General features: G+C 32.4%; 1 non-coding gene across 1 annotated transcript; it reads left to right on the top strand.

Moving 5' to 3' along the window:
• The first annotated feature begins 46,636 nt into the window (after nucleotides 1–46,636).
• Nucleotides 46,637–46,800, top strand: LOC148093687 (U1 spliceosomal RNA). The gene has a single exon (XR_015714135.1). It is a non-coding gene; the product is annotated as a U1 spliceosomal RNA (small nuclear RNA).
• The last annotated feature ends 25,289 nt before the right edge of the window (nucleotides 46,801–72,089 follow it).

Below are 72,089 nucleotides of genomic sequence, written 5' to 3'. Positions count from 1 at the left end.
ACAATAAGTGAAAGAAGTCAGTCACAAAATACCACATATGGCATAATTTTATTTATATGAAATGTGCAGAATACATAAATCTATAGATATGTGACTGGGGAGGGGGCAGTTGGGAACAACTGCTAAAGGATATAGAGTTTCTTTTTGGGGTAATCAAAACACCTAAAACTAGTTGTTTGCACAACTCTGTAAGTATACTAAAAGACTGCCTGGCTGGTGTGGCTCAGTAGCTGAGCATTGACCCATGAACCTGGAGGTCACAGTTTGATTTCGGGTCAGGGCAGATGGTGGGTTACAGGTTCACTCCACACCTCCTGTAAGGGCTTGCAGGAGACAACCTATCAGTGATTCTCTCTCATCATTGATGTTTCTGTCTCTCTCCCTCTCACTTTCCCCCTCTGAAATCAATAAATATATATGTACATATATATATATTAAAAATGTATTAACCCAGCTGTCTGGCTCAGTGGTTGAGTGTTAACCTATGAACCAGGAGGTTCAATTCCAAGTCAGGACATATGGCTGAGTCGTGGGCTTGATCCCCAGTGGGGAGTGTGCAAGATGCAGACAATCAGTGACTCTCTCTCATTATTGATGTCTCTCTATCTCCCTCTCCCTTCTTCTCTCTGAAATCAATAAAAACATATTTTTAAAAAATGTACCAAAAGACTGATTTGTAGACTTTAAAAAGATGACTTTTATAGAATGCAAATTACATATTACTAAAGCTCCCATTTAAAAATTGAAACTACTAACCAAGATTGGCCGTATTAATATCATATTTATTTATTTATAGTGTGTATCCAAATTGACTTTTCATTTGTTTTTCCTCTGCTTTAAAAATATTGTTGTAGCCTGACCAGGTGTGGCTCAGCAGCTGAGCATTGACCTAGGATCCAGGAGATCCTGGTATGATTCCTGGTCAGGGCACATGCCCAGATTGCCGGCTTGATCCCCAGTTGGGGGTGTGCATGAGGCAGCTGATCAATGACTCTCTCAACATTGATGTTTCTCTCTCTCTCTCTCTCCCTATCCCTTCCTCTCCCTGAAATCAATAAAGATATATGTGTGTGTGTGTGTGTGTGTGTGTGTGTAGTTGTAGCCCTATCAGTGTGGCTCAGTTGGTTGGAGCTTCATTCCACACATCAAAAGTTTGTGGATTTGATTCCCATTCAGGGCACATACCTAGGTTGCAGGTTCGATCCCCAGTCTGAGTGCTGATCGATGGTTTTCTCTCTCACATCAATGTTTCTCTCTCTCTTTCTCTTTCTCCCTCTCCCTCTCTCCCTTCCTCTCTCTCCCTGTCCCTTCCCCTACTCTAAAAATCAATAAACGTATCCTCGGTGAGGATTTAAAATTTAAAAAAATATATATTGCTGTAATGTCAGAGAAAAATTTCACTGGATGGAATTAATAGTCAAGGAAGACTTTAATCAAGACCACCTCAGTAGGGGAGAGAGATTGAACTCAACTCCACAGAAACCAAAGGCAGGAGAGTTTTTAGGCACCGGGGTGAGCTGGTATCGAAGTATTAGAAGATATTAGGCAGAAATTGGCCAATGTGATGAGGTCATCTGTGTTCATAGTGATCCTAGTTGTCTTTGTTCCTCTGCATGTTTGTTTATTTTCTGGCTGCCTTTAACACTCACTATTTATAGCTGGATGAAAACTTGGTTTTGATTTTCCCTCCATGTTTTTTCTGCTTGGATGTTTGTGAGTTCTTTGGATCTAAAATTTAGAGTATTTTATTTTTTTAAAAAAAGCTATTTAGCTTAGAGTTTTCACACAGCTCATTGGTGCTCTCTTCTCAATATTATTGCTCTTTTATAGTTTGTATTAGTTTTCTCTATTTTATTTTATATAACATCATTGCTATCCCTTCATGTTCTTTACCTTTGCTTCTGAATGTTTTAGAATTATTCTTTTTTCTTTCTGTTATTTCCAGTTTGATTACATTATGACTAGATAACATATGCTTTATGATTTCATTTCTTAACAATTTTAAGAATTGATACACCAAGATAGGGTTTATTTTCATATATGTTCCATGAGCACTTGAAAAAAATGTGTATTCTGCTGTTGTTGGGTAGAATGTCCTATAAATGTCACTTCCTATGAGCTGATGGTTCTGATGAGATATTTTATACCTTGTTGTGTTCTGTCTAGTTGGTCTGGTGATTTCCGACAGATGGATGTTCAAGTCTTTTCACATCATTGTGGATTTCTCTTGTAAGATCTATTAGTTTTGCTTCATATATTGTCTCCTGTTTGGAGCATACAAGTTTAAGTGTGTCATATCTTCTTGAAGATTGACCTGTTTATTGTCATGCATGTTGCTTCCTTTACTGGAAATTTTCTTTGTTCTGAAGTACATTTTTATCTGATATTAATATACCCATTCACTTATTTTTATTATTTTTTTGCATAATATATAGCTTCAACAAGCTTATATAATTAGATATTAAATGAATTTCTTATGGACATCATATTATTGTGTCATATATTTTTAATAAACTTTATTAATCTTTGTCTTTAAGTTGGTGCACAGCTTTCCTGGTATCTCTGCTTTTTTATTGCCCCACATTCAAAATAATTCTTCCCAAGGTATCAAAAGTGATCCATAATTGGCGTTTACTTCTGAAAATACTTTAAAAACTTTATTTATAGAAAAATAAAAATAAAACTATGCTCTTTGTTAATAAATACATGCATCAAACACTGGAAGTGGGCAAAACTGGTGAAAGTAATCAAAAGGTACACATGTCTAGTTATAAAATATCTGTCTTGGTGACAAAGAGAAGTTTAATTTTTTTACATGTGATTTTCCAATTTTCTCAGCACTGTTTATTGAAAAACCTTTTATTTCTTCATTGTATGTTTTTGGCTCCTTTCCCAAAGGTTATTTGCCCGTATACATGTGGGTTTATTTCTGGGTTCTCAATTTAGTTCATTGGGTCTGTGTGTCTGTTTTTTCTGCCAATGCCATGATGTTTTGATTACTGTCACTTTGTAATATAATTTGAACACAGGGTGTGTGATACCTCTGGCTTTGTATTTTTTTCTCAGTGTTGCTTTGGCTATTGGGAGTCCTTTGTGGTTCTATACAAATCTGATGATCTTTTGGTTCTATTTAAAAAACAAAAACAAAAAAAAGAACACATTGTAATTTTAATGGGGATTGCATTAAATCAGTATATTACTTTGGGTAATATAGACATTTTGACTATGTTGAATTCTTTCAATCGATGAATAAAGACTATCTTCCCATTGCTTTGTGTCTTCCCCAAGTTTTTAAAGTAATGCCTCACAGATTTCAGTATATAGGTCCTTCACACCCTTTAAGTTTGTTCCTAGGTATTTTATTTATTTAATTATTTGCAATTGCAAAGGAGCTTTTTCTTAATTTCATTTTTGGAAATGTAATTGCTGGCATATATGAATGCAATAGATTTTTGTACAATGATTTTGTATCCTGCAACTTTACCATTTGTTTATAGTTCTTAATAGTTTTTTTTGGGGGGGGGGGATTCTTTAGGGTTTTCTGTATAAAGAATCATGTCATCTGCAAAAACTGACAATTTTACTTCATCATTCCCAATTTGGATGCCTTTAATTTCTTTCTCTTGCCTGACTGTTCTAGTTAGGACTTCCAGTACTGTGCTGAATACCAGTGGTGAAAGTGGGCATCTGTGTCTTTTTCTGATCGAAAAGGAAAATGAAGCAATGCCATTTGCGACAAGCTGGCTGAATCCTGAGAATATCTTGCTAAGCAAAATAAATCAGATGGAGAATGTAAAAAAAAGCCCATATGATTTCATTCATATATGGCATATAAAAGAAAAAATAACAAATGAACAAACAAGACAAACAACAAACCAAAAACATCATAGACACAGACAACAGTAAGGTGGTTACCTGAGAGACAGTGGGTTGGGGGGAGAAAGGGGCAAAGGGGATGCGATATATGGTGATGGAAGTTTATTTGACTTTGAGTGGTAAACACACAATGCAATATATAGATGAAGTATTATAGAATTGTACACTTGAAATCTATATAATTTTATTAACCAATGTCACCCAAACAATGTAATTAAAATAATTTTTAAAAAGTTATACCCATGGACACAGACGATAGTGTGATGAGGGCCTAGAAAGGGTGCCAGAGTGGGGTGGAGAGGGTCAGTGGGGGGGAAAGAGGGACATCTGTAATCGTTTCAACAATAAATATAAATTAAAAAATAAAGTAAAATAAAATAAAAGGCAAAAATCTTATCTACCAAAGTGTTTATATATAATATATATTTTATTATAGTAACACTTGTTACTAATTATTTAGGATTTAGGATTTAGTAAGTTCCAAGTTCTATATGAATGTTCTTTATTCTAAAAAGAGAACAGAAGCAGAAGCTCATTTTACGGAAATTAAAATTAAGGATTAAAGTGATCAGTATTTTTGCCCAGTGGCACACTGCTAGAAAAAGATACACCTAATCTCAAAGACAAGTCTATCTATTTCCAAAGGGATTTACTTCAAATGATGTAATGTGCCTCTAAATTTTACCTTTTTATGTGTGTCATTTATATAATAAAATATAATTAAGCTAAAACTAAAAACAAAAAATGATTTTATGATTATTGTCATATTTATATATATTATTAATTTTCCTAATGTATTGTTGGGCCCTACATGTTTTGTTATTGTAAAGAACAAACAAAATAATGTTTACCAAATGTTTGAGACTATAAATACTAAAAATAATTTGAATAGATTTAAGATATTTTAAAATATAAATACTATGTAGAAAGTCATGCTAAATTTATCTAGACCTCAACTCCACCACACAAAACTAAAGCTATAATTTAACTTGTATTTTGTCATTATCAACATACAGTAAAGTGTAAAGTGTAGATATAGCTTTAAATCACATGCATGGACCATCCTGATCTACTATGTACATGGTAATTATGACATTAATAGTTCTAAAAAGTCTCCAAAGACTAATAGTTTCAATAGATTTTCTAGTATTTCAACATATAAAAGAAATAATATAAACATAATGAAAGTATATTTCCATTTTACATATTATGTTGTTTTTTCTTAAATAATTTTGAAATAGTGTTTTTAAAAAGTAGAAAATTAATGATGCCTTATGTAAAATTAAAAAAACAAACAGCTTTTGCCAGTTTTACTCAGTGGTTCGAGCTTTGGCAGGTGGACTGAAGGGTCACAGTTTCGATTCCAGTCAAAGGCATGTACCTCCATGGCAGGCTTGACCCCTGGCCCCGGTGGGGCACATGTGGGAGGCAACCGATTGATGTGCCCCTCTCACATCGATGTTTCTCTCTCTCTCCCTCCCTTCCATTCTGCCTAAAAAATCAACAGAAAAAGATACCCTCGATTGAGGATTAAAAAAAAAAAACCTTAAAAAAACTCAATAAGCAACATTTCAAGCAGTATTGTAAGGTAATGAACAAATCAAGCCTACTATATATTTTAAAGATATTATTCCCTGCTCACACATCATTAGAAATATTTCACTTACTAAAACAATTTCCATACCTCATATTGTATACATTCTGAAATCATAATTTTAATATTCATATACACCTAATTTCATGATGTAAAATTTCATGATGAGGGTATATTTCTGTTTTTGTTTCTCAGGGATTCGATTATCTGTGTGTCCTTAAGTGAATAAAGGCTATTTTGTGTTTTTTTCAATTATTGTTGCTACTACATAAGCAATTAGAAAGCAGCGAATTCAAGTGAGAATCAAAAGAGTAGAAAATTGCTTTCAATATATAATTTCACTAGATGTTATGTGGTAATTACCACTGTGACATCAGCATTGTCAGATATAATTTAGTTCTACTGGCCCTAGATCAGGATGACCCCTTATATTACCTTCTTGTCTATGTAGGAGGATATTTTCATGATTTGACATTTATGCCAAATATAAGAGGCAAGTAGTTTAAAGTAGAAAAAAATTAATTTCTACAAAATAATTAAGACTGGGATTATACTGAATTAAAGTTATTGATTTACAAATACAATCTTGGAAAGTATGTATTTTTAAACAGATTTAACTGTTAATTTACACAGCACAGAATTATAAAAATGCATTTTAATCTCAGACAAAAGGGAGTTAGAGTTACAGGTAAGCCATTATTATCAGTTCTAGTGACCATTTGCTGCTAGAAAGAGGAAATATATAAAATATTCTTACTAATTGATTTCAAACTAATTTTTGAAGGAATTTTGAAGACACACTAACATATTCTGGATTAAAGCGAAATGCTGAACAACATATTTTGCAGAAAAAAATAAGTAGTTATATTTGAGGTAGAGACAGTTATTGCTTAAATTTGGTAGAGGAATAGAGCATTTAATCAATTCTTCTTACTTCTTTACTTGGTTTTCCTCTTATGTATTGTGCAAGTTTTACACAACTTATCTAATAGTCTTTTCCTTAAAATCTGGAATTTGGAGGGGAAAAATGCCCAGAGAGTCAAACATAAACCTGCTTTGTTAGAAATCTACATCCTACGTAGGCTTCATCCCTCTGGGTCATATCTTCTACCATTTCTGTTATATAACTGACTTCACTGTCTATACCTCTGGTGCTGATTAGATGAGTTCTCTTTCTTTTTGCTATCTCTGTTTTAGCCTATATCTTAACGTTTCTCCTTCGAGTTGCTAATGTTGCTTCTTCCCCATATCTCTAGTTTTTTAAGCCATCTTTGTCTCTTGTTTTTCCCATAATGCTTAAGCCGTGTCTGGCCACCTTCTCTTTGCTTTTCCCAGTATTATTAACGTTGTCTATAAAATGATACAGATCTATTTCAGGATTTCAAGCCTTTACAATATTGACATTTGGGGTTGGATAATTATTTTATGAAAGGGTGATGCAGTGCTGCCCTGTGCAATGTGGGATGTTTAGCAGCATTCATCTATGCATCTGCTAGAAGACAGTAGCACCTAAAAGCCAATTGTGACAATAAAGATTATCTCCATACATTACCGAATGTTTCCAGGGAGCAAAACTGCCTCCAATTGATAACCACTGATGTATATGATAAGGCTCCCATCTTGAAACTCCTCTAGATTCTCACCATGTTCAATCCATATAAACCTTTTTTTTACTACTAAAATGGTTTTTATTTAATAAATAAGTTTGAAAATTCTGCTGTTACTTTATATATGTTAAATTATAGTCACTTATCTAAAATATTTTAAACATTAGATTAAAATAAATATTTCTTTTTATGCAATAGGTAGCAGTCATATGCCAAAATATATCAGGCATGTCTGTAAGGCTTACCACGTCTCATCCAATATTCTGGTCCATCTGCCAGAGAGAAAAATGGAACACAGTAAACCAGAAACACCACATGAAACAGAGCCACTAGTGGTACTGACTACAATTTCACAAAAATTAATAAAAGTTATTAAGAACATTTAAACAAATTAGAAGGTCAAAATGAGTTTCTGTCTTCCATTTATGGCAGCTTACTGGATTAAGTTCACTCAACGACCTTTTCAATACTCACAACTAAAATGTATAACATAGTATTTTAAAACCTTTAAAATCCAATGGTGAATTTGAATAAAATTTAAAAATGCGCAGATATCAAAAATAAATTGAAACTATGAATCTTTGGTAGTAAGAGAGCACCAACACCAACTTTAGCTCAGAGGATTTCTGCTTAGTGCTTGAGAACTGGAGCTGCTTTTGACAACTGCACTAGCATCTAGGTTATGTGCTAAAGCTTACTCCTGATCATAGGAATGAAACAGGAGACTACCACATAAAATTGAGATGCTAAGGTCTGCAAACAATCTAATGAGGGTAAGAAATAAACTCTGAAATGTGCTGATTTCAACTTTAGAATGGTGTGTGAGGAAAAAATTTATATTAGTCAACATAAGTAACAATCCATTAAGAGTATAGTTCAGAACACTAATGTCTCCTCTCATTCCATTTATTACCTGTGTCAGTTTTCAAGCTTTAGAGAAACAGATTTTCTATGGGGCCAGCAATACCAGCAACCTTGCTAACACTTCTCCTTGACACCACACACAAGAAAATTCTGTGGTGATGACCTTGACACAGAGTAACAGGACAACATCACAGTTAGCTCCAATGTGGCTCCATGGGCTAAAGTGACATGCCTTTACATTCCTTTACATTATTAACTTTAATGATATCAGTATTGTATTGTGGGCATTGTCCTCTCTTTTTTTTTTAGTACATGTAAGTTTGGATCTGTGCCTGGGCCCATTGGACTAGGGGGAAGGAAACAGCCATCTGACAGATATAACTTCTTGAATGTGGACTTTTATCTTCTCCAACCCTTAATTACTACATCCTTAAAAATCTTCCCAGGGAAACCTCCACCTCACTTGTCTCTCATATTTATTTTGAGGTGTACATCAGTTAAATGACTCAGCTAACCCTTGAAGCTTGTGTATATGCATTTACAGATTTGAGATTCAATAAGATAATTAAGTTTATGCACCTGCCTGAAAGGTATGAAAAATCTCTATTTAATGTATGCATGATAGTGTCTAGGAATCATGAAGCTCATTTTACTTTCTCATTGTGCAACACCTAGCAATAAAGTAGTATTAGAATTAATCGTTCAAAACCATGGGTAACTGTCAGTAATCTTCCATGTATTTGGGGCATTTTACTGTTCTGTACAAAGTTAATGAAAATAACATCATAGAACAAATGATTTAAGTAGATATGGCACCAACTATGAGAGGCTTAAGGTAAAGCGAATGAACTGCAATATTATGGTTTATAATTTTGCCTGAGAGAAATATGATAGATATTAAATTGTTATTTTAATTGATTGTCAATCTGATTTCTTCCCTGCCATGACTTTATCAAATATATATTTTGCACAGGAAATATTTCATTTTATTTATTTTATAAGATCTTTGTTTAAAAACATATTTAGATGCTAAATGATTTATTTTTAAAGTTAACATAAAAAAGAATATTTCTTATTATTTGGGATTCTGGCACCCAACTGCAATGTGTGTGTATGTGTGTGTGTGTATGTTGTGGGGGATATTTCCCCATTCTAATAAGCAATGCTGGGCACACCAGCTGGGTCTCCTATTATTCAACTCAATTCTAGCACTATCTACCCAGAGATAGCATCAGATTCCACAGTTTTAGGGATCAGTCCCACAAGACTTACCTCTCCTTCAGTTGCCAGTTGCAATCTTAGGTTATAACCTGTGCTTCTAGCACCAGCTGCAAATTGGAGATTCCAATGACCCCCTCCAACTCAGGAAGCCAATCACAAGTCCAAATTGTCACCTCTAATTCTGACTAAATGGTTGTAAACTAGTTTTTCATAATACCCTCTTGGGTTCAATTACAGAACTCAGAGAACATTTTATTTACTAGATTACCAGTTTATTATAAAAGGATATAATACAGCCAGATGGAAGAGATGCATAGGTCAAGGTATGTGGGAAGGGGCACCAAGCTTCTATGCTTTTGACAGGTGTACCACTCTCCTCACATTTCCACATGTTCAACAACCCAAAGCTATCTAATCTCCATTTTGGGGTTTTTGTAGAGGTTTCATTACTTAGTCATGACTGATTAAATCATTGGACATTGGTAACTGAACTCAATTTCAGGCCCCTCTTTCTTTTTCGGAGGGTGGGGAATGGGAATTGGGACTGAAGGTTCCAACCAACTAATCACATGGTTGACTTCACTGGCAACCAGCTCCCATCCTTAGACCCTTTCCTAAAGTCATGTCATTAATGTAACAAAATATATACCTATCAACTTCAACCTTAGGAAATTCCAAGCATTTGGGAAACTGAGCCTGCAACTGTGGATGAAAATAAAATAAAAATTAAAAATATATTTTGGTCATCTGAATGACTAAATATATATTTTTCTTATAATCACAATATCACACTTATTATTACATTACTTTAAAATAATATAGTATGTGTTATTACTGCACTAAAACTAAAATTTATATTGGACAACTTAGCTGAGATTAAATTTCTTTGAGTAAATATGTAATCTCAAAAAGCATATGTATTTTTTTTCCTTTTATACCATCCATGTACATTTATACTGAAAATTTTATTTCAGGCAATTGTGCTCTAAAGTGAGTTTACCATCAGGAGTTTGCTCTATTTCTTCTACTTACAATTTGATTTTAAACAAATCTAATACTTTGAAACAAGAACCACATGAACAAATGTTTAGTTCACCTCAATGATGTGATCGTTTTTGTATAAATTTAATATTTCTGAAAAGATTTCAGCTCAAAGACAGTAGGTATAGAAAGCTGTCTATTTTTCTAAAGAATAAATAGTCTACAGTAATAAAATTTTTACCACATTTCCAACCAATGCCCTTTGTGTGAACTCCTTTTTAGGGGATGATAAACCTTCACCTTTCCTGTGGAATTGCTAATACTATCAAAAAGAACAAAGAACTTTTAACCTCTTGAACTCTCTTGAGAACACTGCTTTCTCCTAGTTCCCTCAGAGGTGAGAACTTGGTCAGTAGGCACATTTAATCATAGGCCATATCAGGAATATCTTCTGGGACAAAGTGAACATAAAGACTCACTCTGAGCTCTTAAATAGATTACCAGAATCTTTACTGATGGGTAAAAAACTGTGACGTTGTTCCTCATTGTGGTAGTATTGAGCCATAATACAATACTTTTAAAATAGAAGCGTGTAGAAGAAAAGGCTACCATTTCAAAACCAAATGTAAAAACAAGCCAATTATCTCACATTTTAAAAGCCATACTATATTATTCCTTATAGTCAAATATTTACATATACTGGATCATTTAATTATGAAAATAGCTAATGAAGAAGATAAAAACAATTGAGACTAGAGAAAGATTAAAAGTTATTTCCACCTTTTCAAAGACAGTGAATGGTCAAGGATTTAATGTTGGGTTACTTAAACTGGACAGACATCACTTTCTGCTCTATACCATGGCCTTCTTATTTTCACTGATTTGGTAATAAATCTAAAAATAATCCAGGAATTTAATTAAATACAATTAGTTAAACACATTACTTAAATTTTTAAATTTTGATATGTTCAAAAGGAGTCACAAATAAAAAATCTAATTGTCTCTGTGATTTTTTTTGGTCACCTTGGTTCTTTCTCAATAAAAATAGCATGCTCTGGGGTTAATTTTGATCCAAAATACTCCTCAGACTATATCTCATTGCACATTAAAAGAATAAATAAATAAGTCACTTAGAAGCATTCCAAGAGAAAAACCAGAATACAATTTCACCAAAAAAGCAAAAATAGCTAGATTTATATAAAACCATTAAAATAAATTTTAAGAAGAAAAGCTCAAGAAACAAAAATTTATAATCTATACAAAAAATAGACTATAGCTTGATAAAATATAGAAAAATGAACATTTATGCAACTCTGGATTTGAAATAATTTATCTGATAATGGATATGAGTCTCTTTTTTCTCAATTTTGTATTTAGTATTTTGTCTACTTAAAAACAAAATTTAAGGCAAACTCAAAAAAACAAAACCTGAGAATTTATACAAAAGATAAGCAATAACTTAATAAAATATAGAAAAATGAACATTTTTGCAATTTAGGATTTGAAGTAATTTGTCCAAAAATAGATGTTTCTTTTTTCTCAATTTTGTATTTAGTATTTTGTGTAGTTGGCTTATGTATTCATTGTGAAATACATGTTCTTATTTTTATCCTTTTATTTACAACTACTTTATTAAATAAAAAACTGAGCAAAAATATTTTTATGCTCCATTATATATCTTGATATTATCACATTTTGATCTATTTATTAAATCCTATTTTCTTTTAACCTGATGATATTGTTGCAGGAGGAATTAATGGGCCACATTTCCCAGACATGTATGGGAAAGAGGTTCTTGCAGCACTGCTGAAATGAGCACTTTCATAGCTCCCATGGGAGAATGGGGTGTGGAAGAAGGCTTTATTTGCCAGAAGTTACATTTTTCTGGTTGCAATGTCCCATTTCCCCCAAGCCAGTTTTGAAAGAGAGGCTACTGGGAGTCAGCAAACCCAGAAGTAAGGCCAGTGTCCAGAACTTCTGTTCCATGTTGCAGCCAGGTGTGGTTCAGCATCCAAGCAAATCAAGTCCATTAATCCATGTGTGGAGTCCTGCATGGCTGTGCACCACGTGGGCACAGGGGAGCGCATCCCCCTGCCACAGGAGAGCCAGGAACCCAGCTCTCCAGAGAAAGACAGTAAAAATCCAAGAGAGCTGTCTCCTTTGTTTGGAAGTTTAAGTATTCAGTTATCATGAGCTTGCAGTGGCCACACCTATTCTGGCCCTGACTTGCTTTCAGATGTGATTGATGGGCAAGCCACCTTCCCACATCACTCAGACCCTACTGGGCACGCCTTTATCTGGCCTTCCCTTTTCTCCTTTCCTGTTAAATAATAACCAGGTTATTACAATAGCATCAATATAACCAATTTTTTTTCACAGTTGTAGCTTTTAAATTATTGTTCCAATATTTTTTTTAAGATTATTTATGAAATCTGCATATTTTATTTCCCCAAATTTATTGTGTGTTTTTAATACTTACTAAAACCTCCTATTAGTTTGTTTACTTTGATTGTTTTCTGTTTCTAATTTATTCAAATGTTTTAATTTTCTGAAATGATTTAAATGCTTAACTAATTTAAGTCCCAAATCAAGTCTATGTAGAGCTAAGTGTAAACTAGGCCATGATGAATACATGGTGCTATAATTCATGTTTTCAACTTACTTTTGCCCATACTCGTAAAGATTATTTTTATGCCTACATGTCTCTGACTGCACTTTTAGATGTTCCCATCTCCCCTGCTCCCTTTTATTGTTATTTCCAATACACCTTCACTTTTCTTATCCCTTTCTTTACTTATCAGTGCTAGCTGATTTTTCACTTTATACTGTGACTTTCTTTCTGTAACAGTTGTCCAGTTATTTCATGGAAAACTTTTGGTCACATTTTTCACAAAGTTATGGTAACTTTTTAAAATGATACTAATTATTTAAGTCAGTTTACTTATTATTAATTTCATTCTTAATTTTACATCTGTTTTTAGCTTCCATAAATTTTCTCTGCCAATCATTCATATTCCAAAAAAAGGGGATTTCTTCCTAAACAAGTTATTTGCAAGCTGATATATTCTAGGATGAGCCAGGAGAATGCTCTAGAATATGGAGGTAAGCTCCAGGAATAAACGTGTGCTTGTGAGGCTGTCTTTCAGTATCCCTCTCTCCTTCCCTCCCTCTTCCTCCCCTTCTCCCTTCTCCCTCCTCCTCTCCCTCTCTCTCTCTCTGCATCTGTGTGTTTAGCATTTTACTCTCAATAACAAATATCAGCAAGAGAATTTATCATCTTTGTCACCATTGTCACTCTCCGTCACATGGACAATCATATCATCTCCCACCAGCTCTTCACTGCTCTTCCACTAGCTGGATCCATTCATTCTGACCTACCTGTTCAAATAACAAACCTTTGATTATGTTTATTAGGATGTGTAACTACTTTGGAGGATTCTTACCCTCTTAACATGTCATTATTTCTCAGGTGCAAAGTATCTGCTTTGCATTGTCACATTCGGTAGCACAGTTTTTCTTCATTAACCTTGGCCTCTTGTTATTCTCATGTTCAGAATAACAGCTTGCCCTACCTTCCATTAAGATGGAATTACTGTTTCATACTCCCCTCAGTTTCACTGGATTCAAACAGGAGGAGGTAATGCTATCTTTATGGCATTATTTTAAACACAAATTTTATAACATTTAATTGCATCTCGGAATCTCATTAATTCTACACTTTTTTATATTTAAATGTTTAAAAGGTATTGAAATTTTTATATAAAAAGTACTCTCTGAAGTGATTTGAAACATGAGTAAGACACAATTAAATTCCTTAATGTTGCTCACAATTAACTCAGAATGAAGGACATACATGCATTGAATCACAATACATGTCAGAGTGTGATAAGTTCTAAAATCGTAATTGATTAAGACATAATGTGATTGGTAAAATAAATAGATGACTGTGGAAGCTATCATTTCTTTTCTGAGCTGTGGAATTATGACAGCACACCGTAAATATTCTTTTCAAGTTATCCTCATTAGGTCTTAAAATCTTTCACTTTAGATTTACAATGGTCTGGAAAGACCTGCTGCTGTAGCACTCTGAATACTGTAAATTATTTATGAATCAGCATATTTCATGTTAAACTGAAGTTGTGAAATTGTCTGAAACGTGGCAATAATTAATATCTTACAAGTCACAGATTCTGTAATCATTTTAGTGTCATTTCTTTTATATCTCAGTCATGTATTAATAAACCAATATGTCATATTTGTACTTTTTGAAGGTAAAGGGCATTTTTATGATCATGATCAATATTTTTTGACATTTTTGGCTTGTCACAATTGCTAAATGGTATTAATTTTTTTATGAAATTGGTAGGTTCTTCATTTTGGGTTAAAATACTTTTTATTTTATTTATTTTTTTAATCCTCACCTGAGCATATGTTTATTGATTTTAAAAAGAAAGAAGGGGGAGAGAAAGAGAGAGTGAAAGAGAGAGAAACATTGATTCATTGATTGGTTGCCTCCTGTGACTGCCCCTGACTGGGGACTGAAGCCTGAACTTAAGCATGTGCCCTGACTGGGAATCAAACCCCAGACCTTTAGGTATATGGGAGGAGGTTCCACCTAGCTGATCCATCTAGCCAGAGCTGTGTTAAAACAGTTTTTTTAAGTATTCTCAATTCTGTTTTCCTTTAGAGTCCTTATGATCAAATGCCTAAGTGTGAATTTCATTTGTAGTTTTATTCTTTCATATACTTACTGTCAGAAATGTAATGAAGTTTTTCTGAATACATATTTTACCACAAACACAAATGCTGATGTCTTCTCTGTTCAGCCAGTAAACAGTTTTTTTTTCTTACAAAACTTCATATGTCTGGCTAAAGTTCTATTCAAGAAATCTTAATGCCACAAAACTGAAGTGATTATAGAGAGCAATACATTTTATTTCATAAATGCAGTTACTGTAGTTGAATACTTTGGGGCTCTCTACATACATTACCTCTTGATTTGTAGAAACAATATAAAAATCCATTCAGCATTTTCCATATACTGTACTTAATACTCAGATTAGGAAAAAGAGCAGATATATTGTGTGTCTTATTGAAGTGTGGAAATAAACATTAAAGAAAATATACATAATTAATCACACTCAATTGTGCAAAGAGCAAGTGTCTTTTAAGCTGCAACCAGAAGGAAAACTTGGATTGCATGAGCAAAGATTTAGAGGTAGGAAGGTGTAAGCATTTTAGACATATAACATTTAAGAAGGTTGAGAACTAGATAAGAATATCAATTTCAAAGACCAAAAAGAATTTAAAAGAGTGAATCATAGACCAAAGAAGGTTATTGTCACAAAATGAGTTTACATAAAATAGTCAAGGCCATATCATATAACACACAGATAGCTTCATAATTTTGGACTATAGGTGAAGGATTTTAAGTGGGAGGGGTAATATAATCCACTATGTGTCATCTCAATATTGCTTTAATTACTGTGTGAAGTATAAATTAGTAGGTGGCATAGCAATAGTTTGGAAAGCAGATGGAGACTAAGAAGTAGAATTTCTAAAAGTTGGATTTGAGTATAAATTTAGGAAGATGGAGATCTTGAGATCAATCCCCTAGTTTCTGGCATTATTAACTTGTAGTAACTTTTACTCTTTACTGAATTGAAGCACTCCATAAAGGAACCAAATATTTCTTTGTACAGAAAAGTGTATTGGATTCTTTTTGGAACACTACTATTCTGAGAAGCAAATGAAAAATTTAAGGAGAGATTTATGAATTAAATATATGTATTGATTAGCCATTGAATGTTGGGGTTACTAAGATATATTGAACACAAAATCGTTCTCCTGGAGGTTATATTGAAGTGAGGCTAACAAACAATAAAAAACAAACAGTAGTGTATAAGTGCTATGAAGAAAAATTAAATAAGAGCTTCAAGGGAATAAAGGGTGATAGTAATAGCGACTTAGGGAAGGTAGCTGAGAGAAGAACTCCGAGCAGGCAGCTTAGTGACAAGCAGTGAGTAGGCAGGAGAGGAGCATTCCAGGGAACAAATTAAACACCTTGAGATGGTGAGTTTGTGGAGGGAAATACTGACTTCATAATAAAGTTGATTTGGAAATCATTGGCTTCTCCCTTGGTATTAAATGATATGATTCAAGGATGAATACTAAAAAAATGAACTCTGATACGTTTCCTTATTTATTGTCATAGTCCCAAGAAACATTGATGTTCTTCATGATAAATATTATAGAAACTGCTTCATTATGGGTCCTAGATGACAATTATGGCACACTTTTGAAGAAAAAGCACCTTTTAGAAAATTGAGAGATGGATTATTAAAACACTCTCTTTTCAAGTAAGGCCATATGAATTTAGAGCTTGAGGGATTTTACTCAGAAAAAATTCTGGATGTTATCTACTTTTAAAATATTTCTCCTTAAACACTGGCCTTTGGTATTTATTTTTAGCTTAATGCAAAAATAATTGTTATGGAATTATTACATGACATTTTCTTTATCTCCCTTTTTTTTACATTATATTTCCACTCTTTCTGAACTATATAGTTATAGGTATGAGACATGAGACTGTAGTATTTCCAAAGGTAATGCTGTCAGAAAAGACTAACAAACAAATATCATATATATTTTAGCTTCAAGAGTCATCGCATTTAAAAAAGAAATGATTAAATATGCATGTAAAAAGAGGCAGAGTACGACATTGTGCTTAGCATGGTTATAAAATGTTACCCTCAAATCTTTGAAAAGTAAATTAGTTTTTGGAGAAAGTAGCATATGAACATGCGGGCACTGGTTTCAATTTTATTTGGCCGGAGTATGAGAGCCTGAGACTGAAGAACCATCCTAAAGGCTATTACCTTAAGAGCAGAGAGAATTTGCACCTTGATTCTGCATGAGGCCAAGGTAACCAGCAAAAATTAAGGCAGGACAGTATTATGCTAAGCGAAATCAGCCAGTCAGAGAAAGACAAGTATCACATGATCTCACTTATATGTGGAATGTGTGTGTAGATATACATATATGTGTACATACGTATGTGTGTGTGTATATACCTATATATAATATTTTACATTGGTCAACATAGAATAGAAATGTGAAAATCTAGATTTTATCATCATAAAATCCAGAGACTTTTTTAGTTAACCAACAAGTATAATATTATAAAGCAATCAGATAATATGTTACGATATGAGGTCTATGGGAAGATTACTAAACTATTAGTAAACTATGGTGATGCTTTTTAATAATATTCTTATTCTATAAAGACTTGTAGGACACTTATACACTCCCTATACACTCAGGGAATATGCTAAATTTAAACAGAAGTAAGCAAATATTTTTGGTCAATTGAGAATATCTACTATTTGGGTATCATGTGATGTTAAATTGTGTTTTTCAAAGATGCAAGATTATTAACTTTAAAATACCCAAGAGCATGAGCAAGGTAATTATCCATTTGGTCATCCCCCTTTTTAAATCTTTTATTCACTTAATGGTGAAGTGTTAACTAATGAATATATTTCCAATAACTAAATGCCAATTTTAATACCCTTGTCCCTGCCAAAACATTTAGTAGCAACAATGTGCTCTGAGTACAAAATCAATGTTACAAGCACACAAAGTCATATTTATGTATATTCACAATACATAATTCTTTTAACATTTGTTTCAAGAATAATTTAAATAATATTGATTTGTCCCTTGTTGAATCACATTATCAATGTTTATCAAAGTGAAGAGACTGTGGCCCTGCAGAGATGCCTCAGCGGTTGAGCATCGACCTATGATTCAGGAGATTGCTGTTCCATTCCCTGTCAGGGCACATGCCTGGGTTGCAAGTTTGATCCCCAGTAGGGAATGTGCAGGTGGTAGCTGATCAATGACTCTCTCATCATTGATGTTTCTATCTCTGTCTCTCTCCCTTCCTCTCTCTGAAATCAATAAAGACATATTAAAAAAAAAAGAGACTATATTGCAACTGATAGGAATAGTGGTTGAATAATTAATTATAAGATGACAAAGTTATTTCCTGTAATTTATCAGAGAGGTGACAATATATATCTTTCACTGTGTTGAGAAACAGCTGATGGGTCAAGAACAAGATAAGACCTGAGAATTGACTATTGGTTTAATAGTGGTGATGTCACTGATGACCTAACTAAGCAGTATCAGCACAGTGCTGAAGATGCTTGCCTCATTTGAACTGACTGAAAAAAATAAGAGAAAAAATAGAGGATGTGAGTTTAGATATACCTTTAAGAAGGTTTTTTGTTGTTTTGTTTTTTTTTTTGCATATAGAAGAAAACAATGGCACAGGGAATGACAAAGATTGATCATGGGGTAATTTAAAACTTTTTTCAAGACTAGATAGATAGATATAGATGATATATAGATATAGATGATATAGATATATAGATACAGATGATATAGATGATATAGATGATATAGATAGAGATAGAGATGATAGAGATAGAGATAGAGATGATAGAGATAGAGATAGAGATAGAGATAGAGATAGATGATGATAGAGATAGAGATAGAGATAGAGATGATAGAGATAGAGATAGAGATAGATAGAGATAGAGATAGAGATAGAGATAGAGATAGAGATAGAGATAGAGATAGAGATAGAGATAGAGATAGAGATAGAGATAGAGATGATAGAGATAGAGATAGATAGAGATAGAGATAGAGATAGAGATAGAGATAGAGATAGAGATAGAGATAGAGATAGAGATAGAGATAGAGATAGAGATAGAGATAGATAGATATAGATAGATATAGATATATATCACAGCCAGCTTGGCTCAGTGGTTGAGCATCAACCTATGATCCAGGAGATCATGGTTCTATTCCCAGTTAGGGCACATGCCTGGGTTTCAGGCTTGATCCCCAGCAGGGGGTGGCAGGAGGCTGCTGATCAATTACTCTCTCTCATAATTGATGTTTCTATACCTCTATCTCTCTCCCTCCCTCTCTCTGAACAATAAAAACATATTATATACATACATATATGTGTGTGTGTGTGCGTGTGTGTGTGTATATATACACGTATATAAATAATTACAACATGAATAAACCTGGAGGGAGTGCATTATGCTAAATGAAACAAAAAGACACATATTGAGCACAGAAAGACAAATACTACATGATCTCACTTATACGTGGAATCTGAAAAAAGTCAAACTCATATAACCAGAGAGTAGAATGGCCGTTGCAAGGTGCAGTGGAATTGGGTAAAAGGGGAGATGTTGGTGAAAAGGTACATTCCATTGTAAGATAAATAACTTCTCAGGCTCTAATGTACAGTATGGTGATTATAGTTAATAACATTGGATTGTATTCTTGAAATTGGCCAAGAGAGTAGATCTTAAGTGTTCTCACCATACACCCAAGCAAACAGCTAAAAGGAACTCCTCCCTCCTCCCTTGCTGACAGGAGTCAATATTCCCAGTGCTTTAAATGAGGAGAAATGGTTCCTCCTGGATATTTTGCTGTTCGTGCATGCTCAGCAGTTCTAGGACTAAGCTGGAAGAAAACAACAATAACAACAAAAACAGAAAACTTCACTGCTGTACAGGACTTGCCTCGCGTTTTGACTTCCTTTTCAATGGGCCTGAAATTGTTTATATTTCATGATCTATGAAGAAACAGGGCTCTAGTTGGTTTAAGCCATCTTTACCAACAGCAGAATTCCAAAATTGCTTTATTTAATCAAATACAAAGAAATTTGTATCATTCAAAGAAAAAAAAGAAATCACAACTAATAGTGGAAGGACAATCTACGTTACTAGGAAATAAGTTTGCTGATGAATGAAAAGTTATGCTAGCTATGGTTCAAAAACTGGACCGTTTTGAGCATAATTTCATGTTAGATATATAAATATAATTAAGAATTGCAGTAAATTATCACAAGTAACATGAAACAATAATACAATAAATATAATATTCTCTGACATTTAGACAATTAACATTCTATTTATACTTGTTTTTCTATAACTAATTAAGTGCAAAATCAGAATGCATTTTTCTAAAAATATTTCATTATATATCAAATCCATGTTCTCTTTTGCCCATTATAATAATTCATAAGATTAATAATTAAGGTAAAAGAAAATAGAAATGTCTCATTATCATTTATATAGAAGGAAAATATAAACTCTCCAAAGAAAAGATATTTTGCAATATTATGAGTAAAATTTTACAACATCCTCAGAAAGATGAAAGGAAAATCACACCTTTTTGAAATGAAATCGGTTATGTGGTGTACCAGTATTTATTTGTTTCAGCACCTGATAATGTTGTAATATATTTTTCCTTGAAATATGGTAACTATTCAAATTAAGTGAAAAGAGCCAATGCCGAATATTAATCAATTTCTATTTAAAGCCATGCCAAGGGAATGTGTGTTTTCTTTGTGTGTGTGTGTGTGTGTGTGTGTATTGTGTGTGCATCCCCACACATGAAAAGGGAATAACTTGACATTCAAAGGCCCCAAAACAAAGATAGATAGTACAGTAACCAGAGTCCTATATAATTCAATGTCATATTTGCTTTAGCTGAGGCATCTCATTAGAAGTCATATAAATTATTGTCCAGTTTTACTTCAAAGATTGGAAATAAATTACTTGCACATCTCTTGTGGATTAAGTTATCTCTATGCATACATATAAATCATGCTGAAAGAAACCAAATTACCCCCTACATGCTCACAGACCCATATTCATTCATAATAACATGCATTTCATCTATAGACATTTAATAGTGTAGTGCAGTTAATATGTTTCTAAGATGACCCTATAACACTCAGGATTATTAACTACAACAAATCTGAACAGCAATTCCAGGCTGCCAGTTTCTTGGCAGAATAGTAGATCATTTTAATACAAGATATACCTGATAAGTTTTAGCCGCTCTCTACTTTTAAAAGCAATTTCCTCTGCCCCTCTCTTCAGGCCAATAAAAGAAAAAGAGTTAGAATGTTAGGATAGCTTTAGTTACTCTGCACTATAGTGTTTAAATCTGTCCTGGTTCAAATATATCTTTAGGTACTTAAAGCTTCTCTTCTGGTAAATGTTCCAACTTTAAAACCCACAGAGTGCGTTTTGAAAAGGTGTTATAGAAAAGAGTCATTTGAAAAGTACCTCAAACCATGACTCTGCAATTGCGTTTCTAGAAGAACTGCTATGATTAAATTTAACATTGCAGGAGGAAAATTTAAAGAAAGAAAAAAGGAAATCACTTTTGAACATGATGATTCCATTTTAAGTTAATCAAAGTCAGAGAAATTAATTTCAAAATAGCAAAAATAAAAAGAGAGTTATGGAAACTCATATTTATTGCTTATAGAATTGCTTACATAAAAATAAAGATTAAAAATAATATTGATTTAATAAACTCTAGACTTCTATAACCAGCAGAATGTTTGGTGAAGAGAAGTCTTATATTGTAACTCAAACATATACCAACTTAAAAATAATAGGATGTTTTGAAAATTATATGCAATCAAAGAATTCATTTTATGATAAGAAGGATTGAAATGTCATTTCAGATTCATGCTCACCACTGATCTGACATTATGCCAGAATTTACTATTTCTCACAAGTACATATTTTAAATACTTCATATTATTTATTCGGTTAATATTGAAATATAGGGACAGTATACTTTTTATAACTGCATTCTTCATCCACATTTTTTAGCATATTCAAACTATAAAAATTATATTATGCAAACTTCTAAAATGTGATAACTAGTTATAATTGTCATATATGAGATCACTGAAAAAATATATATATAATCTCTAATTATACATACCCTTTTTCTCAGGTTCAGAAATGTGTCTTTTCATATTTTAATAATTCTGAAAATTATCATGATTTAACTTGATATTAACATATGCATGCCTGCCACTATAAAAAAATAAGTTGTGAAGAAGGATGTAGTAAGCATAAGCAATAATTGTATGTGATATATAGAGAGACTTTAAAATAATAATGATAAAAATAAATAAGTAAAATAATAATGATGAAGATTAGAAATGAAGCTTATTTGTAATTACCGTGTACTGGTAATTCTAAACATCATTGATGAAATATTCCTCTATGAGAAGACAGAGGGCTCCTGCCAAAATATGTAAAAATATATCTTTAAAGTTTCTTTTTAAAATTTTAAAATAGCATTCATAATAAATCAACTTAAATATGAATATGATATTAACCAAATACAAAGTGCAGATGAAATGCCAATTTCACAAAATGATAGTAACAATCGTCAAGGCTGTAAAGAGATTAAAATCACCAGTTCCCAAATAAGTAAAAATGAATCAGCGAGATCTCTGAAAGTAAAGGAGACTAAGGCTCAAGCTCTGATTCCAACACTTAAAAAAAATTTGAGGTGTGTTCGAGTCTGGATAAATGTGTGATTTGGACAATTAATTAAAACTTTTTTCACTATGTATTATTTTATTTTTTAATTCTAGAAAAAACTGTTATAAATAAAACATATTTCTCCAACAGTGAAGGAGGAAATTTCCTTTACTGCTTAACACAATATTAATAATAAATGTAATAAATGATTTATTAAATTATCTCTTGATTTTGAAACTCAGTTTTACACAGGAAAACATTTGGAAAACATAATATAAAGACTGAAACCCTGAGATGTTTATAGTTTTATGTCTCTTAAAGACCTTTGTACATCAAATTAATTTAGTTATTTGTATTGTCACCTTTGGAAGCAAATTTCAGGAAAAAATTATAGCATATGCTTTTATGGTGATACCTTTGTATAATATAATGCAACATCAGTATAAGAAGATATAATAGTCTTAAAACAGAAAAAAAGATACATACAACTACCAAGAATAACTAATAAAATTTTCAAAAAGTAAATAATATTTTCCAAGTGGATTCAAATGGTAAAATCTATCATGAAAATAATTGAATATTTGAGAATATTTATATATATTTTCTGAGCAAGTAAATGCAAACATCACCCTTCTCCCACACCTTAGCTCTAAATTCCTAGATTCTAACTTGAGGAATCAGACAATAAAATAAAATAAAGTAAAACAAAATAAATAAAATGTGATAGAACATGTCATTAATGCTAAAATCTAGTAAAAGGTGGCATATATTTGGTAAAAATATTCAATTACAATCTATTATATAAAAATAACACAAAAATTGGAGGAAATACATAGATGAAACAATCCATCAAATAAACCATCAAATCACAACTACAAACACACACACACTGAATGAAATATTTTTTATTTTTTTATTTTTATTATTTTTTTAAGAATGTTTTCTTTTTTTTTAATATATCTTTATTGATTTCAGAGAGAGGAAGGGAGAGGCAGAGAGAGAGAGAAACATCAATGATGAGAGAGTCATTGATCAGCTGCAGCCCACAACCCGGGCATGTGCCCTGACCGGGAATCGAACCCCGATCGCCTGGATCCTAGGTCGATGCTCAACCGCTGAGCCACGTCCGGCTGGGCTAAATATTTTTTAAATGAACAATATTCTAAATACTTTCAGATACAATTTAGAAATTATAGTGCTCTAACAAAACTTACGTGTTTTGATTAAACTTTAAGTTAAATATGCTACTTTCTAATAATTTAAATGATTTTTAGATGAAAGAATGTATGTAAGGCATAGATGAGCCCAGTGTGGAAAAAAGTGATAGATCAACTCCGTAAACGGAATTGAACCTTCAGATGGAGAAAATGAGTCAGATACAGTCTCCCAACACACACACAGTGTAAATAATGTAATGACTTTTTAAAAATCAATAACTAAAATTACCCCACAATATGGCATAACAGCAGAACTTATACTTCTAATAATGGATTTTGGAACAGTTCCATTTTTTAACTTTTTTTTTTTTTTTTTTTTTTTAGAGCAGGAAGTACTGTGGTGTTCTTTGCTCTTTACCGGGATACTTCTAGGATACTTCCTGAAAGCAGAATTGTTGAGTTACACAGCATGCTCCTCGTTAGCATTTTTGGAACTTATTGCCCAAATTATCCATCCATCCACCTGCGTGGTGACAGGGCCAATTCTCCAACACCAGTGACAAACAAGAAGCTGGTTTCAATATATTTTATGAATATTTCCAGTGTTTTGGTTTGGATTTTAATTGCCAGACCAGTTTTTAAATGTCTGATCACTTTGATTTCAAATTTTATAAATTGTGTACTAATTTTACCCACTTTTAAATATTATCAGTATTTTCTTTGTTAATTTTATGAGACTTTTAATATCAGTATTTTGTACCTGTTATTGACGTTGTAACTATATTTCTCTATTTAGGTACTGATTATGTGTCCGATAATATTACCTCTTATTTATTTTTGCCATGAACATATTTTAAGTTTTAGTGTCAATTATATTATTTCTTCCTTTTTTAATTGATTAACTTTTAGCATCATTCATGGAAAAATTTTCCACAATTGACAATTTTTTTTTTTTTATTAATTTTTGGCTTTTGGTATAGCAGCATGACCATCTGGAGTTATATAGATCTTCATGCACATTAAATTTTATAAATTTATATCATACATTTTATCTATCATCTATCTATCTACATATCATCTATATATTATTTATCTACCATCTACCTGTCTGTCTGTCTAGCTGTTTGTCTATCACCTATCTATCTAATCTATCTATATTATTTCTTTTTTGTATGTGATGATAATTTAAATATAAGGACATGAATTCATTGGGTCCTCTATAGAAGGTTTTTATCTTATTTGGCTCTTTTCTCCTGAATATTAAAATTTACCCACCAACTTCTTTTTTTTGACAGTAAGAATGCAGTTTCATACTCTAAAATATTTTCTGAAATTTGACTAAATGTAGTATAAAAGACAGCAATGTCTTCAATAGTTTATTCTCCTAAATTTCTGGTTCTTTTGACCTTTGCTTTCAGACCTTAAAGAAGAAGAGACATATGAAAGATGCATTCCGACCTCTAATTTCCTGTGTTCATAGAACCACAGTTGATTAAAAAGAAATAGGTAAGAATGAGAGGTGCTAGAGTTGGAGTAGGTTGGTGGGGAATATTACATAACACAGATTATTCCACAAAACAGAAAAAACACACAGAACCAACAGTTTAGGAAAGTGGATGCATTCTTATTAAAGAGAGGAATAAGCCTAGCTGGGCCAGGCTCAGTGGTTGAGCATTGGCCTATTAGGATCCAGGAGATCGAGGTTTGATTCCCAGTAGGGCGTGTGCACGAGGCGCCTATCAATGGCTCTCTCATCATTGATGTTTTTATCTCTCTCTCTCTCCCTTTCCCTTCCTATCTCTGAAATCAATAAAGACATATATTGAAAAGAATTTATTTAAAAAAATGGGAGAGAAGACTAAATACTAATTCTGTTATTGTTTATCTCTTAACCATTCGCCCTTTCTATGTTTTTGGTTGAGTATGAATGTGAGACATGTTTATACTTCCAATGTTTTTTCTTTATACAAGTTAGTTGGCCCCTTTTCTACTACAAGTTTTTCCTTGAAATGAATTTTGTCTCTTTTATGTGTCTATGGATTTTTTAAAATGGGAAATGTAATTAATAACATGTTAATGCTTTATTATTTTCACTACTGTTGTGGTAGTAAAATGTTTGCTCATATGTACATAGGATTTTCTAAAAATGTTTACTCTCATATATATATATTTTTTTTTATTGTAGATACCTATGTGTTTTTAAGTCCTGTAAAAATTTTGCTCAAATCACCTCAATATTATGGAGTTTTCTGGTCAGCCGGGTTGTGTCTTGTGGAGCCAAAGAATGAGCTCCACGGACAATGGAGAGGTAAGCAAAAGCAAAAGTTTATTGGAGAAGAGACAAAAGTTCTCCTGGCAGCGGGAGGGGTCCCCAATAGGTAGCTGGGGGGAGTTCCTTTGTCTAGGGGTTATAGCTACCTAAGTGTCATTCTCTTGGCTATTTTGAAAAATTCTGCTCTGGCAACATCCAATCAGTTTAAACCTTTGCATTCAGCCTTACTCTCCCGTCCTCCAGGTTCAGCTTTTTTCTTTTTCCTCTGCGGTTGCACCAGCCCCAAGCTGCCTGCCAGATGTCACCTAACTTATTTCCCTTTCATGCTTCTCTTTGTTCTTCCCTGACCCCATGTCCCTTAACCGCCTTTTCTAAATCTAGCTCCTCATCAACTCATCTCTATACCATCCCACCACTTGAATTTATCTCTATACTCATGAAAACAGCCCAAATATGAATAATTATGTAGGTATTCATGAAACAAATTATTTTAAGAAATCATGATATTAAAATGTTATTTCCATATTTGATTTTTTTTTCAATTAGAGTGAAGGTCAACAAAATGACTAAAACCCAATGAATTAGTTTTGAAGTGTGCATATTTTGTTGTAATGTAATATATTAATTAATATATTTCTGAACAGGCATTGAACTTTTAGGGGTGATTTTATACCTAGCCTATCTGGACTGGTACAAGAAGAATAATAAAGTTTTAATTATGCCACAACTTAATTTTTGAAGAATCATTTGACATTGTTAATATTTATGTTTTAAAAAATAAGCTCTAAGCTATAAGCTGTAAAAATAGACCTTAGTCAATTCTTTACAGAATTAACTAAAATAAACACCATCAAATTTATTAAAATCAATGGTTCCATATACATTCTAATGTTTAAATAAATGAAATTAATTTTATAATCATAACAAAATGAGAGCTTAGTTAAAAATATCTGGTAGAATTTAATTACAGGTTATAAAGTTCATAGTTTCAAACATTATGTGGGTTGGTTTGGCTTATATAAAACTAACTCTTGACATTCTCATTTCAGTTACCTTAACACATGCTTTGCCTTAAAAATCATACCTGTTAGATATAGATACAAGTTTTCTTAAAGGAATTTCTATTATATACTGTTATCTCAGTGTCCAGTTTTGTTGGTGTACGATGAATATGAATATTTTCACATAATGTGACTTTATAAGATTAGTTCTTTTCTTAGTCCTTTCAGACTGCTATACCAAGATACCATAAACTAGACGACTTACAAGAAAAAAAACCATTTATTTCTCACAGTTCTGGACTCAAGTCTAAGGAAGTCTAAGATCAAGACACTGACACATTCAATGTCTGGTGAGGGCCCACACCCTGATTCATACACACTGCAGTGTTTTCACTGTGTCTTTAAGAGGTTCAAGGTAGTGTGGGATCTCTCTGGAGTCTCCTTCATAAGAGCACTAATCTCATTAATGAGGTTTCAGCCCTCATTAAATGCAAAGGACATTATGATTCATACATATGTGTGTCATGACCTAATCACCATCCTAAGGCCCCATTTCCAAATACCATCACATTGAGGGTTACTTATAAATTTAGGGGGACACCAACATTTAGATCATAACATTGCTTATGTAGAAAACTGTAGTTTTTTTATTGTTGAAAGTATTATAGATGTCCTCCTTTTTTTCCTCATTGACCTCTTCTACCCCACTCCTGTCTCCAGGTCTTCACCACAGTATGGTCTGTGTCCATGGTATTTTTAACCTGAAAATAACATTTAATTATTTAGATGTCTTAAGTTTTAGATGTTAGTAAATCTATTGTCATTTATAATTTATAAACTTGCTACTCCCTATTCAGTAATTTTATCATATCTCTAGATTAACTCAAACATATTTTGGCTTCCCTTCATATTCATCTTATGGTGAAAATCTAGCAATATTTGAATACATCTTTCAAATATAAAATTTACATTTAGAAAAATCTGAGATTACATTTTTTATTTTTCATTCTAAAGTTTTTTTTTCTGATAAAATTAAAATTATTCACAAAGTTTCCTTTTAAAACAATTATATCTTTGCTAGGTTAGAAAGTTCCTTGAAAAATAGCAGTAATTTTGTGGCCTATAAAATATACATCTCACAGATGTTCACATATTTATTCCAAAGATGAGAGAAAATGTACCTACTAATAGGCAGGCATGCTGATATTTTTTGGTTCTGAAGAGTAATTGTGATGTCTTCCTAGAATACAAGAAAATGTGAGGGAAATGATGCCACTTACACAAATAACTAATAGAACTCCAGCCAACTGGAGCAGTTAGAGGCAGGCAGAGGTGGGGAGAAAAGGCTGGATAGGCAAGCAGTGGGCTTATTCATGACATTATAGAACACGTTGAATTTGGGGTTTTAATGAAAGAGCAAAGGGAACTAATCAACTCCGTGAAAACTAGGAAATGACATGATTATAGTTCTGTAAAAGCTCTATACTCTCTGTAAAATTAGAAGGATTGATGCATTAAAAGACATAGGTGCATCTGTTAGGAAAATTTTATAATGCTCAAGTGGAGAATGAAGATAAAATAAACTGGATTGGTACTGGTATATTTCAATTTTTAGAAATATACGAATCAAGGTAAAATTTCTTTTTAATTTTTATTTTAAATGCACAAATATTACTGAGTGATAGCTTTCAATTTGGCTACAAGAGAATATTAGACTTTATTCTTTTCAAAATAATGACTTACAAGTGCATTACTGATAATTACATAGAGGATTGCTTCTCCATGATCATTTTGCATTTTTGAAAAGTGAACATGAAATTTTTTTCTTAAAAAGGTTCATGATATTTTAATGTTTTAGCATTTATTTTCTCTTATGAAATATACACAAACAAGCTTCAAAATTAGAAAGCCTAAGAACTGTAGTACAGTTATATAGATAAAAGAAACTGAGGTCAAATTTGTAAAAGTAAACTTTTCTTCAGAAGAAAATGTTTTCTTAGTTTTTTTCCCCCAGTTCTATTGAAACATAATTGACAAATAAAATTACATATAGCCTGGGGGTGGGATGGATGTGGGGTGGAGGGATCAGTGAGGATAAAAAGGGGATATCTGTAATATTCTCAACAATAAAGATAAAGAAACTTAAAAAAATAAAAAAACAAAAAAAAAAGTTAAATAAATAAATAAAGTGCACAACCTGATGACTTAATATATTTATACATTGTGAAATGATTATCACAATCAAGTTAATTAATACTTCCATCAGAAAAAAAATTAAAAGTTGCAATGATTTTTTACCTTCAGAAATTATAATGGTACCCAAAAAACATAGCCAAGAACATAAATCATGTCTCACAGCAAAAGAGTATTAATGACTGGAATAGTATTATCTGCCACCAGTAAATGCAAAGGACTTTATGATTCATACATATGTGTGTTATTTGTGGGGTAATATGTCAATTATTTTGAAATTTGATTTAATGTTAGTTTTACCTTACTATTAATTTCAGTAGTCTAGTGCAGTCTTTCCACTTGCTATTTTTTTTGAAATATCTAAAATGTCTTTTCACTAAAAAAAAGTTGAAATTATGACTAAAAAATATCTTTCTTCACTTAGTGTTTTTTCATGATGAGGGTACGGAGAAGGTAGAAACAGGTCAAAGACCAAGTGACTGTGTTCACAGATTGATTTTTCTAATCTCTAAGGTATAACTTCTTCTTTAAACATATAACTTTCTCCATATAAAAAAATTTACTGTCCTTATCATAAAACACAAAAGAACATATATTCTGAATATGTTCAAACCCCCCATCATAAAAAGTTCTCCCATACAGCATCAGGAACAGCATTCTTTACTTTTATTCCTATTTATTCAGTTATTAGCATGATTGCTTACCTTTTATATTCACTTTTGAAAAAAATTTCAAAATTAATTTAAGAAAATGGAAGTTTGTTGATGGTTAGTTAAAAGAGCATTGGTAAAATTGTGGAATCGGATTAATTTCATATCATTGTCTATCTGCAAGGCATTCATGGTTATTAAAAATGAAAAAAATTTTTAAAAGTACTCTCAGCATAGCTGTAGGGCTACAGAACATTCTATAATAATACTACTAATAAAAATAAAGCATATTCATAAAGCATTGTTTTTCTAGAAAAATATTTCATGCTCTAGCCATCCAGAGGCTCTCTTCTGCTTGCATACCATCATTGAGAAGTCTATTGCTTTGTTCTGCGTATGTTCTTTTCCATTAAAACATAAGTGTATACTGTGGAATCTAATAGCAGAAGACACCTATTTATATTAATACTTATTTTCCACATGTAGATGTGATAATCTATGTCAATTTTACATTCATCCCTCCTCTCTTATTAAAAATACAAGATTTAGCCCTGGCCAGTGTTTCTCAGTGGTTAGACATCATTCCATCCGAAAAAGGGCTGCAGGTTTGATTCCTGGGCAGGGCACATATCCAGGTTGCAGGTTCATTTCAGCGTTTGGACGTGTGTATGTGAGGCAACTGATCCATGTTTCTCTCTCACATAGATGTTTTTATCTCCTTCTCCATCCCACTCTCTCTAAAATTAATAAAAAAGATGGTCTTGGGTAAGGATTTAAAAATAAAATAAAACAATAAAAATACAAGATTTAATGTTTCTATTTTGATCTGATAATTTAGGATTGTAAATTGCTACTAGGTGATAAATTGACTTTTCAATTTTTTTCTTTAAATTTACCAATACCTCATTTATTAAAATATTTCACTTAGTCCCTAAAAAATATTAGTTTCACTTTCTTCCATTTTTCTTTTCATTGTTATTGCTTCTTTTGAAAAGCATTTTCCATATTTTAATGTGAGATGCCAATATTTCTTAAAGCACACATAGGACATCTTTCTAATAAGAGGTATTTCTACAGCTTTAAATGGTATATTTAAACCTATCAATCCTTTAACTTTAGAGTATTTCTTTACTTAAATTTTCACTTTCTTTCTTCCTTATCCCAACAAATATACTAAGAATATTATAAGGAAAAGCAAATCTCTTTCAGAAGCATCAACTGCTATGATTGAAGTCCTGGGGAAAGAGATGCGATCCGGCATCAAAATTCTACCCCGCACTCTCCTCTTCATGGTTTTCCTGCCCCCACCCGTTTCCCTTTCCCACGCTTTTATTTCTTTTTTGCTTTGTTTTTACTCATATTACTTTATTGCATATTATAATTTTACTTATTGTGTTGCTTATTTTTTGCCTGTACCAATGGAACTGTAAACTTTATAAGACAAAGCTTCAGTTGCTTTGCTTGTGTAACACGCTCGTGGCTCGGCATTTCCTGGCTGGGGGAGAGGTGCGCGCCCTTCGCGCTTCAAGCACGCGCCCGCCGGCCCGCCGGTAACCTGTCTGTCATGCCCGTTTGCATCTGAACCTGAAAATGGACAATGTTCAGGCTCCACGTGTGTCTTTATTATACATTATTTAATTAATTGTACCTTCGCCACCACACACATGAATTCAAATTGAACTTATAATATTTTTCAAGAGTTTAGATAGATGCTGACACAACAGAATAAAGGAAGGTGGAACCGTGGTCTCTGTCCTTACGCAGTTTCTATCCAATATGTAAACAGATGAATAAAACTAATCACCATTGACACTAGAGCCACAAAGGACTTAGTGTGATGAAACAGAAGGAGGGCGTTTAGAGAGAAGCTTGACACTAAAGTCCTCTCAGAGAGGGACATGGATTCGGGGACTGAGGAGGTGGAGTGGAAGGAGGCAAGGCTGCACCGAGCGGCGGCGCCCCAAGTGTGAGTGAGCACAGTCCTGTTCAGATACCAGCCAATAGCAACGGAAGCTGAAGTCACCGAGAAAAAACATTCAATGGTATTTTTGCAGTGCTTGTTGAACATCCACACTTCCAAAGAGTATAAGTAAGGTCTATGTGGAAAACCTAAAGTTAATGCTATTTCTATAATTTAAATATTTTAATCTTAATGATATTATACAATACTACATTAGGTTGAAAACAAGAGAGAGATACTTTGATGCTGTCATTGGCTAAAGCCAGTGAATGCTATTTGTAAGAGATTCATTGTTTAAAAGATCTGAAGTCAGAGACCTGTACAGAAAATGTTCTTCCCAATACTCAACTACTATTTTATTGATTGTTACATTGTACGTGGCATTATAAGTCATCTTCATAGTACAACCACAGGAGTTAATAACTATCATTTGGCAACAAAATGTGATTTCGCAGGGCAAGTATTGTTGAATAATTATTGTTAAGGTAAATGGAAAGCAATTACATTATTAATGGCCAGCAAAAAGTAAGCAGAGTTCTGATAAACACTTCCTAAATGAACAGATATTATATAGTAATATTTTACTATGGGATTGTTTATCTGATATTTAATCAAAGATAAGTTCCTCTGGAGATCCAACAAGATGATAATGTTTTATAAAATGATTTAGTGTTCCCACTGAATATATACTATAATTTTTTCTCAAGGAAATTTGCAAAGATATATAGTCAGAATGATAATTTCCACTGGTTTAGGTTGAGGTCAGAAGAGATTATAAAAGTCATAAGCACAATTTTAGGAGAAATCAGTGGATAGAATGGAATTTTGTTAAGCTATTGTTTTTGGTTCATGTATCTTGCAGTATAAAAACTGTGAGGAAATATTGGAATAAAAAAAACATTAATGAAATATTTTCTGTGTGGAACAAATGCTCTAAGGAGCTGTATGAAAATAAGAAACCTATGTTTTTCAAATAACAAATACAAAGATTGTGTTTCATTCTGAATATTAAATGTATTAGCAATAAAAAGTCTTTTTATATAATGTATATTCTACTATTCAGGACAAAAATAAGAGAAATTATCATATCTAGACCAACTGTTTTATTCTGTATAAACTCTGACTAGAGATTGTATAAAATAGTATTTAAAGATTTTTTGTGATTAAAATATTTATGATTTAATGTAAAGCAAATAATAGGTTTGCATATTTCCTTTTTAAGTAGAATATCAATTGGAATAATTTTATTAGTTAAAAAGCATAAGTACTTTACATACATGTTTACATATTTGTTCCTATTCATATAGTTATATATATTCATTTTAGTCCAATTACCTTAATAAGCAAACTAATATACCTATATGTCCATGAATTCACCGGTATGAATCTAAACGTCCATTAATTCATATACATAAATATTTACATAAGTGCTACAATATATATATATTCTCTATATATACAGCACACATTTTCCATATATAATGTTGCATATGTATGTATATCTGTGTAAATGTGAATACCCATGTATATGTAGATATATACATAGTTATATATATGTATTTATGTATATATGTGTGTGTATTATCATTGTCATTACTGATGAGGAGCTGTAGCATAAGTGATACTAAGGTAAAGTGTAATGTTGTATTTCTATTTCTGAGTGATACTGAACAAGATATTTCATCTGTTTTTGCCTCTTCTTCCTCATCTAAGAATATACTGATAATAATAATGATTTACCTCAGTTTTGGTCCTGAGAAGTCATTGAGGTTATTGCCCAAAAGTACTTAGTAAACATCTGTCAAATAAAAACTGTTTATTATATATTGGTTTTTATATTATCTTTGTCTCTTTTGATATATTAAATATAATCAGTAATATTAACATTTGGTTTACATGACACACATTTTGGATTTTTTAAACTAGTTTTATTTATTAAGAATATTTTTGCCTGACCATTATTTTAAACAATCAAACTATGTATTTCTAATTGGTTCCATTAAAAAAAATAATATGTAGATAGTATTGGAAATATTTAAATATGCTAATATGAAATAATTACAAAACAATATATCTTTTAGCAATACCTTTGAAACATCTATTTTTCTAAAATAAATAAACATGTCTTTTTTCTGAAAAACATGTTTATAAAATGTTATAATAATCAGCTATTTATATTAGTGTTCTATTTAATGCTGTCTGTTATTATTTAATATTTTATTACACATATGACATGTTTTGCTTAAATTTATGGTACTTTATTTGACTTTATTTCTGTCTTTGTTTTATTTCTGTCTTTATCTCTGCTTTATTTTTGTTTCTTTATTTTAAAACCAATGTGACTGGCATAAATTCCTGAACCCTTTATAACATATTTGATTACTGTTCAGTTTTAGGATATCTAACATAATGCTACTTACTTGATATTTATCTTGATAATAGATGAAAACTTGAGGGGAAAAACAACTAAGAATTAAACTTACCACACATTTAATTGAAGCACTGAGGTCTTCATGTTTTTTCTCCATTGATTCAGTAAATACACTCTAGCAACCTTTCTCACCCAAGGTAATGTGACAGTAAAAGTTATAGGGCTTTTCAAGTTGCAGACTCAATTCGAAATATCAGAACCAACTTCCCTGTGGGCCTAATTTTCCCTTCTACCTCCCCTTTCTCTGCCTGCATGACTCCCCTAGACTATGGCATTTACAAGGCACGTGTGAAAAGTAAGAGAACACCACAAGCATAACACAAATAAGGAGCTACATACAAAGCGGGATTTTTTGTTTGTTTTGTAGGTGTCACAGGGACCCATAAATGTGGTCACATCAAAATGAATATAATTAAACCACTAGTTTAACCTCCTGCATTGCATTTTAAGGGCCATTGTTATTCTTAATTTATATGAGAACCAATTGTTGGAGATAAAGTCAAGAGATGTACAATTGAAAATTGAGTGAGAAAACTTTATTTTCATCCTGACCTCTTTTCACATGTGCACTTTGTGAGGAAATTGGCAAGAACTATTAATACGAATGCTAACTACCGCAGAGGTTTATAACTGGATATGAGTGTTGATTACAAGGTTAGCATGTGTGTTACCATTTATATTATGGTACTTTAAAAAGGAGGGAGGCAGGGGGCTATTACTCGGAAAAGGTGATAGTTGCCTTTTCTTACTATATGAAGTGTGCTACAGTTGCCCTAACAAGGTGCCAGGTGCTGAGGGCTTTCCTGCCTGGCGCTGAGCCTCTCGACGCCTTCAAGGTGCCCCGTGTGGCCTCCTGCCTGCTGGCCGCCCTCCAGAGCAACGCCTTCCCAGGCGCCAAGGACACCAAGATCCTGGGCAGCACCGGCGTGGGGGCAGGCGAAGGCCGTCTCAGCAAGGTCATCGGTGAGGCGAACGGAAAAACATCACAGATGTCATTGACCAGGGTAGTAGCAAGCTGGCCAGCGTCCCTGCTGCTGGAGCTGTGGCCTTTCCCACCCTCTCCCCCCCTCCCCGCCCCTGCAGCTCTGGCTGCTGACTCTGCCCCAACTACAGAAGAGGAGATGAAAGACAAAGGAGTCAGATGATAACATGAGATTTGGTTTATTGGATTAGAGTCCTGCTCCTTGAAAAAAATATTTTTTTTAATTATTTTTTTTAAATCTCACAATTTTTGAAGCTAGAAGCCCAAGTTCAAGGCATTGGAAGGTTTGCTTTCTTCTAAGGGCTCTCTGCTTGATTTGCAGATGGCTGTTTGTTTGTTTGTTGTTGTTGTTTTGTTTGTTTTCACCTGTGACCAAATTTCCTCTGTTTATAGATCACCGGTCATATTGGATTAGGGCCCACCTTAATGGCCTTATTTTAAATGAATTATCTGTTTAAAGACTATCTCCAAACACAGTCATATTCTAAAGTAGGGGGTGCTTGGGACTCCAACATATGAAATTTGGTGGGGAGAGGGGCACAGTTCAGCCCATAACACTTAGCATTGGCTTATCATCCTGTATATTTATGATCCAATATTAAATCATCCATTGAGCAAAGATCTTGCAATAAAGAGCAAAATGCATTGAAAAAGTACTTTTCACTGAGCAACTTGTGAGAGTGGGGAAGATCAGGATGGGTTCAGGAAGTCAGATAGGTAGAGATTTTTATTGAGTTCCAGAAATAGAGGCAGAGGGTAAAAGTCCATTGGATCATGACTGCTAAAAGATTCTAGAGAAAATTAAAATTAGTTCAGGTTTTCTGGGAAATTATAACTGATTTTCTATTATTGTGATAGAATAAATATAGCAATGATAAGACTAAAAGTCATGTTCCATATTTATAGTTCTAGCTTTGTGAAGGTTTGAACAAAGAATACCTCTCCGAGTGGATATGGAATTCAGGATTCAGAGGCTCTTTCCAGAGGTCAGAAATACCAAAGAGAACAATGGCTCGGGCAGTCATAGAATGAAGAGCAGGAGGGTAACTAGTTTACATAATTGTTATAAACCCTCTCTGTTAAAACAAGAATAAGCCACCCTGGCATGCTTACCTTTAAATCTCCTTTGGAAAAGTAAAAGAAATGTGAATGCCTAAAAGTAAATCTAAAGGCCTAAAAATAAAAGTAACTTTTGAACATAAAGCACACACAAGATCAATAAAACAATGAATACTTTTTGATCCACCTTGTAATCAGTTGAAAATAATTAATCTAAGGAATAAAAGTTATTTGAATAGAAAGTGAATATTTGCAATGAGAATGGTAATGAGTTCTAATGTCAGTGTAATTATATTATATATATACATACATATGATAATTTAGTGAGTGTCCAGCTGTGTTAAACTGTATCCAGCTGTTAAACTGTTAAACTGTATCACTATTTTCTTCTAGTGTTTTGCTAGGTAATGGGAAATGTAAGGACTCCAGAATTAGATTGCCCTGGTTGAGCCTCTAAACTCTAGACTATCACTTAGGAGACAGGAGACCTTGGGCATGTTACTCAACTCCTCTGAGCCATATATGTAAATTGAGTTTATAAGGATGGATATAAAGATATTACCTATTTCTCAGTGTTTTAGAAAGAATGGCTTTCTGTGTTCTCAACACATACTGCCCAAGAGAGCAGACTCCTTTATTTCTATGTTTAGCAATTTCCTCCAAAAATGTTTTTCTGACCAGAAATCCCCACTTCCTACCCCATCTCTGTGTGTAACCATTGTATTTATCTTATAAGACATTTTTCAGGCTGAATTTCAATTACCAGTTTACATGTTTATTTCCTCACTTCTCACAAACTGAAAGATTAAAGAAGTTAGGCTCTGTGCCTGTATGGTTTGAACTATGTGATTTGAACTATGTCTGCCACATGATAGGAACTCTATAAATATATTTTAAATAACATCATGAGTGTTTAAGATACATTATTAAATAACAAACTGGTAGCCTTAAGGAAGCAAGTCACTTTCTAGAATCTAATGGTGTATATGCATAAAGTATCTAAGGAGCAAGTTTCATTATTGTCTTTCCCTCAAGCTGGAGAAATTCTTAATTAGAAATTTTATTACTCTACTGAAGAGAAAATTTCATGATCAAAGAGACTAAATATCATTACATAATTTGATTCACTGACTAGGACTCGAAGATAAAAAATATACTTAAAAGATCTTACTGATTACATATATTGTAACGAAATGTTCTTTTCAAAATCCAGAGAAAACAAAGATAGATCAATGGATGAATATTATGAAAATAAAATTATCAATTGTAGCCAACCTTAGTGATTACTTCAAATAACAAATTGATATTTTGTCATTTAACTAGAGTTTAAGGAATCAGAACAATGAAACAGGAACCTGGGTTCTACTCCCTTGTCTACCACCAACTGCTTGGTAGATGTTTGCCATGACACAACTGCTTTGGACAACTGCTGATAGTTCCTCTGATTTTTAGCACTGCTACAAATCATGATTTTTTTAGTATTTTAACACTAGAAACCATTTGATTTCTAAAATAAATACAAGAACCTACTGTTCTTGTCAAATGGTGGTGAAATCTGGAGTTTATCTTGTAGCCATATGCTCCAAAATGTCCTCTGCGGTATCTCTAGGAAACCTCAAATATTTTTTAGGTGCATAGTTTGCAAAGTGGCAAATATTTATATTTGACATGCTTGTCATAATAAAATTCTATTATTTTATCCCCTCTCTGTACTTTAAATATATCTAATAGCTTATAATGATTTAGACCAGGTTATGCTAAATATGCCCCCAAATTTTATATTTTCTAAAAAAGATACCATGTTGTATCACATGCATCATGGGTAAATTTATGTTTAATATATCAATGCTTATACTTTTATATACTTTATTTTGAGTAAACAGTATGAGCGTAGATATAATTTAAATATAATATTTTAGAATTCAATATGAAAATTGATAGACATTTTTGAGCCTTATATAGCAAGCTATTATTTGGAGCTTTATAAGTTTGAATTTGTCTAAAGTCTAAATCTGAGAACCACATAAATTATGTCACATTTGGGGGGGAAATCTGCAAGACTAGTCATAAAAAAAATTACTAAAATATGAAAACGAAGCTAGTCTCCATTATCCCAATAACCTTTATAAAACCAGACCAGAAATTCCTAGGGAAAAATCTTGGAGACAATTTACAGTAAAACCTAATTCTGCAGTGTTTTCCCTCTTCTTCAATTGAAGCTTAGGATTTGGGGGTGTTATGAGAGATCAATATGACGTGACACTATTAATATCAGGGAATGTTGTAGGGTACAATTTGCATGTAAAGTGTCTGAAGACTCCACAAATGTACCCAAGGAAGAGAAGAGAGACACATGCTTAAGATGCATAGAAATGGGTACTTTTGAACTAAACTAGAACTGTAAAAATTAGCTCAGCAAGAGGTCTTAGCTGCACTTTTTCTCATTCATAGCCTTGGAGGAGCCAGAAGCAGGTCTTGTGCATGCTGGGAGTAGAGTGCAGGTTTGTATCATCCATTTATTCAACTAGGATTGACTAATTAATTGACTAATATGAGGCAGTCAGTGTTCTAAGAGCTGGAATTATAGTTTTATTACTTGTAGTCAGATTTTATACTTGGCTATGCATGATTACACATATCATACTCTGATATAAAGTGTTTTTTTATATTTGTGGATTATTGTTTTACCCTATTTTCTTCCACTGTTAGGGTCCCCTCCCCTTAATTTCCTCTTCTTACCACCTCCTTAGTGGTTACAAATAAATTTGTTCTGTATAGATTTAATTTTAAGCCTAAATTGAAACAGTAGCTTAATCTTCCCTTGCGAATAATGTATACATTTTAGAACATTCCAATTCAAAAACTACTCATTCAAACTGAATATCATTGTTTCTCCATTATTTAACTTTTGTACACTTAAAAAAAAAACATTCTTGGGATGCTAATTCTGAAGTTACATTTATTTTACAATTATATGTTCTCCATTCCTTTTTCATCACTGATAACATTTGTGATCATACTTCATGAAAAAAAAAAAAAATTCCTTAAATTTTTCTTAAATTGGCTAAAATTTTTTAGCAGCATTATTGTAGCAACTCACATGGAATAAACAGTATAAATATATGTATACTTGTATATATGAAAATAATAATTTATTTGTTTATGTGACATTTGTATTTGTTTTATTAATTGTGTGCACTTACGATTTTGTCCAGTATTTTAATGTGGGCATATTATCTGTACATAGATACAGAGATATATAATATTTCTATTGGATATAATATATTTATGAAAATATATAAAAATGTTCTTATATGACTTAAATAAAGATTAAGATGTAAATTAAACTCTTATTGACAATTTATTGCAATATTTTCTCCAGGATGGTTATTGACATTTTAAATACATGTGTTTTTTACCTACATGCATTTTTATTATTTATTTACCTTCCATTTTATCAATATTTGTCTTTAAAATTTCTGTGGTTTTTTTTTTTTTTTTCTGGTAGAAAATGCATATATGTATTTTATTTTGTTGTATTTTTATTTTATTTTTTATTTTATTTTTAATATAGTTTTATTGATTTCAGAGAGAGGAAGGGAGAAGGAGAGATAGAAACATCAATGATGAAAGAAAGTCATTGATTGGCTCCCTCTTGCAGCAGAACCCCTGTTGGGGATGGAGCCCAAAACTCAAGAGTGTGCCCTGACCAGGAGTTGAACCTCAATCTCGGATGCTCAACCACTGAGCCATGCCATCTGGGCTATGTATTTTATTTTTTAATTAAATTTTTCTTTTTCAATTATAGTTTACACTCAATATTATTCTGTATTAGTTTCAGATGTACAGCATAGAGGTTAGAAAATCATGTAATTTACAGAGTGGTCCCTCTGCTGATTTAAGTACCCACCTGGCCCCATACATATAATTTCTGTTTTTTTTGTTTGTTTGTTTTATGTCAGGTATTAAAAGGTCTTCTAGCCAAGGATTGAAAGTGTATATAAACCATATTTCTCTTCCTCAGGCATTTATATGCTTGTATTTAGCATGTTCACAAATTTGTTTTTAAAAGCCACAAATATACTAAGATTTTCAATATATTGCTTTCCTATTGGTTTTCTTCCCTTCCTACCACCCTTTTTTTTTAATTCCTGGTGTAATAATTTTTTTAATGATTAGATTTTAGCTAATTCACTTCTCTGCTTCTTCTAATAAAATACTTGAAAATTGTTAAATTTTTAAATTTACCCAGGTGAGCAAGTATAATAAATATTATAGTGTTAGATACATTAAATATAAATACATATATTTCATTCCTCTCTACATGTTTCTTCTACTTATTTCTTTTTCAAAATGATGTTGTGAATATAAGGGGTTACTTAATCCCCAAGGTTTTTATTAGAAAATTAACATGTATGTATATAGATATGCAGATTGGTATATTTTCACATAGCAAATTATCTTTTTATTTTTACACCAACTCATACATAATTACAATTCACCATTAGGAAAATTATCATAAATATACTAATATAAACATAATTAAAGTCATTGTGAATGTTAACACTAACTTATACCATCTAATGAGAAAAAATTTTGGCTTTCCATTTGGTGACTAATGCTAATTCATTTATTTTTAATTTGTAAAGAGTTTCCCATTTGACTGAAAATTTTAGCTACTAATTAAGAATTAAAGTAAGGTGTATGGGGAATTAATAAGTGCTTTCATAATGCTGATGAATATATATTTTCTGGGGGATTAATTGATATTATTCTAACCACAGTGTGGATTCAACTAGTCTGCACAATCCACAGATTGCCCTCATGTAAGCAAGTCCTAATATTTGTTCCTAATGCTTCTTTAAAACACAGTGAATTTGTGCTTTTAAATTCATTTTTATTTTAAATTAACATGATAGGTAGCAAATTTCAGCTATTAAATATGTGAGTGACCATCAAAATTCAGTTATTTAATCTAATAGCAATATTTTTATTTTAAAATTGGAAATTTATTATACTCCAGTATATATTTCAAAGTAACATTTTATAACTAGTGTATTAGGCATAAACATTAACCTATCATGTATTTAAATGTCATAATTAACTATACTACTTTCTTTAGCATAAATGTAATGTCCTTCTATTTTTATATAAATTGTTTTTCCTTAAAACAGAACCTCATACTACTTTGTTTTACAATTAAGAGATATCAAAATTGTTCATATTATAATAAAATATCTGAATAAGTAATTTAATTAGATAAATAAACATTAATAAGCATTGGAAAAAAGGCATTTTAGTATTTACACTATGTACATTTACGAATTCTTAGAAATTAAAGTACAATATTACTTTATTAATCTTATAAAATTTTAAATCGTGCAAAACCATCTATATAAGTAGGGAGAAAGACACATTTATTACATTTATTTTATTGTTTTACTTGTTTTCCAATCAAAAATTAAAACATGAGAACTTTTCTCTGTATAAGATTTGGATTTTTCATAATGGTGATTATTAAACTTTGAAGAATACTAACCACTAATTTTCAAGAAATAAGATGAATGTACTTAACTATATTATTTCTAATATTACCTTAACAACATTTGTTCAGTTAAAAATGAATCATTTTTATATAAGTTTGGAGATGTTAATATATGTATCTAAATTTTAAAGGTTTACATATATGTAAGTAAGTGTATGCGTATAACTCTTTGAGTGCCTTTGTGTGGATGTGTGTGTTGTTTGCCAATGTGTAGTTACTTGTACGCCTGTACCTATGATGATACTGAAAAGACATATAAACTTAATATATAAATATTGCCAAGTCTCTTTTTTCCCTATCTAAATGCCTTGAAGACTCTTCAGGAAAGGAAGTATTTATTGGCAATTATGCCCCAAACAGAAGAATAATAAAAAAAATTAATTGGAACTACCCTATTTCATACTTCCTTTTAGAGTATTGCTGGCTATCATTAAAAAAAAGTCATCGCATCCCATATTAATGATCTCGTATATGAGGTGTATTGAGTTAAAAGAGAAACTGAGGCACATTAACATTTTTCAAGAGTTTATTTGTGCCAACACCGATTGGAATTGGGCAGCATCAAATCAAAGTCCTTACAACGACTCAAGGGACTGGGACTAGGGGAAGTGTTTTTATAGAGAAGCAGAAGCAAAGCAAGGAGAGTATTTAATTGGCTGTAGCCTAAGCAGCTGCCTTTTGGAGAAAACCTGATTGTCGTTGGTTGTCTTAGGTTGGATTCCTATCCCTTGAAGCATTTATAGGACTTTGTACTGGCTTAGGCCTCAGTTTGCTTACTTAGGTTGCTAAGGCATTAGAGCCATACTTACTTGAACAATTGTAACAATTGCATAGTGGCTCCCATGACGTGGTTCAAATAAGGTTATTGAGTTTGTATAGTAAACACCATGATGCATGTACCTTTGCTGTTCAAAATTTGATTTGACATCTGAATTAGAAATTGAACTAGCTAAACTTTGAAAAACATATAAGAAAAAACAATTGCTTTAAGTATAGTGAGGCGACACTGGAAATTCCAGTGCAAACATCATTGGCCAAGAAAATGTGGCGCATGTGCGAGAATATATAGAGCTAGAAATAAATTAAAATGGGCCCAGAATTATAGAATGATCCTAGTTCAGTTGTTAACTTGTAACCTTAACATTATTATAAAAAGAGTCTCTGTCACTTTCAAAAGTGTGCTGGTTTGAAAGATAAGTTCTGCTTGTTATCACCAGTTTTTTAATAAGAAAAAAATAAAAGTAGCCTCAGAAGCCACTTTATATGCTGCCCTAGTTGTTTTCAGACATTTCAGAGATTGGATTTCATTTTGTGTATTTGTGTAGAAGGTCATTCTCAATCCAAGATTGTAAAATTCCTCTTTACTTGAAGGATTAATATTGAGGGATGATTTGAAAGGAGAATATAGAAGGAGAAGCAAGTGTTAGATAAAAATGATCAGTGCAAATGACCTCTAATTAAGAATGAATTTAGAAAAGAGAGAGAGAAAAACAACAATCATTTTAGATAAACTTTAAATTAACTTGGATAACTAACCTAATTAAGGAAGTTGTCCTAAACATTTACAGGGATTTTTTTACTAAGGCATAACTAGAAGTGATTCTGTATTACACAAGGAGCACATTTAACAATGTTGAAGAAAAGACAAAAATCTGGAGCATACGCCTTTCTTCTGGGACTTAGTAGTAGTAAACATTATATATTAGAAATGTGTTTGATAAAGAAAAAGATGTAAGTGGCTAGCTAATGGGATTAAAATTGAGAGTGGGAAACAGAGGAGATTTGCAGGTATCTATACATAGCCTTCAGAGAAGAAAGGTGTTAAGAAGAGCAGGTGTGAAGATTGCCTTCTAACAGAAGAAAGACATGTGGAATGGAGAAAAGGGAATATGAATGGGCATAGTCATATAAGTTTTGTAATTGCAATATAGCGAATTTTACAAGACTATATGGGTAATGGTCTCCATTTTGTTTAGAAAACGAGAAAGTTTTTATGAAAGGGATGCAAGTTTAACAAGACAGTGGCCCAAAACAGGAATAGTTCAAGGGAATGAGAGGAAATTGGTAAATGGGAACAAGTAAAACAACAAGAGAACTGAAAGAACATCTTATGTTGGATTTAAGTAATTACAGTAAATGTTAGCATACATTGGAACTATCTACTTAAAGTAGATTATTTTCCTAAAGACAGAAATTATTTTTTCATTTCATTTATCAGTAGAATTTCATAAGTGACATGTGAACACTTACATATTTATTTATGTTAGATTGACAACAGCTACAAAGTCATAAAAGACTAACACATTTTTAAACTATTTTTCTCTTTTTGTTGATCTATTGTAGTCCTATAGAGTACCTTATAGATCATTAATATATGGACCAACTCTATTGCATAAAAATCTGAGGAAAAAATTAACAATTTAAAAAAGCATTTGCTCTTAGAATTTAATATATTAAGTTCAGTGTAAACTAAATCTTCCTTTAAACACTGCTTGCTGATATAGAAAGTATTTTTTTTCCCTGCTGTCATTTTGCATCAGGAGGCAAGTTGCATTAATTTAAGAACAGATCCTTTTGTTCTGTCCATTTCAAGCTCCACATCCAAAATCTCAACCTGTGGATTACAACAATTTTTCCCTCCCTGAGAATGTGTTTTCTTATAATACAGAAAAGAGAATAAAAAGGAAATTCAAAATCTCCAGCTGTTTAAAAATGGGGAAAAAAAGAAAAACAATTTTCTGCAGCTTAAAATATATGTGTTGTCCTAGAGTGGCGATTAGAGCAATTAATTGTGGTTGTTTCCCTTACCAGAAAAATCAATCAGGCAGTGATGATATCATCAGGCACATCAAAAGTTTTAAAGAAAACACAGTAAACAAGACTTAATTATTGCACTTACCACATAGGGGTTGAACTCTAGGAACCCAAACTGTAAGGCAGATTAATTTTCTTCCTTTTATTTTTCTTCCCCTGTGGCAATTGCTATAGCAACAAAACTAGATTGTATGTGCGGCCAATATCTACAAACTTTTAAAGCAAACAGCTGCTAAACTGTACTCCCAGTTCTTAGTATAAAAGAAAGAATAGTCATCAAAAGCATAGAATGACTAGTTCTACAAAAGGTCAAGCCAAATATGTATTTTTTTATTATTTTTTATGTCTTTATTGATTTCAGGGAGAGGAAGGGAGAGGGAGAGAGATAGAAACTTCAATAATGAGAGAGTCATTGTTCGGCTCCTCCTGCACCACCACCCCCCACTGGGGGTCAAGCCCTCAACCCAGGCATGTCCCCTGACTGGAAATTGTACTGCAATGGCCTGGATCATAGGTAGATGCTCAACTGCTGAGCCACACAGGCCAGGCTAGCTTAATATGTATTGAATAGATCACTCATTGTTTTGGAGAGAGCCTTGGAAACATCATCTTTGTTTATATGTATGATGCAAATCATTGCTAGGGATAGTCTTTCTTCTATATAAAAGAGTATAATAAAATTTCCTCTACAGAGTTAATTAGATTTAGTATGGTGATTGCCAGATGTGAGAGGGATAGAGGAGGGAGAAAAGGGTAAACGGGATAAATGGTGAGGGAAGGAGACTTGATTTAGGATGGTAAACACACAATACAATATACAGATGATGTGTTGTAGAAATGTATCCCTGAAATTATTACCATAGACCAGGAGTGGGGAACCTTTTTTTCTGATAGGGGCCATTTAGATATTTATAACATCATTTGAGGGCCATGCAAAATTATCAACTTAAAAATTAGCCTGCTATATCTGGTCAAACATTTAATTAATTCACCCTTAATGTGATGACTGAAACTACTTCTCTTTGATGAGGCCTTGGCAGGGCCAGACCAAATGATTTTTCGGTCCCTGTATGGTCACAGCCTGATGTTCCCAACCCTGCAGTAAAGTCAGTCAGAGGGCCCAGGAGTCTTCCCCATTTGCCAAAGTGACAGCAGGGGGATGTACTTAACACTGAGCATGCAAAAAACTAAAAAGATGAATAGAACTCCCTGCAAGCATGTCAAAAGCTAGCAAGATAATTGGATAGAAAGAAGAGCCCTCCCCTCCCTATTCCTGTAAGTACCGTGGTTTAAGCAGGAGTAGGAGATGATATTTGAGAGGAAGGGAGATGAGATTGGTCTTGGAGACAGGAGTCTGCCATTTTCCAGGCCGTGTAGCTCCTGAATAAAACATTTTTCCTTTTGCACCAGCATCTGCCTCTTGAGCTTGACTTTTGTTACAGCAGGCAGCCAAACCTCTGCGATTTTCCTTCAGTTACAAAACCTATATAATTTTATTAATCATTATCACCCCATTATATTCAATAAAAAAGAGTACAATAAAATTTCCTCTAAAGAACATAATAAACTGATGAACAGGATAGATTCAGTGACACATAGAAGCATGGAACAGACGGACGAATCTCAGAGGGAAGGAGGGGGGGTTGGGAGAGATTAACCAAAGAATTTATATGCATACATACATAACCCACGGACACAGACAATAGTGTGCTGAAGGCCTGGAGTGGGGAATGGGTAGGGGGTAGAGGGGTTAATGGGGAAAAAGGGGGACATCTGTAATATTTTCAACAATAAAGATAATTTTTTTAAAAAAAGAAGAAAAAAATTAGATTTTGTAGATAGAATTACTTCTGTAAGGTATTCTCTCATCTTATAAAAAGCCTACTCTAGCAAAATCAGAGCAATTTAAATTACACTTTTTATTATATAGTTTATCTTGCTTTGTATCATACTTTATGTATGCAATATATAAAATTTATTGAGGCTAGAATGTCTGTGATATAATTCTTCTTATGTGATGTCAAATTAATAATACACCATATACTGACCTGGCAAGCGAGATACCATGATAACGAAGGTGGTTTTCCCAGGGTGAGACTTATCTGTGGCTCTCCAGATGTGCTGACCCCTGCGATTTCCCCAAATGTGAGGATCTTGACTGTATAATTTGTGGTAGAGGAGGACTGCATTCGTGATCTCCCTAAAATAAAGAGAGAAAAAAATAATACACCATAATAATGCTATAATAGAAATGCTATAATCAGCTTATTTGTGGAGATGAAAAACTACCATTTTTAAATCAAATATGTGTAATTTATAGTATATGTATAATTTAACTTATATCCATAATAGTTTTTTAAAGATGACAAATATATAATTTTTATGTAAGTTTTTTAAAACAAAATTTAATTTTTCTAAGTAATAAACAAACATCTTTGTGGGTGTATCTGCTTGTGGGTCAAAACTGATGGACTTTTGAAACAAAATATATTTGAGTAATATAGTTGCTATAATGACAGTTCTACTTATTTAAAATAGATAGCAGTGCATTGAGAATATCTTTATTAAATATAAATAAACAGGGATTTTGCACGTAGTATTTCATTAGCTAATTTATCAAATGTTTAAATGATTGCCTGCGAAGTACTATAGGCAGCTTGATTGATTCAGGCTGTCTTTAGAGCATTTACATATTTATGTCATTCTTCCTAGAGCATTCAGATTTTATTTTCTTTGAAGTAACACCCACATTGCATGTTAATCATATAGTTTTAATAAAATTCATCCCACCTCAGATCTAAGACAGACCCTCATTAGCTTATAATAAATAGTATTAAACCATAACCCTGTCTGTCACCCAGTCAGTCCAATGTTCCTCCTGGACTACAGTGATTGGTTAGGTAAGGATGCCTGTCTTAATTTAGTCACAGTGAATCCAGGTTGATATTTCCATCCTTTCTTCCCTCCCTGCCTCCCTCCCTTCCTTCCTTCCTTCCTTCCTTCCTTCCTTCCTTCCTTCCTTCCTTCCTTCCTTCCTTCCTTCCTTCCTTCCTTCCTTCCTCTCTCTCTCTCCCTCTCCTCTTTTTCTCTCTCTCCCTCCCTCTCTTTCTTCCTTCCTTTTTATCTTTTCAATTGTTGGGGAGAATCTTTATCCCTCTCTTCCTCCCTCCCTCCTTCCTTCCCTCTTTTCCCTCTCTCTCCTTTTATTCTTCTTCATCTTTCTCCTTTCTTCCTTCTTTTCCTCTCTCTCCCTCTCTTTCCTTATAGATGAGCCAAGAGATAATATCACTGTGTTGGTTTATACCTTATGATAAGTAAGGGACAGTTATTGGACCACTCAGAATAATCCAGAAGCATGGAAAGTTTTTAAATTTTCTAGTTGAAAGCCTTAGTTCTAAATGTTTTAATAACTGTGTCATCAAATGCTCTACGTGTTTAATGTAGTTTGAATTAGATTTTATGTTAGTTAAAACATAAAATTTTTATTACTGTACTCCCTTCTTGACTAAAGTATGATGAAGTTAATTTTCTGGTTTGAACTTAAAAAAAATTCCTAGACCATTCTTATATGTCTCTATGGCATGTTGTAAATAAAATAAGAAAAAAATAACGGATATATAGAATTGATCACAAGAGCTATTTATTCCTAAATGTTTACTTTTAAGAGTGTTTTTACATCATAACAAGGTTATATTATTTTTTCTAAAGAGAACTGCAGACACAAAACTATTTACTCATTGCAAATCTGTATGGACACTCAGCAACTTTGTTATTGGCAAAGATCTTAGCATATTTAAACATACGTATTCATTTATTTTAATATCCACTCATGCTTAAGAAAATTTCATTATCTAAATGACAAAATATACTATATTCTCATCTCTCCCAGAGAAATACAATATTAGTAATTTTGTATGAAAGTAAGCAGATGTTTAAACGCAGCTGTTTATTAATTTTAATATTAAAGGCTTATTATATGCAGATAATTCCAGGCACTGTGGCTAGAGCTGTGGTAAAGAGACTTTGTGATTCTTGACCTATTAGAACTGACCGGCCACTGATATATCAGATATATATTTTTAATGACAACATTGTATGTAACCATATGCTGTCATAGTGTTCTGAAAGAAATGATGGGTGAGCATGAAAGAACATAATTAGTTCCTTCTCTGGAATCTATGCTTTTTCAGAGGATATCATTTAAGTAGAGATATGTGTGATGAATAGTCACAAGAGAGTCAATGAGTTGGAAGAGATGGGGGTGTTACCATAAGCAAAGAAATTAACATGGTAAAAACTCTGAAGTTAATAAAGAGAGAGCAAGAGCTTCTTTTCATCAGAAAAAAAGAAATAAGGAAATTAAAGAGAGAGCTTAATAAGTACTAACCATAAGAGTTGAACCCAATGAGACCTGAGAAACTAGCAGGAGCCGAGTCATGTAAGGGCTCATAGCTTTTTTTTAACTGCTTTGCACATATTATTATAAATCCAGTACACATTTATTGAAATATTTTAAACTATAGAGTACTGTCAAATGAAAACATCAAAATGTTCATCAACCTGTTGGTTAAAATATTGATTTGAAGAGAATGAGAGATGAAGCAAAATAGAAACAAAAACCAGTTAGAAGGTGCTAGGCAAGAGATGTAGGTCATTAGAACTAAAATAAGTGCTGATGATGGAAGATAATTGGGTTTGTGTGTGTGCACTGAAGATTGTGAGAGGAGAGAGATAGGTGCTAAGATGGATTTACTTTTTCTGCAATGTAGAATTGGGCAGGTGGTACTCTTTTCTGAATTGGAGAAAAGTAGAGCAAGTTCCTAATTGAAGATTGTGGATTCAGTGCTGGGAGTTCATATGTTTTATTTGAGTACACATGGAACAGTATATTCCCATGACCTCCAGAGATGTCAAACAGATAATTGGCTATTCAGGCATGGAACTCAGAAGAGAGTTTCTAGCTGAAATATGAATTTAGAAATTCACAGCCTTTTGATTAATTATAAAATTATACCATCACTTCACATTATAATCAACAATATTATCTTACTTTTTAAATTAACAAGGTAAAATTGACTTTTTTATGGTACAGTTTTATGAATTTGACAGATGTGTGTATATTCATGTAAATACCATCAATTATAAAGATAGAAAACAGTGCCATCACCCCCTAAAGGCTCCCTCTTTCTGTCTCTTTGTAGTCACACACATGGTCCACTCCTAATCTTTGTCAGGTACTGATCTGTTATTTATCATTATGGGCTCTTTTTTCTTTTTGAGAAAGTCATATAATTGGAATCACACAATATGTAACTTTTTGAGACTTCTTTTACTTAGCCTTTAAGATTCTTGCAAGTTGTTGTGCAAATGAATAGAACTCTTTGTCCATAAGCAAAGAGATTCGGTGCAGGTAAACATAAATATTTGTCTTTAATACTCATTATTCGATTGTAAGAAGCACTGCAATTTGTTCATTCATTCACCTTGTGAAGGATGTCTGGGTTTTTCCAGGTTTTGTTGTTTGTTTTTTTTAATTTTATAAATAGAGCCTCTATAAACATTTGAAGACATGTTTTTGTGTGACTATAACTTGATTTTTTTAGGGTAAATTTTGACAGGTAAGATTACTAAATCATAAGGCATGCATATGGGTAACTTTATATATATATAAAACAACAACAACAACAAAAAAACAAAAACCTCCCAAATTGTTTTCCAGATTGACTGTATAATTGCTCTCCAATGAGTATCGTTTGCTCCGCACCCTGACTAGGATTTGAAATTGTCATAATTCTTACTTTTTAAGCCATTCTAATAACTGTGTAATAAGATCAAATCATGAATGAATTTCACTAAAGGGGAATTACATTTATTTGTCATCCATATATTTTTATATCCTGTTTGCCTTTGTCTTCCACATATACACATATATTCTTTGGTTATGGGTCTCTTCAAATCCTTTGCTTCTACACCTCCCACTTTTTCCATTGGGTTGCTTATATTTTACTGTTGATTTTTGAGTGTTCTTTATTAATTCCGATGCAAAGCCTTTGTCAGATATGTAAATGGAAATGATTTCTTACACTCCGTATATAGCTTTTCCTTTCATTCTATGAAAAAGACTTTCAGAAGAAAAAAGTATTTAATATTTAATTAACTTTAATTGATACTTATTATAGTGCTAATATTGGTGTTATATTTACAAACTGCATAACTCTGATAATGAAAAATTCTCTGTGTTCTAAAATTTTGATAATTTTATACTTTACATTCACATCTATTACTTAGTTGATCTTTGCAGAAATATAAGAATTCTATTGAGGTATATATTCATGCATATAAATGTCCACTTGTTCTAAAATAATTGTTTTGAAAACATGACCACCCTTATAGTCTTTTATTCTTATACTTTGGTCATAAATCAAAGTTGTATGTGATACAACTTCAGGAATCTCTGTTATTCTGTTCATCTATGTGTCTCGCACCTCTCCAAACATCACTGTCTTGATTACTGGGGCATTATATTGTTATCAATTCAAGCAATGTTATTCTTCTGGTTATATTCTTGTATTTAAAAACTGTTTTGCTTTCCATTATTTGTGCATTTTTGTTCAAATTTTAGGATCTGCTTGATTATACCTACAAGACAATTATGCTGGGATTGTTATAAATATTGTGTTAAATCTGTAGATCAATTTGGGAACATTGACATTTTTACTATGATGAATCTTTGACTCAATCAACTGAGAATGTCTGTTAATTTAGGTCTTTTTTTTAAAAAAAAATTTTATCATGTTTTCATTGCTTTATATGTAATTATTTTTCACTTTAGAATTTTAAACTTTTTAATATAGTTCAAATGGTATTTTAGGTTGGATTCCTACTAGTCATTGCTAGTATATTGATATATGATCACTTTTTGTGTATTGAATTTGTTTCCTGTAAACTTAAGCTCACTCATTCGTTCTGGGAGTTTCTTTGTATATTTCCAGGATTTTATTTGTAGATAACACTGTTATATCTAAATAGGGACAGTTTTTTCTTCCCTTCCAATTAGTATGACTTTTATTTATTTTTCTTATTTCACCAACTTTGATTTTAGTATGAAATTGAATAGAAACAATGAGAGTAACTGGTTGGTTTTATGTAAGTTGTCAAATATATGTGCATTAAGTTGTTCATGGTCTTCTTTACAATGCTTTAATTGTTGTGGGGTCTATAGTGATATCCCACTTTAATTCTTAATATTGGTTATTTTGTAGATTTTTTTGCAGTCCCCCTTTTAGAAGTTTATCAATTTTATTAAAAGAATCAGCATTTAGTTTTACTGAATTTTCACTATTGCTTTGTTTTTAATTTCTACAACTATTTTTTCTTTCTTTCTCTTATTTTATTTATTTACTAAGATTGAGTATTACATTAGTCATTTGAGACCTGTCATCTTTTTTATTATGATCATTTAATGCTACATATTTTCCTCTAAGCACTGATTTAGCAGCATTCTATACAGTTTGATATGCTGTATTTTTATTTTATCTGTTTCAAACTATTCTCTAGCCTTCCTTAGACTGTTTTTTGTTAAACCATTAATTATTTAAAGTGTGTTGTTTTATTACAAGTATTGCCTTTTTGTGTGTGTGTTTTTCCTATTTGTCTTTTATGTGTAGATTTGTGTTTCTCACTAAACATGTGTGCTTTTATCCATTATTATTAACTTCTTTTGCTCTTGAAAATCTTTAATGTCACCGACCCTTTCCTTGTCATCTCCATTCTCTGTTGTACATATTCTGTTGGTTTTTTGAACAGTTATTATATTTTCATTTTTCCATTCGTTGTTATATACATGTAAATATTTATTTGCTGATATCTTAAAACTTCATTTATTTCAGCAGTTTTCTTCAATGACTGTTGGAACATTTTATAAATAGTTATTGTTAAGTGTCTTAGAGAATTCCAACATTAATGCTATCTTGTCATTGGCATTTGTTGATTGTCTCATTTGTGATAGTTGTAGAAATTTTTCTGGTTGTTCTTTGGTGATTATTTTTGGTTCTCTTATGGATGTTTTAAAAAATATTTTTTATTGAAGTTACTGGAGTTATCTTGGTTAATAAAATTAAATATGTTTCAAATGTACAATTCTGTAATACATCATGTGTATATTATACGGTGTGTTTACCATCCAAAGTAAAGCCTCTTTTCATCACCATTTATCCCCCTTTCCCCTCTCCCACCTCCCCCAAATCCTCTTTCCTTCTGGTAAGCACTATGTCTATTAGATTTTTGTTGTTGTTTTGATTTCTTTTGTTTTACTTAATTCTTTCACCTTTTTCAGCCAGGTCACCAACCACCTTCTCCTCTGAGAGCTGTCAGTCTGTTCTCTATATCTAAGTGTCTGCTTCTATTGGTTTGTTTGCTTATTTTGTTCATTATACACAAAGGTACACTACTCAGTCATAAAAAAAAAGAAAATCTTACCTTTTGAACAGAATGTATGGACCTGAAGAGTATTGTGCTAATTGAAATAAATCAGTTAGAGAAAGACAAATACCATGGACATTTTTGAATGTTGTGATATAAGGCAATGAGTCTTATTTAATTTTTGTGGAAAATATTCATATTTTTATTTTAGCAGGCAATCAGTTTAGCAGGCTGAGTTTGGCTGACACATTCTGTCCAGGTTTCTGTAGGTTTCAGTTTTAATGTTACTTCAACTTTTAAAGACCTTGCAATGTTTTTCTGACCTGCTCCCCATGTACACCAGATAGTAGCCACTTTTAGAAACTGAGAGGTGGTTTACTTCATTGCTCAGTATTTAGGTATCTATCTGAAAAATTTGAAAACATTTATTCATAAAGATAGATCTATCCTTATGTTTACTGCAGCATTATTCATCATGACCAAGACATGGAAACACATCTAACATGTCCTTTCAGAGATGACTGAGTAAGGATGTGTTGCATACATACCACAGAATACTACTCAGTCATAAAAAAGTGATAAAATACAGCCATTTGAGACAACATGGATGGCTTTTGGCATTATTATGCTAAATGAAATAAGTCCAACAGAAAAAGTCAAGGACCAAATGATTTCCCTCATAGATGGGACATAAAACTGAAAACAACAAATGGACAAACAAGAAAAATAAAAACAAAAACTCATAGAGACAGTCAACAGTATGGTGGTTACCGGGGGGGGGGGGGGGGGGGTGAGGGAGGGATATAGTAAAGGTTAAATGGGATTAAATATATGGTAACAAAAGAAAATTTGGCTTTGAGTGGTAAACATACAATTCAATGTAACGATGATGTATCATAGAACTCTACACTTAAAACCTACATAATTTTATTAATCAATGTCACCCCAATAAATTTAATTTTAGAAAATAAAGTATTTGTTTCAGGTTAAAGTCACACACATGTTCCACTGGTTTTACCCCAAAGCATAATTTCTTTAGGTCCTTTCTCTATATCATCTTGGTACTAGCTAGATACTCTGTTAGGTGCTTTATTTAGAAAAACGGGATTCTTTATACACCCTTTTCCACCAATGTGTAATTTTTATTTATTTATTATTTATTATTATTATATACTGTACCTGTATCCCAAAACAGTTGGCATAAGACAGAGATAAAAACATCAATGAGGTTTATCCTAATTGTTGGTAATGCAGCTTTTTCCCATTATTCAGTTTCCAGGCTGCCGTTGCTCTTGCCTGAAGAATCTTTTCCTGTACCATAAGGCAGAACTAGAGGCATCTCTGGGCGCTCTCTGACTGTGCTGATATCCAATTCTAGCTCTTGGATTGCCTTGAGACCAGATTGAGAAATAACAGAGAAAAATAAAACTAAAAAACTCACTGCTCTTCAATAATACTTCACATCCTAATCTTATCAATCTGCCTGCTACTTTTTACTTTTCAGAGTTCTCACGTGTCCTTTCCCATCTGCTCTGCTTAGGTTTTATAGCTGCATACACAGAGAGAAAGGATGACCTGTGTTTGCTTGACCTTTAAGTTTCCTGTAGTAGTAACCTGTCTATTTTATTTTTACGTCACTAAGCATACTATTCTGGTATGGAACTCCAAGGCAGGGATTAAAACAAATCAGCCTTAATTATAAATTTGCAAACCCATAAATACCCAACATAATACAAAGTCCTAAAAACAACTGAGCACTTGCTTGTGAGACAATGTGGACTTAATGGATGTCTGAACAATGAAGCATCCAGACTTACTCAGCTATGTCCTAACATTATTGATTTGGAATGATTTGGAAATGAGTTTATGATAGAAGCTATTTCTAATCCTGAATATACGTATCATTTAAAGACTCAAACTGAATACAATTCCCCAAACAGGCTTGAACCTTATCTTCATGCAGTTCTTAGAAAACATAGCAGCCGGGACTGAGAATTGAGGCTAATGGAGTGCTGCTACCTCTCAGACTATGAAACTTGTAGCAGTTGTAACAGGACTAAAGGATTTAGAAACCATTCTAATCTGTTTGAACAGACAGAATTCTCCAATGTGGAAATTTAAAACTTAAAATATAATAACATTAGCATACTATACTAATAATATATTTAAAAAAGAAATGATGAGGGCTATGTTTGTCATAATATAACCGTATCATATAACCATATTCCTAAGGCAGCGAGAGATACCAAACTTAACCAAGTATCTGTAATTCCCAAGAGTAGTTATTATGACAACTATGCACTAGATTCACTTTGCTTCTATAATAAATGTCTGCATTGTGATAGAAAATGTAGCATAATTTTCTAGGAGATAAAATTGGTTTGACAGCAGTCTCAGTTTGTTTCACATGAAATAATCTAACATGTAAAATTTTTTCTAGCCAACTAGGGTACATCTTTCAACTTTTCTCGTTTATAAATCAGCATCACTTGGGAGAACAGAAACTTCCAGTGAGCTTAATCAATGGGGCTTTTGGAACTATTAACCCACAGTTGACAAGACACTCACATTAGTGCCTTATTATATGTATCATTTCATAAAATTTTATAGTACAATGTAAAGTTAGAAGAAGCAGAGCCTCAATTAGCATTTATCTTTGGAGAATAAAATAAGCTTTCATCCTAAAGGTCATATAATTTTGCTTTCATAATAATACTGTATAAATTTTTTAAAATTATTTTTGGATTATGTGAGATTCCTATTTCCAAATTCTAAATTTTAAAAAAAAATAAAGTTTGAGAGAATATGCATCTGGTTAGGAAAGTAGACTGCTTTAGGTATTGCAAAGTGGGAGGGATGTAACTTAGGGAATTAGAATCTTAAAATAATGTCAGAAATGTTGAGATGGGATAGCCAATGAATTCATAAATCCTTTTTAAGACATCAGGAAATGCAGATATCACTAAGAGCCACTTCAGATAAGATGAGCTGCTTGCAGCATCCCGTTAGGGGATTTGAAGAAGATGCCTGGAAGCTACCAGCAAAACCATATCCACCATCTGTTAAATGTGCTTAGTCACCACTGGTGCAGGGTCACATCTGGCTTTTATTTCACTTTCTAACTCTTTGTGCAAGTGTCTTTTAATGGCAAAATTTAAATGGAAAATTTTCAAACAAGAGAGCTTTTTCAGTCCCTGTAGTGTGGGCATTAGCTTATAAAGGCAGGAATTGTGATCATTACAAACAGACAATAACCTACTATTCAACATTCCTAAATACTCTTCTACTCACAAACTTAACAATTATACATCATTCATTTGCCTATACTGTTAGTTTTCTATGGCTCCTGTAACAAAGTACCCAAAATTGAGTGGCTTAAATAACAGTCTCACAGTTCTGGGACCAGAGTCCAAGATGAGGTTTCAATAGGGCTTGGTTCCTTCCGAGCTATGAAGGAGAGTCTGTTCCACGTATAACATCGCAGAAACTCCATTTCTTTAACATGACCCGATTTCCTTTCCGTCTCCTTGATTCAAACTGGAATTGTCTAGTCTAATGGCCCCATGACTCCGCTTGTCTTCTTTTGTTCCTTTCCCTTCTACCTTTGAAGCCTCTAGGACAGTAGTTTTTCTGTTTGGTATCAAATTGTCAGAAAAAAGCCTCAGGTCCTCTGATTAAGAGGACAGTTTCCTCTCAAAATAAAGGTAACATTTTGACCTCAGTTTTGTTTTAGCCCCAGGCCCCTGAAAGCTCAACTACCCTACCAACCACACCCTCGTGAAACAATACAGAACTACACCGTGACTGACAGCAGGACCTGATACAATCAACTACTCCTTACTCTGGCCCCAATCAACCAGAAAAGTCCACGACTCAACACCCTTACTCATCATGATTAATAATCTTTCCCGTATGTAATGTCCTTGTGAGGGCCATCTGGGAGACAGGTTTTAGACATTAGCTCACCTGTGCCTCTGGGCTTAGTGCCATTTCCTTAGATAAACCTTTGCTGCAAACTCCTATCCATGTCTTTTTGAACTTTGATTCTTGCAGACAATCGAACCCCTTTAGTCTGGTGACACATGGTGTGTCACCATTTAAATAGTCACCATTTAAATAAGTTTTTACTAAATCAACAGATGACATGGTAATCAAAGCATTTTAGTAAAGAATACACATCTATGTCTAATGTAGTCTCTTTTTCACTTTGAATGATAGCCATCTATTGTTCTCCAGAAAATTGGTGCCATTTTGGACCCTCAACTGATATCTGCTTTTGGATAGTAAGGGTTATTTCAGCCTTGAAGAGGCAAAACTAATGTAGTTGAGTCCATGTAAATACCTTTATAACTTCTGTAATAGTTACAATGTTCATGAGTTTATTGAGTATATGCCAGGTTAGCTGAGAAAGAGGCAGATTGACTGTCACAGAATAAGTCATCTTTCCCACCTGATTAATAAGGACTTTGTCAGTACTGAGCAAACATGTCATTCAAACACAAATCCCTTTAATGCTGTACTTTTCTGATAGACCCAGTTACATGCATTTATAAGACCTACACTTATAAATTCCTTCCATCATTTTCCCTCTAAGCCCCCAGTCATTTAGTCAAGTTACTAGCCACCTCGGATCATGTAATGTAGATCCACATATTTGACCACTTTCTCATTTAGACAAAATGCACACCAGATACACATATCAAGTCTGTACTTTGAAAGATGCTGACATTTTAAGTGTATTCCAAATATTTTCCTCAACTCCTAAAAATAAGCATGTCTTTCTAGATTTGAGATGAATGTGTGAATGTCTTCTATTATAAGTGTACGCCTACGTAATTCTCCTTTCTTTTCTTGAGGTATCTATTTTAAATAAATTGTTGCTATGTTATTGATGCAGAACTGTGAACGATTCTTGTAACTTTACCGGCAATTGGTAGCCTTTTGGGTTATGAGGCATTTCTTTTGTCCCATGTAATGCTTTTTAGTCCAAAATCTACCTTGTATGATATTAAAATTATGGTCCAAATGTTTTAATTGCATTTACCTCTATGTATTTTCACAGTATATTTTCATTTTTATGAATAACTCATTTTAGGAGTTTCCCTTCAATCAAGCATCTATCAAGCATCAAAAAATGTTTTGCTTTATTATTGATGTATTACATAAATATGTTTAATTTCACTTGTTTTTATTATTTATATGTTTAAGGTTAGCTGTGTGAGCTTTTAGTTATGTTTTTATTTTAAATGTATTGCCCTTTTCTGTTGATGTTTTATTTTTTTTATTTATTTTTAATCCTCACCCAAGGATATTTTTTCCGTTACTTTTCAGAGAAAGTAGAAGGGAGAGAAAAAAGAGAGAGAGAAATATCAAAGTGAAAGAGACACATTGATTGATTGCCTCCTGAGCCTGCAACCAAGGTATGTGCCCTTGGCTGGAACCAAACCTGGGACCCTTCAGTCCTCTGGCCAGCACTCTAACCACTGAGCCAAACTGGCTGGGGCAATAGTTTACTCTTTTGTTGTTGTTGTTTTTGTTTTCATGATATAACATGTTCTTTTGGGGTTTATCAAAGGAATGCAAAGTTGATTTAACATTTGAAAAGAAGCAAATGTAATTTTCCATATTACCAGGCTAAAAAAATAATTAAAGAAAAACATATGATATTTTATATATATATGCCATAATAATTTTTGGTACAATTCACCTTACATTTATGTTAATAGTTGTATTGTATCTGGCAGATAAAGGATATCTCTGAAAAAATTTAAAGATGACATTATATTTAATGGTAAAGACTCAGTGTTTTTTTTCCTAACTGAGGTCTAGGAAAAGATGCTCAGTCTAATCAGTCGGTATTGCAGTGGAGGGTCTAAGAAGAATAAGCAGAGTTGCAACATGGCTCAAAGACAAAGGCGCAAATCCCATAGCATCAGATAACCTGGAAAGTTATGTTCTAACGAGGTCAACTGTACTTACCTGATAGTCATGCAAGTGATTCCTGTCTGCAACGTAGGTAAATGAGCCATCTGTCTGCTGGAGAGATAGCTGATCCCCTCAAAGTCAGAGTTTCATTTACTTCAAATTCATTTTTATGGGGTGTGTGTGTTTAAATTTCCCTTTGAACAAGTTATAACATCTTACTGGTTCCCTCATTAATTAATAAATTATTTTATATTTGTAAAAAAAAAAGAAGAAGAAGCAAAATACAAGGAAGACTTCTGGATACCTGTTCAGTGTGTAAGGAGCTTGGAAATTGGCACTTTCTTCCAACACCAATTAAAAAGCTGAACAAACTGAAAAACTGACTACTTTTCTAAGATCTATAAAAAAGATGAAGACATGGGCAAACCATTGAAGAGATGGTCAGGCCAATCCAGAGAGACATGGATGTTGCTTACCTGAGCAGAAACTCTTGAGTGGAATCTGACCTAAAATCACTGCAGAGTTATGATGATGGCAAAGATTATAATAATAGTTTTATACTTATTTTTCAACTCATAAAGTGTATACATTAAACAAATACAGCTTCTTTTGTGTCAGTCATATCTCAATAAGTGATTTAAATAAAAAAACATATGTATGTATATACATATATTTCAATTAAAATAATCAAAATATTTATATATAAATGGAAATGGACTTATAGACAAAAATATTTTAGAACAATAAATTATTATAAAAAGATCAAAGAAACTATTAAAACATATAGATATTTCAAATCTCAATACATTGATGTTTTCTTATAACATATAATGTTAAAATTTCAAAATTTCAACAATAAATTGGCAAATGTAATATATTACCATAAAGAGAAAACTTAACATGCAATTTTAGAAACTTAATTTTGAAACAGATTAAAAAGTATAGTATTAAGATAAAAACTTCAAGGGTGTAACAAATATCAGAGAAAAATTTTTTTGAAGATTCTCTTGAATTACACACAATATTTAGGAAAAAATAATATGATATTTTCAGTACATAAAAAATAAATTTAATGACTCATAAATTGAATAATTACCTGTGATAGATGGTGAAAAACATTGTTTATTGTTCTTAAATCCAGGAAGTAAATCACAGGGAAAAAATATACACACAGGAAGGATTATTGAATTTAAAAAAAAGTTATCCCATATACATAATTTACAAAATTTACGTGACTTTTAAGAACTAAAGATAGCCATGTTATGTTATCAGGTTTTTCTGTTTCACATATATGCATAATTCTGGTCTTAAAATGAATCTAGAACTGATAAAATTACTTGAATATGACATGCATTTGGATGAATATATCTCCCTGTTTTCATAGATACCCCTGAGACCATACCACTACATACCTTGGAAAGAAATAAAAATGCCAATGAATGCTACACTCTAATTATTTGTTGAGATATATAAAGACATATAAAGCTTATTTAACCAGGCTAGATTACCACTGACTGACTCATTGTATTTGTTCACACTTCCATTTCTTGCTGTGAAATCCTAAGTAAGTGTAGACAAATTATTTATACCATATATTGATCTTGTTACAATTTTCCTATGTTAAACTGTACTTTGTTTTATTAAGTTGGTTGATGTTTATCAGGAAATTAATGTGTTTAGTCAAAATCAAATGTATAATGAGAGTTTTTGTAAAAATTTCAAGGTTAATTACTGACTGATTCAAGTATTAATTCTTGGTTCCCTAAGTCATGACATGAGTTAATTCAGCTTGGCCAACCGCCTGATATCTTTAAGGAGTATTTTACTGAGAAGATTTTCCGAAATGTGTCACCACTGTTTTATTTAGACTTTTCTTTTCAATTCAATTCGAAGTCAATTTCTAAATCAATTTATTTTTTAACAACTTGAGAAAGGTTAACCTCAAGTGAATATAAGCCAAAGTTCCCATTTAGAAAATAATCATAAAAATGTTGACATCTATTTAACTCTAAAACTTTTTTGCACTACTTACAAAACAAATTTTAATTGTTAAGTAAAACATGTAAAATCACCTACATTCTTCTATCCTAAGCCTAGTAATGGCTTTGTGACTTTTATATTTATTCAGCTTATAAAAACATGTCTTCCTTTATTGAGAATCTATCCAGACTGATGCGCATACATAAGTATATGGCTTAGCTTAGTCACCTATATTTATTCATTTATTCATAATTTATTACTCCATTATGTTTTGAAATTGTGTCTATACTATGAATAAATTTTTATTCTTTGCTATTTGGTTTAAATTCACATGGCCTCTTCACTATAAAATTATTTGCCTTTTGTTGCGTTGCAGTATAAAGTGTGCTCTCAACTCTTGGCTTAGTTACAGCTTGTCCATGCGTAATTTATTATTCCTAGTAAAACTTAATGGAGAATAGAGTTTATTTTAATGTAAATAAAAATACATACAAGTGGCCTAATACTAATAGCCAAGAGAATTTGAAACATGGCTTAGAAAAACAGCTATTATTTGTCACTAGTTAAGTATTTGAACCTAGATATATTAAGGTCAAACTATGTCATCTTCAAAATGAGGGTATTATACCTTATTTCCCATTCATCAGCGAAGTTACATTATTACATATGTATGAAATTATCAACATTTTATTTCATTGTACTCCTCTTTTTTTGTTAATCCTCACCCAAAGATATTATTTATTTATTTTAATTTTTAAATTTATTTTTATTTTTAATTAATTTATTTTGGGGGAGAGGAGGCGAGAGAAAGAAAAACATCAATGTGAGAGAGACACATTGATTGGTTGCCTCCATTATGTGCCCCAACCTGGGCTGGAGATTGAGCCTGCAACCCAGGTATGTGTCCTTGACAGGGAATCGAACCCAAGACCCTTCAGTGTATGGGCCAATGCTCTAACCACTGAGCACACCGACCAGATCACCATTTATTTTTTATAAAAAGTGGGGGGGGGGGAAAGAGGGGGGAGAGAGAGAGAGAGAAACATTGATGTGAGAGAGACACATGGATTGGTGGCCTCCCTCACATGCCCTGACCAGTCGGGAGATTGAACTTGCAACATAGGTATGTGTCCTTGACGGGGAATTGAAACCACAACCCTTCAGTGCACAGGCCAACAGTTTAACCACAATGGGCCAGGGCATGTATTTCTCTTTTTTTTAAAAATACATTAGAATTTTATTATCTAATAAGATAATAAATGAATAATGGTACAAAGAAGGACATTATTATCAATCAGTAGTCTTTATGTTATGTCTCATAAGCCATATATATATTTATATCTACCCTTACATATTTGTATATATATGCCTTATATTTCATATACATGTTATGTCCGAGAATCAGATCCCCTATGGGGCGGAAAGACAAGCACTCTAGAGCTAATAATGTAACAGCAAAAGGGACTTTTATTCCAGCTAGCTGGGGTTCGGTCGTATCCAACACAGTGGAATTCTGACTCGAACCCTGATCCAAATTTACAACAGGCTTATATAGGGTTACAGTGAGCAAGCAATCATTGTCCTTGTAAGGGTTGTAAATTCTTCAGGAAGGGTGGGCTCAGGATGTTTCTCAACCACAGGTGCCTGAAGCTTGAGTGCACCTGGTATTTGTCAAACCCACTGATTTAAGTTAATTCCTGGAACTGCCTCCACCCTCTGCAGTTTACTGAGTCACTCCTGTGTGCCTTTTGTCCTGCCCCGGGGCCTAGGGGCCTGCCTCTGTCTTGGTGGGTCCTCACATACATATATACATACAAACATGCATGTATATATATATGTGTATATGTAGATGTTGACAGATGATGACATAAATATAGTCTAGGTACAGGTACAGATAAAGATTATATAACTGTTAGCACACACTACATAATCACATTTAAGTTCCAGGTCCAAACTTCTTATTTGGTTAATCTCAGTCAAGTTACTTCACTGCTTCAAGGCTCAGTTTCTTCCCTTCTTTAATACTTATAATCGCACACATTTTCTTAAGTTTATTATGAAGTTAGAATATCATAATTTTTGTAAAGCCCTTAGCACTAATTATTCTATACTCAGATCAAAAGTTAAAGGTTTTCTATGTCCTTCATAGGCTTATACAATCTGGCCCGATATTGTCATTTGGGCGTCATTCCCTGTTTCTTTCCTTCCAGCTCATCCTGCACCACACATTTTAGTCTCTTTCTTTTTTCATCCATGCCTTAGATCAAATGATTCTCCTACTAAACTGTTGAAAATGTCAACACTACTTTTCAGGTGCCCTATCTTAATTTTCCTCTTTCGTTTACCTTGGCCAGCATCACTAGACTTGCTTTGTTTTTTCCTAATAAATGTTTACTAAGTAAATAAATAGTTTATTTATTCATTCAGTCATGCATTTATTTAAATATTGTCTATTTTCTTCACTGGATTACATACCCAGCATTAAAACAGTGCTTGTCACATAAGGGGTGATTAATCAATATCTGTTGACAAATTAATGAAGTCAAGGTCTATTCTATATGAATGTGCTTAATTTTCATAAAGATATTTAAAAATCCTTAAAGCCTGTGTTTCTGGCCAGAGATTTAGGTCATGAAAAAATTTTTTAAATTTTATTCATAATGTGTTTGAATGTTTGAACATAGATAAACACGTTTATTTAGAAAAAAAAAAATGCAAGTAACCATATTTTTTAAAGTATGTGTTTGACAAAACTAATTATTATAGCAGTAATAATTTTTTTGAAATGAAGTACCAAATTTACCTACCTGGAACAAGTAGTGAAGAAAAAGATACTATGAGGAGAACATTATCAACAGAAATTAAAGCATGAAGTAGAAAAGTTTTTGTAGGAAAAGGCCAGCAAACAACAAACAAACTCTGAAGGAGTTGGGTAGCAAGCTTCCCAGAATCGCAGAAATCCCCTTGAAAACGAGGGAGACATTTCTGACAGGAACTGAAAACAGATCCTTACCGATCTGGGAAGCTTGTCCCCAGGAGAGTTATGGCCTTAAGAACAAATGTGAAGCATTAGCACAAAACAAAGCCATTTGTTCGTGCGCATTTTATAGTTTCTACTGATCACTATCTCTCACACCTGCCTTTCTGTAACTCACAATAAAAATCGCTGGATGGTGAGGAGGGTTGTTGCAGCGCCTCCAGGGCCTCAGCCCTCTGCATCTCCACCTAAATTCTACATTCTCCGCGTCTCGAGTTTTCTTCGCGTCCCGCGAGCACAACAAGTTTTGACTGAAATTTTTAAAATATAGCAAGCAAACACAAGAGAAGTGGATCTGATCATAGGATAATCAGGGTGAAATAACACTTAGAGCTAAATGTTAAAATATTACAGAGGCATCAATAACTTAATACTTTACTCTTCTCAGTGATGAAGACAGCCTCAACATTTCCCTCACCTAAACTAAATTAGACAGGTTTCTTCCTTACTACATCTATCTCTTACTAAATTTCTATCTCCCTTTTCTGAGAGCATTTACTTTAGAAAACTTGCTTGTAAATTTTTTCTCCAACCCTTTGGTTTGTAAATCTACAGCTCAGGACCATCTTTCTCAAGGACCAGGAGCCATCCATTTGAAATGTAATCATCCAGAAAAATAGCAACTCTGTCTTCCAGTCTAACTTCCTTAAACACCAATTAGCAAACACAGATGGCCTAATCACATTGAACAACCTGCCACTTAAGTCTTGTAGCTAGTATTTTCCACTAGCTCACCCAATACTCAAAATATCTCCCAGCTTTTGTAGTCATTCCTTTCCAATTATTTAATGAACTTCAATAAATAAAAACAGAATACTACTAACTATTTGATTATGCTGGAGTTCAGATCATTTTTTAAAATGAGTTGGTTATTTTGCACAACAGGAATGCGACTAAAGTATCCCTCCCAATTACAAACTTATACCATTTAAGGATTTTTTTAATGAAGCCGATTTTTCATAAATGTCTTTATTTCTATAGATAATTATAGTTTTCTCCCCTCCAGTATTATAGAGAGATTTACTTGTATTTTCTATTATACATTTACAACTTTTAAAAGAAATAGTATATCTGTTCCCTTTGGAATTTATCATTTCTAAGGAACAGATTTTTTTTTTTTTTTTTCTGATGTGGCTCTCTAGTTGTCCCAATACCACTTAATAAAAAGTCCATCTTTCCTTTTCTGACCTCAGTCAGTTTTGAAATAAACTTTAAAAATAGCTATACTTGTTTCATAATAACAGCTGATGGTATTTTTTATTTACACTGCATTCAATTTATAAATTAACCTAGAAAGAAGTGGCATATTTAGGATATTGAAATTTGATGCAAGGTCATGGTGTGTCTCTTCAATTATTCAGGTTTAATCCAATGTCATTTATTAGTATTTTATACTTTTCTCATATATATTTTGGAGATTTTCTGTCAGGTTTAAAATTCAGTATGGTATTTGCTCTAATATATCAAGTTTTCTCTTCCATTACACCTAAAATTTTTATATTTATTTTTTTATTTGTATGTATGATGACTGTTGATTTTTGTAAGTTAAATATATATAATCTGTTATTTTACTAAATTAACTAGTTATTCTAATAATTTTGCAAGTACTTTGTTGCCCTAGATACAGTCATACAAAGTGAATATAGTTTTAATTATGTTATGATTTTCAATGTTTATGAATTTAATTGCTTTTTCTTTCTTCTTTTTAATTGCATTGATTTAAATATCCAATTATATTTTAAACAATCTAAGAAATAGTGGGTATGTTCTCTTGTTTATGATTCTATGATATTCTTTCTCTATATATAATATGATTTTATTATATTTAGAATTGTATCTTATTTTATCAAATTATTTTTCTACATCTTTGGAGAGATTAAGTTATTTCCTTTTAAATCTATTAATATCATGGATGTTTTAAATGGTCTCTTAATATTGAATCACCTGTGTATTCTCAGAAAAATTCTTGCTTTTTCATAGCATATTGATTTTAAATGTCATATTGGATTTTAGTTGCTAATATTGCATTTAATATTTTTGCATGGATATCACTTTCTGGAATATATCAGTTTTATATATATAACATATATAACACACACATATATAACATATATAATATATATATTAGAAAAGTTGTGGTTATCTTAAAATGGAAGCAACTTAATTGCATTATTTTCTACTATAAAATACTGTTATGAGAGACTTTTGATCGATATCTCATTTATATTCTTAAAATGACTTCATTCTTCAGTTTCCATATTATCAAGACTGAATACTTATACAACCAAATTAATGTATATCATATTTTAGTCTAAGTCTTCTTTCAAATACATGAGCTCATAAAAAGGCAATGTCAAAGAATTTTCTGGAATAACAAGCAAAACTATGTATTATATGTACATATGTTTTCTGTCCCTTTTGTGATATTCTCCCTTTATATATATGAAAAGTTAAATATTTCTAGATAATTAAAGATATATAATTTGAATCATGTTATGTGTTTTTTAAAAATAAATTATTAAATCTAAGTCTGCAGGCAAGTTGGGTTAGATTATATATATATTTAAATAATACTATAGATAGATTATCTTAAGATAGGATACACACATATACACTGCAGATGTAGGCAAATATGGTGTGTATACATAGGTAGTAAGCATGAAATAATGGAGAATTCCATTGGTAGGGAAGAAAAGCACTTTATTTTCTTTATCATTATAATTTGAATTGAGAAAAAAAAGAGAGGAATGAATAGCATTGCAGCTTGTTTACTGCTAACAAGTGGTCAAGGGAGAAAACATCTCATCTTGTGAATCCAGGAAATATAATTCCTGGATTATAATTCCTGGACTACTATGTAAATCCAGGAAATATAATTTCTTAGAGGTTTTCAAACAATATTTAGAAATAATTAAAGAGGTTAAAATGTAAGCATAGCCTCTAGAGGTAAATTTAGATAAATATTTTCATGCTACTTGAACATCATTATTATACAAAGATGGGTATGGTCCAGGGAAACACAATATAACATAACACAAGTTAATGGATTTTTTAAAATGGCTAATTGCTGCATAATAGTTGCCAATGAACTAACTAATTTCACTAAATTATGGAGATTTGTAAATATTTGTATTTTCATAAGTATTAATTATGAGTAATAGATTAAGATGGCAGAAACAGATTTTGTTTTACACCAGCTGCGCAGAATACCAAGGGAAGAGATCTATGGAAACAAATCAGATTTCCCAAAAGTATACAAATAATGAATCTTTTTGTTAAGAATGTCAAGTTTAATTTAACGTTGGGGCTGCTGTGTACTACTCTTCAACGTGTATTTATTTGGAGCCTTGTGCCAGCTCCCTGGATGGACTCCAATGCCTAGTGAGCTAAAATCTGGCTTGCCTAAAGAATGATTCCAATGTACTCAAATTTGACACACAACATACACATCCTTCTAAATAAAGTTAACCTACTGAGAGCTATTTGAATGATTAACTTTGGTTTAATTTCTTTTTTCCCTTTTCTTTGTTATCCTCACCTGAGGATATTTTTTCCATTGCTTATCAGAGAGAGTAGAAGGGAGGGAGGGAGAGAGAAATATCTATGTCAGAGACACATCCATTGGTTGCCTCCTGCATGCACCCCTACTGGGGGCATGGAGTGAACCTGCAACCCAGGTATGCGCCCTGGACCAGGAATGGAACCTGGGACCCTTTGGTGCACAGGCTGGTGCTCTAACCACTGAGCAACATTGGCCAGGGCTTTGGTTCAATTTCTAAGATGTAATCGTTTGTGTTATTTGGAGCCTATCATACTATTTCAAGCATCTCTTTCCTCTTCATTGAACCTCTTTCCTCTTCATTGAATATCATCTTTATTCACTCTATAGAAATGACAAACAATGCTTGAAACATCTGGAGCTGTACTACCTGATAAAGTACTTGGCATTATCACAAGTTGATTTCCTTTGTGTATATTTGACACTGCTTTTTTCCATACAACTACAGAGAAAAAGGTTTTCAATACAAGTAATATCATGTTATAAACTAATTAATTAACTAAAGTAATTCCTCACAATAGCTGAGGGAAATTATAGTTCTTGCATGCTATCACAGTGTAAATACTAATAAATAATAAGTGACCAATAATCCAAAGTTACTGACACTAAAATTCTTTTAACATTAAAATATTCTTAACATTCTTCCTGACTCTAAAACTCTTCTGTCTTAAATGCTTAGAGACTGTTTTGAAAAAAGAAAATGGGACTTGTTTCAGTATATATATTTAAAATTATACATTAATCTATAAATGATGTGATAATAACCTTCTCAAAAACAAGCCTTTTCTTAAACTTTGAAATCTAGATTCACTATGCTCCAGTTCAGTCAGAGAAATACAGACTGGGAAAAATATGTAATACTTTTACAATGTATTTTCCCTTCCATTCTGACTTTGTCTCATTGTTTAATGAGTCCCAGTTCTGGTTCAGTGTAGTGCTAGTCATAGTGCTCTCAAGATTCACAAACATTGTAAACTCCAAGTTATTCCAAAGCCTTTTCACAATATGAAAAATGCCAGGACACACTTTTGGGGAAAGACACTGAAATCCAGTCTAATATTTGAGCAGCAGATTCATTTCAGAATGTCAAAGAAGCAAAGATTTAGAGAGATAATTTTTTCACTTAAAATATAATCGCAATCATTCACATTACTAGAATTCTCAAACTTTAATAATCATACACTGAGTTTTACAAATTAGGGCATACCTTGTAAGTAATGTGGGAAACTAAATGTCAAATATTTTATTGAAATTGTACCAAAAGTGAGGTAATTTATTAAAAATTCATATAAGTACTTTCTTGGTTCAGTTTTAGTAAATGCCACATAGATTAGTCACTACAACAGCACAGGATGCTAAAGGATAGAAAAAATGTGCATAAAAATAAGCAATAGAACCATTAAAGGTAAACTATTGAAAACATTTTTGCTTCCTTTATGATTTGCACTAGACTGACCTACATTCAAATAATAGATACTGTCAACACACATCTATATTAAAAAGAGGTATATTCATGCTGATATACGCTTTACAAAATACTCTACAAAAATATTGAATCAACTATTTTAAACTACAGTATTATGAGAAAATAATAGTTCAGTATTTTGCCTGCAAAATTATGTTTCCATAAACACGCATTTGGTGTCCTGGATTCTGAAATAACTTTATTTCCTGCTGTGAAACTCAGAAGATATGGTTGATGATATTATGGTTCGGGCTCACATTTTATATCGATTTGTCAGAATGAGAAGCAGTAACTATAGGCCTGGAAGACCAGGCTGCTCTACCCTCCTGGCTTTAAATAAGCCCAAGATGAAGAGTAAACAGTAATAAGAAAAGGCAGAACACTCAGGGATTATGACGTGGAACATTTGCTAGATCTCTAGTCTAAGACACATAACTGTCTTTGGAATATTTAAGAATAAATAAAATATATGTAAATAGGTTTGAGTTTATTGAATGTATTTTTCAACATTAGATATTTTAAAACTAGTAATGAAATTCTACAACAAACAAAACCTTTTTCCCTACTCTGACTCATGCCTTGAGCAATGTAATTTCTTGAACAAGTAATCTTAATCTAATGAAGGCTTAATTTGGCCTTCCTGCTTTATAAATGTAATTCACTTACTTAATAAAATGTTGCTGGGTTTAAACAGCAAGGTATATATCAAAGATGTGTTAAATGTCTTAAGTAAGCCTATTTTCTTGATGTTGGATTATAAAATTAATGTATATATTCCATATTGCATTACATATTAAGATAATAGATCCTTCAACATTTATTTGGTCACTGCACTGATGACCTCAATAAATCAATAACATAACGCAAAATATCTCCCTCTCTCTGAGAAATATTACAATACACATTGTAAAATATATTTATTTAAATTTGTTTATTGCCAATAAAGTTTATCCATGGAATCGATAGTGATTATCAGGGAAGATTTTGAAACAACAAATCATGGATGGGAAAATACTACAGATAAAAGTATTGAATAAAAGTTCCTGATGTAATTGATTTTTACTTCCTTGATCTTTAATGAAAGAAGAGGAAAAGGAAACCCAAATGGAAATTTTATAATTTACTATGCATTGACAGAGATCTGCTGAGATGTAAAGTGGCCAGGCAGAGAGGCTGTACTTTGTATGTATTTGATGTGATACTTTGTCAGGTTACCCAAGAATTGTACCCTTTGTTGATGATCCTGTATTAAAATAGACATTTCCTGAGGCTTCCATAAGTGAACAATGTAAGAGATGTTGTAAATTGTTACCATTTGTACAGTATCTTTCTCAGATAGTTAATAAGACCCTTATTTTGGACTTCTGATGAATTTTCTATATTTAAAAGAAAACAGTACTAATTAACTTTTATTGATATATAGGAAACTAAAGCTGTTAATCTTTAACCTTCATTAATGAATATATTGCCACAAATACAAAATCAAAGTGGTTAGCTAAACTTGGGCTAAATAACCTTAATAAAACCATAAGTTACTATAAGTTTCTCTTAAAACCAGCAAGATAATTGAACATCTGCATTTAACTCAGTTCTACTTCAGGATGTTAAATACTGCTTATCTAGAGGAAAAATAGCAAATAAAGCAAAACTAAACAAAACAAGCAGACACTCTTCTCCCTGGTGATGGGATTATTATTTGTATCAGACATGGACTAGAAAAAAGAACAGTAAATCAGCTAAGTTTAGAACAAAGTTAATGCCATAAAGAGTTCTTGTTCTGAGTGAAAGATCTAAACACTTCATTCCCAACTCCTGCTTCTTTTACTCACAAAGACCAAATCACATTTTGAAATTTAGATATCACCTCCTCAAAAAAGCCTATATTAATTAACCACAGTCGACTGGCCATCCTAAATTAGTGTCTACCTCTGTGAGCTCAGAATAATGTGTGTGCCATTGAGATGCCACTTATCAGTCACAATTTCCACTGGGGATCTGCTTTGCTCGGTAGCATACTGTGAATTTCCTTGGTGGTGGACAGTCTTTGCTCTCTACTGTCTGATAACCTAGCCCATTGGTTCTCCCTAAATGTTTATTAAGTGAAGTAATTATTAACTAGTCTCTCCATGTGTTATTTTAGTCAAGGTTGTCTTGTTTTCCTTTTCTTTTTGTTTTTCTTTCTTCAAAGCAGAATAGTATATTTTTCCTTAAGTTGAATAATTATGTTGTTATTCTTATTTTAAAATATAATCATTTTTGTGTATTTAGAAGTGATTTTATATTTTTCATAGGTATATGTTCTACAGCATATTTTCTTTTTGAAGAAACAGAAAGAAAATAAATCATTCAACAGGTAATTAAATAATTGTGTTCAGTATTTTCCAGACTAAAAGAAGTCATCCCTGAGTTATAGCACGAGTTATATCATTAAGAATTAGAATAGTGATGCAAGTATAAAATTCAGCAAGCTTCTCATAAGAAAAAATAACCATAATTAATATTTTCACATAAAAAATAAAAAAATCAGAATGCCAGCAATACTTTTACCAGGGAAAGTAGAAGATATAAGAAATTTGAACATTCCTCCCATAATTCTGAAGGAAAATTTTTTTCCACAATTTTTATACATAGCTTATCAGTTTAATGTGAGAGCAATATAGATGTACTGTCTAGTTTGATAAAGTTCCATTGGTGTGTTTATTTTGTTTATTTCCCTTGTCTGAGACAACATATCAGAAAAAATATTGCTACCAGAAATGTCTGAGATTTTACTTTTAAGATTTTTATTGTATTGAGTCTAATATTTAAGCCTTTAATCCATTTTGATTTTATTTTTGTGTATAGTGTTAGAAGGTGGTCTAGTTTCATTTTGAAAGCAGCCCAAGTGTCCATCAGTAGATGGGTGGATAAAAAAATCTGTGTTTTATTTATACAATGGAATACTACTCAGCACTGAAAAATAAGAAAATTTTACCATTTGCAAAAACATTATATTCTCAAGGTTTATCAGCATTGTTGTAATGGAAGTATTCCTTTTTTTATTATGGCTGAGTAGTATTTCATTGAATATACGTACCACATCTTCTTTATCCAATTATCTATCAAA

Source organism: Miniopterus natalensis, chromosome 2 (assembly GCF_054644295.1).
Source record: "Miniopterus natalensis isolate mMinNat1 chromosome 2, mMinNat1.hap1, whole genome shotgun sequence".
Classification (NCBI taxonomy): domain Eukaryota; kingdom Metazoa; phylum Chordata; class Mammalia; order Chiroptera; family Miniopteridae; genus Miniopterus; species Miniopterus natalensis.
Note: the sequence above shows the minus strand (reverse complement) of the source record. Positions and strands in the feature narration are given on the sequence as shown.